At 31.7% G+C, this 51,671-nt stretch overlaps 3 protein-coding genes and 1 pseudogene across 3 annotated transcripts; all 4 read right to left on the bottom strand.

Annotated features, from left to right (window-relative positions):
* Positions 1–5,729: 5,729 nt before the first annotated feature.
* LOC142638762 (uncharacterized) lies at positions 5,730–7,592 on the bottom strand. Its single transcript, XM_075812827.1, has 2 exons — positions 7,473–7,592; positions 5,730–6,221 (listed from the first exon to the last, which is right to left on the bottom strand). The coding sequence occupies exons 1-2, from the start codon at positions 7,590–7,592 to the stop codon at positions 5,730–5,732; spliced, it is 612 nt and encodes a 203-aa protein (XP_075668942.1).
* Positions 7,593–18,285: 10,693 nt separating this feature from the next.
* LOC142638034 (disease resistance protein RPM1-like) lies at positions 18,286–21,921 on the bottom strand. Its single transcript, XM_075812023.1, has 4 exons — positions 21,857–21,921; positions 18,906–21,772; positions 18,506–18,557; positions 18,286–18,402 (listed from the first exon to the last, which is right to left on the bottom strand). Exon 2 carries the CDS (start codon positions 21,750–21,752, stop codon positions 18,951–18,953), a length of 2,802 nt encoding a protein of 933 aa, XP_075668138.1. The 5' UTR covers positions 21,753–21,772; positions 21,857–21,921; the 3' UTR covers positions 18,286–18,402; positions 18,506–18,557; positions 18,906–18,950.
* A 5,044-nt stretch (positions 21,922–26,965) lies between these two features.
* LOC142638757 (uncharacterized) lies at positions 26,966–27,349 on the bottom strand. Its single transcript, XM_075812823.1, has one exon. It carries the CDS (start codon positions 27,347–27,349, stop codon positions 26,966–26,968), a length of 384 nt encoding a protein of 127 aa, XP_075668938.1.
* Positions 27,350–41,989: 14,640 nt separating this feature from the next.
* On the bottom strand, positions 41,990–44,846 carry LOC142638755 (disease resistance protein RPM1-like; annotated as a pseudogene).
* Positions 44,847–51,671: the final 6,825 nt, after the last annotated feature.

The following is a 51,671-nucleotide window of genomic DNA, read 5'->3' as shown; positions in this document are numbered from 1 at the left end:
AAACATTAAAAATAGAATAGGATGGGACAAGCCTAGTGCGGTAGCAAATGCCCTTAAACAAAAGTGACAAGTTGCAAGTTTGAGTACTAGAATTAGCGTTTCCAAAAAGACTACATTTTTCGAACCCTCACGAAAATAAATTTTTGTGCATTAGGTACAACTTTATTTTAAGGAATCTAATAGAAAGGCAACAATCAATGTTAGTCAAATCAAATTCTGTTTTGGGGGGGGGGGGGGGAGACTTACATTTTACCTCCTAAGCACATTTTACCCCTTAAACTATACTTCCTTTTACATTTATCCCTATAAACTATCTGAATGCACATTTACTTCCCTAAACTATACCCTCTTTTACACTTACTCCCCTAAACTATGAAAATGTATACTTTACCCCCTTAAACTATATCATCTTTTACGTTGACTCCCATAAACTATACCCATTTTACATTAACCCTCATAAACTATGAGAATACACACTTACTTCTCTAAGCAATTATACCTATAGGATGGGGTGTAAAGTGTTACACAGGTAATACTTTTGGGTGGTGAGAGTGTATACTCATAGTTTGGGGGGCAAGTGTTACGAGGATAATAATTTAGGGGGGCTAAATGTGCATTCAGATAGTTTAGAAAAGTAAATGTAAAATAGGGTGTAGTTTATAGGGGTAAAGTGTAATTTTTTTAATTGTATGCCAACTTCCAAATACTGACAAAGATTTTTTTTTTTAATTCTATATTTTTCTCCTTTTGTTTTTCCCAAAACTTCATCAAAGTATGCATATTGACAAAAAAATTAGTGTAAAAAAACTACATTTAATACCACCGAGGGTGGTGGTATGGTCTGGTGGTTATTCTTTTCCAAGGATAGAGTCGAGACTTTTATTGAGAGGGGCCAAAGTCTAAACAGTTTTTTATTTTTATTTTTTGAATTTTTTTAATGATGATCCAAATTTGTAGCCATTTATTAGCAAAATATTAATACAAAATAATTATTTTTTAATACATTACAATGCAATTATCTATCAATATGAAGCTAGACATCTTTTACATCTTGAAATCATAGATTATTAATTTCACAGTAATTGTCACAGCAATTTCCACTTCAATTTATAAAATCATAGAGTGTGTTAAAAAAACATTTTCAATTAATGTACAAAATAAAAGTGTCCAATAAAATATCATCTTTTATTTTGTTGTGGAACCTAATTTTGATAATATTTATGGTTGAAAATGCCAATTCAATAGTTATAGTGGAAATTGGACGATTAAGTATAAGTACATATACAATCACTTTATAAACAAATTGGTAGGCTACTAATTTTCTAATCCTTACTAGCCATTGACACAATTAAAAAAAATTTAACCAATTTAGAAATCCACATGTCGAACTACATTATGTTCTAGAATCATAATTGTGAAGTTCAATTTTTAATAATAGTTTTTAATGATTTGTGCATCTTGCTGCTAAAACTTGTTTAAGCATAAAAAATATCTAATCAATAAAAGTGCTCAATTGTAAACTCATTTTACTAATGAGAAATAAAAAAAAAAAAAAAAAATCTACTGGGTGGAATTAGCCAACTTAATAATACCCAAATTTCAAAATCCCAAACTTTTAATATTAGGTTTCAAATAAACAAACAACCAAAGTTTCATACCAATAAATTTTTTTCATTAAAGATTTTTCAAGGGATTTAATTTTGTTTTGTTAGTAAAAAAAGATTTTTTATTTTTTTATTTTATGCTTGAAAGGACCACCAACAGAAAATATGGGTTAGATGACAATTTTAATTAATTTTGAGCTTTTTATTGGTTAGATGACTATTTTAATTTTTGTATTTCAATTTTGGAGGGGGCATATGAATTTTTCAACCAAAAACTTCAATAATATTTATAAATATCATAAAAAAATTAAAAAAATCCAGGGGATACCCCTCTCACACGCCCCCCCCCCCCCCCCCCCCCAAAAAAAAGAAAAAAAAAAAAGAATACCTTCGTCCCTTCAATTATAGAGTTGGGATAACAGCTTTGACTCGAAACTTCTGAATATCCTACTTACTCAGACCCAACAAGTATGACGATACAATGGCAGCACCCACGTTGGAAAGTCACTTTGACCAGTCCCTTGTACCTTTTATATATTAAAAATAAAATAAAAACTCATTTAATAAAGATAGGTTCATATATTTTGCTCATTGGCAACATTATGCCAAATTGTCAGCTGACATTCACGTGGGACAGTGGTATGCTCTCCTTTAAATAATTATCTTCATATAAATTACCGTAATCCCTCATTTCCTAGAGGAATCTACACACGTGAATTCTGTGCAAAATACATCGTTTTTGGAGAAACCCACCTACTTTGTGAGACTTTGACAAACCGCTTAAGATTATTATTAGTACATCACAATTAACAATTTACGTACCGTATATTAACAGTCTGGCACAGTATATTGTTTATAAACTATTACCTATAGGGGTGTGCAGCTAACCCACTAACCGGCCAAAACCGACTCGATCCAACTCAATCTGTCGGGTTGGGTTGGTTTTTAGGACTTAGTGAGTTGGGTTGGATTACAAAATTTTTTTTGATAGCGGGTTGGATTGGGTCCGGGTCATAAAATTTCAAACCCGTCAAATCCGACCTGACCAACCCATATATATAATATTATATAATTAATAATTTTTTAAATAACCAGCTTTTCCTCCTATTCTATATAAAAACAAATATTAATGTATATTAGTTCATATATTAATGTATAACTGAATTGGAATATTAGTTCATATGTTAATGTATATTTTGTTTATCAACTCAGGTGAACGTGTGAAATATTTTTTTCTACTCATTTTAATATTAATAGTAATAAAAAAAAATTGTGTGGGTTGGGTCAAAAAATACCTTTAACCCGACCCAATCCAACCCATGCACACCCCTAATTACCCATAAGCTAAAAGCTTGTAGCTAAATTGACACATTCTCATGCACAAAACGCTTGGATGTTTAGGGGGGAAAATGATTTGAGTTGCGGGGTTAGTAGCATGTTATAATTATCTCTTAAAAAAAAAAAAAACTATTACCCATAAATAAACCCCAAACTCAAAGTCAAACTCAAACTCGAATTTCAAAAAGGAAATAGATCCTAAAAATAGAAATTCAAAATAGGTCAGTCACTCTTCTCTTATTAAATCCCTAGAGTTTAATAGTAATTTAGTCCATGTGCAGTTTATTTTTCAAAGGTGGACCAAATGTTTAATCGCTATAAACATTGCATCTAGTATGTCTCATGTGCATATACTCTGTTAACAGCAGACTAATAGAGGATTTGACGCACAGTATAGAGTTCAAGAAATCAATTGATCAGAATAAAAATTCAGGAGATGTAATAGCTACTCCCTTAAAATTTAAGGCGTATGTAAGCATTTTTTCCTACAAAATTTATAAATTACTTTCGTCTTACCCAAGACAGGACCAAGTTTGTTATTGCACAAGCGATTGTCAGTCAACCAAATGGTAATTGATCACAAAGCCATCGGAAATAGAACCCAACAAAAAATCCCAACTCTCAAACTTAAGAGTGTGGACCATTGTTTTTGGAGCGGAATTTGCCATACGGCCATGCCCATACACCAACGGTAATAAGATTCAATGTAACTCCGAATAGGCTGATCCAAGGCCCAAAGAGTCAACCCAAAAGTTCACAAAAGAGCCTTTCCTTACTGTCCATTTAATATACCTTATTTAAAAGGGGCTGTCATCGTTCAAGGCTCATCCATTAGTCCGACCCATTAACCTTGAACAATTTTCTTGCCTTGGACTTTAGATTTAGAAGGTATTTTGATTTTTGTCTCTAATAAATAACCAAGGTCCAAAGATCAATTTTGCATTTAAGCAATCTTTACTCTTTACTGAATCAAAGGGGTTGTTTTCCCCATAACAGGCACCATTGCCAACTACTACACTGCACTGGCATCGGAGAGAGCGCCAGCCTCGGCTCCATCAATTGGTCCCTTTTTCGGTGTTGCATCGATTTTGGCTGTTCAAATTGGTTCGTGCACAATCCTACATGGAAACAAGGTTTCTAGGTTTAGCTAAATAAAGACCAACGCCCACCTTCTTTTCTTTGGCCCAATAACTTCATTTCACCCAAATAAGTTTATTATTATTATTATTATTATTATTATACAAAATAGAAATTTCACTCCATCCTAATCTAAGTGTATATATTTGTGAGTCTCCCAGAGATTTGAATCTTGGTCCTTACCCCTCACAACTTACAAGCACTTATACTTGTGAAATGACTATCACACCAAAGATGTGCAATGGCCCCAAATAAGTTTATTAATTTAAAATAAATCTATTAAATTGTTCATATTAAATATTATAAATTTAAAAGTATATTTAGTGTCATATCATTAAAATTTTCAAAGAACAGACAATCATGTATTGTCAAATTTTAAAAACAAAATTGGATTCTCTCAATTTTGAGTGAAATGGGCGAGATCTTGTATGGTGAATTTTTTTTTTTTTTCATTGTTAGCGCCCCACATAAACTGTCTGTTTGTCAGACTCAGCTGGTTACATTTTCTACTAGGAATGCAAAAGCTAACTCAAGCAAGGATAGTGACTAAGCTTTCCTTTTTTAAATTGTTGCGTGGATTACAATTTTTTCAAGGGAAGGGAGTTATTATTTTAATTTTTTCAAAATTTAGCCTACAAATATAGGAGTTGGCCCCCTCCAAATATTTGAATTAATCCAATGATACTCTTAAAAAAACGGTCTAATAGTTATAAAGATAAATTTATTTTTTGCAATTTTATTTTTAATTGTAGAATATGCTTTTATATCTGTTAAATATTTGATAAAATTTGGCACCAAACATGTTTGGATCTATTTTTTTTAACCCGCCATGTGGTGATTAACAAGTCATTGACCCATTAAAAAAAATCATATCACTAAAACTGCACATGAAATGTCTCTTTAGTTGCCACATAATGGGTTAGAGCAAGATAACTTCAAATATGTTTAAAGCATAACTTATTCCTCTAAGTCTTGGATCATTCATATTTTTTAAAATTTTATTAGTTCAACTGAGAGATTTTTTATTTACTTTAGTATAAAATTTTATAATTTGTATTGAAAATAAAACTTTTGAGAATTTCATAGTAAAAATGAATTTTATTTTATGAAAGATCGTTATCAAATATAATTTTGATTGAAAATACAAAGCTATTTTGTTTGTTTGTTGGGTGTGTGTATATATATATAACTAATCAAATAAAAAAGTGTGTATATAATAAAAAAATGTGTGTGTGGGTGGGGGAGGGGGGTTATCTTAATAAATATATATATATATATATATATTTTTTTTATAGGAAACTGAAAATCCTTTAACATGAACAAAAAGTAAATACACCAACTGAGAGAGCATATTCTAAGAAACAAGGGCTCTCCTTAATCCAAGTAACAAATTGCTCAACACTCTAAGCATGTTTTGCTAACAATTGAGTTACCTGATTACCTTTCCTACCAACATGTAAAATAGAAAAACTACGAAAAGCACTTAAAAGAGAACTAATTCCATACACAACTGATGCTATTGAAGATGGAGGAGGAGAAATGCCAGCAACAGCATTTGAAACCATAACAGAATCTCCCTCAAGAGCAATCTCATGAAAGCCCATATCTTTTTTTTTTTTTTTTTTTGAGAATCAAGTTTGAAAGGTCTTATTAAGCAAAAGGCAAATCAGAAATTACAAAAGGACTAACGTCTGGTGGAACATGCTCCATCCAAACTAATAAAGGATAAGAAACAATTACTCTCTTAGCCAAAACATGGGTGGCACAATTGCCCTGTCGCCTAGTATGAGAGAAAGAAAAGGTTCGAAGTGAACCTACAATAGACACGGTGTCTTTTACAATTTCTCTAATGGATGAGTGACCCCAATCTGACACCCGCAACGCCCTGCACACCACCTCTGAATCGCCTTCTAGTACTGAAGAGGATAAGCCCATATCTTTAGCAAACAAAATCCCCAATTCATAAGCTTTTGCTTCGGCCTCCAAAGAACCCAGCTGCTGATTTAGCTTCATTGACAAAGCTCCCATAAACAATCCCTCACAATTGCGTATTACAGCTCCTACCCCTGGCTTTCTTTGTTGCGAGAAGACAGCCCCATCAACATTTACTTTAAAAACTGAAGTAGCTAGAGGTGACCAAACCTGAAGCAATGTGGTCTTGCCGAGACTAGTGCAGAATTTGTTGAATTTGCAGTATTTGCCAAGACTAGTATTGATAAATGTATTAGTGCCACAACTTGGCTTCCCAAACAAAAATTTCAGACATTGCCCCTAAATGTTGTGAGGTTATGGTCTCATGAGATACCCTCTTCTTGTTCCAATTTTATCAGATGTCCCCGAAGGGACAAGATACACTCTTCTTGAAACATGATAATCATGTGCCTATGCAATCTCATTTTCATTTGAACTGCCCAATTGGTATCCAGATTAACCAAGACCTGTTTAATTATTTGTTTCTTTTAAAAGTAAAATTACTAACATTGTCTTACCAAATAATATAATTTGTTCTATTTTAGAAAGTTGCAATTCGTGACATGCCATATATATAAAAATCCATATTCAGTAGCCTCCGTAATTCGTGACAAAGCTTCCTTAATTTGATACTATACATGTTTAGGATTGAAGCAGTCTCATTAAATGTGGATGGGGGGTTCTAGGAAGTCCTAAATGCGAACATTGTAGGAAAAAATGAATGGGTTGGGAGATGGTTGTGTTCACATTTCTAAAAGAATATAATTTTTTTGGGGGTAACCTTTCTGCACCATGTTCAGTTCCGTGAAAAGGTAGGGTGGGTGTTAGAGAAGTTTTACAAATAAATTGTAGTCCTCGAAGATGGTACAGATACCAGTTCATAAGCTCCAACATTGGTGATCCGGTGGTATTTTGGCGGAGAAAGGGCTAGAATAAGGTCTATGATGTGGAGAGGTAGTGCCGGGGGAGCATGTATATCTACTGTTCTACTGTTGTCTTGTTTGGTCCAACAAATGAGCAACAATCAACCTCTAAACATATGGCCTTCAAATTTTGCATCAGCTATTACCTAGCTTATCTACTTACTTAAAAAAAAAAAAAAAGTTTTCTTAGACTTCTATCAAAACACCAAAATTCCTCTTTTGAAGTTTCTTTAGAAATTATTGAATTCCTATCTACAAGCCTAAGATTCAACATCAGATACTCCAATGAAGATTTTAGCACTTTAAAATGGAATTTGAAACTGAAGAAGAATTAGTGATGCTAGAAAAGAAATCCTTTGGTTCCAAACTATTAAAGCGATTGGTAAAAATCATCAAACCAACATCTCAGACCCCAACCAAGAGATTAATATTTTCCCTTCCACTACTACTTTCTGCTTTCTACTTTCTCAGATGGTGATACTACTAGTAAAATCCTCACCCTTGGCATGAACACCTTCACATTAACTGAGAATGCAATACTCTTGAAATCAGACAACCAAACAAAAAACAGCAAATTAAATTTGCAGTCAGTAAACCAAATGAAAACCTCCCTCAGCATTTGTCGAATTTTAATGAACGATCTTTACCAATAATCAATAAAAAGAGTATATGCTCGCATCCTTATCTATACAAAACACAATATATCCAGAACTAATTTGATGAAACATCTCTAATTGAAATGGGTGGAACAAGCAGCAAAAGTTGCTTCAACCCACCAAACCAACAACAGTTACCAACCAAACACCGAAACAAAACTTGCAACAAACTAGGCAACAATACTGCAGCAACACATAAAACTAAATAAAATAGTTTTGACTGCACCACACCAGATACAGCATCTTAATCTTTAACAACAGTTGGAGAAACTCTCCAATTAGAACAAAGACCAGTTCGAACAGTTTCCTAGGTTGTTTATTCTTTCGACGAACAAAGAAAACATACGCATATAGTTTACTCTTTCAAAATTTATAGGCAAATGTCAAAAAATAGAATTTTTAGCTAAAATCAAAACCATTAAATGCAAATATATCAGTAAAATACATGCCATACTTAATCACACTAAATATTAAATACAATTTAAGTAAAACATCACCCATATACTTATCATGTTTACAACAGGCTCATATGCTTGAGACAGTGAAATTAAAACATTATTACAGCAGCACAGTAACGAAGGCAGCTATGCAGAGGAGAATCAACCACTGTTGATATGGCTGATCAACTAAAAAGAGCAAGTACAGTGCTTGATCTGGCACTTGACAATCCCTATAGACGGAAATCTTCAAAATATATAGAAGGACCATTCGATTAGATGGTCCTTCTATCTACCAATTTATCAATACGCAACTCTATGAGACTCAATGCCCACAACCTCAGATTCCTCAATGAAAAAGGGACACCATTTGAGGATCGTACCACGTGTCATTAAAGCCATATCTTGCACCACTCTTACAAAGTCTCAGCAAGTCGAACCATCAAAACACGCGCACCTCTACGTCTCTGAAAACCTTCTCAATCTACCGCTGGAACTCGGACGACCCGACGAAACCGGAGCTCCAGGACTACCAGATCGACCTGAAAAGGCTTTGGGCAAATGGTCGTAGATGCTCTGAAATTACTTTAGGTAGAAGAATTTTTTCTCTCTCTCTCTGATGAGAAGGTAAAAAATTAACTGCGGAGGAAGTTTTGACTCTTGGGGTATGGTTTGGGCGTTTGTCCTTTTATATGAAGTTTTTTTTTTTTTTTTTTTTTTAAATTTATGAAAAAATAAGTTTTTATTTTATTAAGATTTAATGATAAGCTTTTAGTACTAAAGAAGCTGATAAGTATGTTTTTTAAGGAAAATTAATTATAACTTAATTAATGAATAAGAATAATAATCTCTTATATTAAGATTAGATAAGTGGTTTTTTTTATAGAAAAAATGGCAAGTGGTAATGAAATATTAATAATTAGTCGCTAACCAGTGCTATGCTTGAAATAGTTAAATAAAAATAAAAAGTACTTATTTTGCTTAAAGGTTTATGACTTAAGTTTAAAAAATGTGTAACTTGAAAATGAATGAAAAAAAAAAGTAATTTTTTGTTCAATATAATGGTTTAAAAAAAATTCTTTTTCTTTCATATCATTGGTTCCACATAACACATTCTGGCGTGATCTATTTTACGGTGATGACTTCACATAAGACTCAACTGCAATTAAATCTACTAATCACCACTAATCTAATCTATGTTATATTAATAGTAGATCTAAAAATTGCATTTTCATATCCTTAGAACTTGTCGCATCATTATTATATATATATATATATATATATATATATATATATATATATATATAGATATAACATAAAACTGAATTTTTTGACTCTTTGAGAGACTTTCGTTAGAATTAAGATTAAAAAAATAATTATAGTAATTTTTTTTAATTAGACCTCATGTTAGAAGTTTTTTTTTTGAAAGTACTCACTTTAGGTTTCAAAAAAGAAAAAGAAAAAAAAAAGACTCATGTAAAAAATAAAATAAAAAACTTTAGGATTAAGGTAAAAAGAGAGAGAGGCTTATGTTAGGACTTTCTCATTATTTAGTTTTTAAAAAAGACCACACGTTAGAATTTTTTTTATTAAAGGACTCATTTTATGTTTCAAAAAAAATAAATAAAAAAGAAAGACTCACATAAACATAAATAAATAAATAAATAAGAACTGTAGGATTAAGGGGGAAAAAAAAAAAAAAAGAGGCTCCTGTTAAGACTCTCTCACTATTCAGTTTAAAAAATTAATTTTTTTTTTATAAATTAAAATGATGATGTGGAAAATTGTTGGAATTTCAGAGATTTTGGTTATATATATATATATATATATATATATATATTAAATAATAAAAATTAGACAAAAATTAATGAATAAATTCATTCCAAATTAATTCTAACTAATCTTACATAGTTACATTAGTAAATTTCCTGAAGTTGTTCTTTTTTTTTTTTTTTTGTGTGCAGAAAATCATATATTTAATATGTTGTTTAGAGTTATTTAAGCCTCTATTTAATTATGTAACAATGTTTTGCTCCCAAAACATCAAACCATAATGGTAAACATATTTTTACCATTAAAAAAAATTAATGACAAATATTTGAGATGGTAAAAGAAAAAAGAAAGACTAAATATAGATAAATAACCACGTCTATCACTTAATGATAAAGGAAAAACAAGCACTCAAATATTTGAGAAATCACTGAGCAATCTTTTACATTGGGTCAGGTGTGAAACGTTCATTCAAAATCATAATTCCACATGCATAATCAAATCATGATAAAGATATATTTGTGCAACTTGCATGAAAAAAAGGCTTCTAATACAAATGAATCAAGAAAAAGATAACACCATTGCAACAAGTTTGTCATTGATTTTAGTCCACAAACTTTGAAGAACACATTTGTGCAACTTGCAAGAAGAAAACTTCAATTTTCTTCATTGAATAGCTGCCAACTTTACCTTAGAATTGGTCAATGTTGAATCCTTGAGAAGGTTCCACAAAATTTAGGAAGGAGAATCAAAGTGAAAACAAAGATTGAGCTTCGAAGTTTCAGTGGATAAACATAACTAATGAAATGAGATAGGTTGAATGCTTCAAGGAAGATAAGGAAACCCAATGAAGGAAAACATGGTCAACCACATTCATTGAGATAAAATGATTTGTGAAAGTAGTCTAATACTAAAGGAAAAATATGCCAGTTGCCAATATTTAGAAAACACCAAGGATAACTACATGCCTTTAAAAAAAAAAAAAGTAGAGTGACAAACTAGTATATTCTGAAGTGCTTAATTATTTTCCAAAATTGTACCACCAATGAAAATTAAGAAATACCTTATGTATGAACAATGTACACAGAAATAAAGGTTGGAAATTATTTAATAGAAAATGTAAACATTTCACTGCTCATGTAAACCAGGTACATCCTATACAAATGGTCCCTCTATAAACAATATATAAAAGAAATTAAAAAATTGTTACATAATTCTTTGTTAGGATTGGGGAATGTCCTCAACGGTCTTCGTTGGGATTGAGAAACCAGATACATCATCCATAAGAGCCTCTACCGCTAGATACATAGACTTTCTCTTTTTTTAGTTCAGCAAAATATTTTCTAAGAACCTTAGCATACAGTGTTGTCAAATGTTGTTTCACATTTCTCATGCAAAATTGTTCCGTTACTCTGTGGGGTGTAGAGAGAAGAAATCAATATTCGTGAACTTTTCCTCCCTCATCCTGAATGCGATTAGTAGCAACCAAGGGAGAACTTCTAATTTTTAGGTAAACTACTTACTCTAAACATTTACTGAGTTAAATGCTCCTAACCTAGAATTTTCTTCTAATTCTCCCCTTACATAGCACTTAATAGATTATAAAATTCATAAAATAAAAATGAATTCTCTCAATCTCTCTTGAAATTCTTCTTTACACATTTAGATTAAAAAATCTTTGATTTCGAATTTTCCCCCTGAAACCATACTACTTTTAAAATAAAAAAAAATACTATTCTTATAGAGGCATGGAGCAATATGTTTTTTTTTTTTTTTTTTTGGTTTGAAACGGCGTCGTCTCCTCTTTAGGGAGTACATGCGTTTATGAAACGATGTCTCAAGACGTAAAGGGTTTCACGTTTGCATCACATGAGATTAAAAACAATCAGTTTGACACACGTTGCACAGTGATTGGTCAGGTATTAGAAATAGTGGAATTCGTTATATTTTTAGTTATCACTGTGTAACGGCTAATTGAGTTACTTATTGATATACAATTTCATTTCTCTAAAATTTTATTTTGCACTATAAATGGTTGAGTTGAATTGGACCTTTGTTTAAATGTACTTATTCACTCTAATTCAATAAGATAGTTCCCAAATTCAATTTAGAGAGTGCACTCGAGTAAATTATTCAATAAAAGTGTTCATTGATAAAGCCAATAAGCAACTGAATCAAACCAGAATCAGAAATGTACTTCAATTCCACTTTGCCAGTGTAGACCTTTGAGTAATAGGTCTTTCCTTAGCAAGATAGATTTCCCGGTGGTGGATTTTGATCAGTGTTTCTAAATAATGAAGATTCAAAAATATGACAATAAAATTTACAGATAACTTATATAGAAAATTTAATTTGAACTACCCATTCACCAAATCAATCAAAAAAAGTCAAATCAGTAGCACAGTCTTGCCATGAAAAAAAAAATTGTGATACTATTGAAAATTGCATCTTATGACATGCCATATAAATATAATATAGGAATTCAAATTCAACAGCTTTTGTGATTGTTCGTTTGAATTGTAATGTCTTATATTTTTCTAAAGGTTGCGATAGACATAATATAATATAGCAAAAAGCACTCTCATTAACTTGTGTCACCAACTTCACAAGGGAGCTCAGCCAAACAAAGTGCAAGGTGGAAGAACTGTCTTTGCTCGCCAAAGACACATGCGGGGTCCTTCCGGTGTCGATACCCTCAGAATTCTAGCCTGCCCCAAGGAGGTTCCATTGGTTCCAACCTCTCTTCATTGGCTGCTAAATTGGGACCCATCAGTAACTCACTCCAAGCTCAGTAGCTCCCTATTTAACATGGGGATAAAAACAATGGCACAGTGATTTTGTATTCATAATTCCCCTAATTTTTACTATGAGAATGTACTCACATGCAAATTTCTTTCGTTAGTGTTAATGTTGATTTGACTTTGTAAGAAAATCACATTGTGTCTTAATACTATTATAATGCAATATATATTCTATGATAACCAGCAATCCAGTAGCGTTTACACTTTCACGGCTAAGAGGACAAAGGAAAACATCCAAAATCATTTGGTAAATACTTGCATAGAAAATTGTTAACCGTCAAGATGTTCACTGGCCTAAGTAAAATTTTTAGCAGAACGAATTTACGTTTAACATATTTGGTAAGGACAACAAATAAATTTCATTCAATACCCTTTAGTGGCAATGACAAGTTAATTTATGAACTCACACATTGACAAGTTTTGAGAAAGAAACAAGGAAGATATAGTTTATAAACCTCTAGGATTTGCAATGTGAAGTTAGGATTTCCTTGCCAAAAAGTCAGGTTGTCAGATTTTAAAGCTCTTTTATGGAGACACTCATCATTAACTGAATCCATAGTGATTTATACTAATTGAACTTATGTTGAGTTTATTAGTTTGAAGTGGACTAATGTTTTTATCATTGTGAATGGCATATATGGTAAACAATTTCTTGTTTGTTTTTTGAGATGAATGAGATAATTTTTTTGAAACAAGATCACAGTACAAGAGGTTCAAAATAAGCAGCACAAGCTGAATCAACTGAGCAAACTAACAATACCTACCAAACATCAAAGCTAAACCTAAACCTGCAACAAACTAGGCAGCAACAGAGAAAACTACTCAAAACAGAAAAGACAACACCACATTGGTATGACATTTTAGTCTTTAAAGATAGTTGAGGACATTTCCCAATCCAATTTATAATCCTCTTCATAACAGTTTTCTAATTTCTTCTTTGGATGATAAAGAAAACATATACATACGATTTACTTTTTCACAAATTATAAGCAAATGTCTTTTCTGTAATTGTGATTATCCTTAATAACTTACAAATTTAATGTTCTTTAATAGAAAAACCTGAAGTTGGAAGCCTAGAACTACTCCCCATTGATCTCCTACAAGCCCATCAGGGCACCTTTGTAAATTGCATTGTCCTTGAGAAAGCATGTGAAAGCTTTTATCTTTTATTCATAGTAGGTTAATGGACAGTGTTCCAATGTTAGGGGCAATGCATACACGTTGTCGGTAACTATGGACAAAACCGATTAGTTACTAGGAGTGAATGTACTAATAAACTTCTGCCAATGAGTTTCAACTTGCTATAGACTTTTTAAACTAAGTTCTTTATCAGCTAAATTAATCAAAACTGATCTTACATTATTAGATTCCATAAAGTTCATTTACTGATATCAGATGGTAATCCTGTTATCTGTTAAATAAAATAATCAAGTTATGACCTAGATACTCTCTTCTTTTTTCTTTGTTCTAAGGTGCCCCCAATGCTTCATTTTGTCTGGTTAAACCCCCCCCCCCCCCCCCCCCCCAAAAAAGAAAAAAGAAAAAAAAGAAGAGGCTCATAATTCTAAAATCATAGCATTTTTGTTTTGCAAAATAAAAAAAAAGTATATCATCCTACAAACACAAAACTTCTTGTGATGCTACAACAAGCAATTACGCCATCACATTTAAAAATATCGTAGTCAAAGAATCACTTTACAACGATATTAACTTCTTGTTAATTTATTTAACAAAAAAAAAAAAAAAAAAATTCTAGTTCAATTATTATTATTCTTTATGTATGAGTTAAATTTATTGAAACAAGATCAAAGTGTTAGTACAAGAGGTTCATTCAGGAAATTCTGGAACAACAAAATCTTTTATTGGAAATATAGTCTAACCTACAAGTTTGGACTTCTGCCAAAAATCAGGATTTTAGATATCAAAATCTATTGTGGGAGACACTCATTAGTAACTAAATTCATAATGTTTAATACTAATTGAACCTTTGTTAATTTTGTTGTTTAGAAGTGGACTTCGTTTTTATCAATACTAGTCGCATACCTGCGCGTTGCACGTGATAATTTTTTTAGGATTGTCTCATTAAATATTTTGTTAATACTATAATTTCAGTTATTAACCATTGATTTTTCATTAGTTTTAAAGTTAATAAAAACCTTAAATATATCCTTTTGTTTTTACCTTTACACACACACACATATAGTGAATCTACGCACATATATAGTGAATCTTTACACATACCTTTAAGAAAACTCTATATATTCTACTTTTTTGGATACGTAAAATTATAGACTACTACTCTATAATGATAGTGGATAATTAATTTTATATATATATATATATATATATATATATATATATATATATATATATATATTTAGTGATCTCATTTGTAACGCTTCTTACCATTATTATATATTTACTAACTGATGATTTGTATAACAAAGACAATAAATGAGAGGTAGCATTAATTGTTCATTAGATTTTCGAAAGTAATAGTGTATGAAAATTATATATATATATATATATATATATATATATATATATATATATATATATATATATATTATAAATAAGGTTAAATGAAATGTCAAAAAATGGATTTTTAAATTTTGTAACTTTATTTCTTATTTAATTTCTACTACTATCAGAGAACATCTCCTTTTTAGTTATGATTAATATGGTTTCCATAGTTAGAATTTGATTAGTTTTAAATTTAAATTTAGTACTATGATTGTATTTAATTGTTGATTGTTGATTTAATTTTTTAAGTAAATTTAATGGTTTATGTTACCACAATGTAAAGTTTTTAATATTCTTCACACGGTAATCTCTATTTTATTTTTTACTTCTCCTTACAACCTCTTTGTTTTTCAATCAACGATTACTAATTGACGTTTGGTTTTTTTTTCCTTATCTACTCTTTATTACTTTGTATTGGTTTTTTTCTATATCATATATCTCTCTCTCTCCATTGGCAACCTATTGTTTTTGCAAAATTTGATGATGATTCTATGACAATAAATATGCATTATTAGTTTTTTTTTTTTTTTTAATTTAGTGTTTCTAACTTGATTTGTTTTGTATTTCATTCTTCTTTTGATGCATTGAGTGTGAGAATGAGTGTTTCCCTAGCATTACTCCACTTAATGTGGACAATTTTATTTATTTATTTTAGGCAAAATATTATATTTTAATTTTTTTAAAATAAAAAAGGAGTGGAAATATAAATTATTTAATGATATATATGGGGGATGTGGCTGAATTTAAATGCTAAATAAAATGATATGTGCAAAAAAAAAAAAAATACATAACAATAAACACTAACTTATCCAAATAATTCTATGTAATATAATAATAGTATATTCTTATATACTTTTTTTTTTATAATTATTTGTAATGCAATATGATAATATTTAACAATCAAAGTAAAAAAAAAAAAAACTTAAAACACAAAACTAAATCCCATCAACCAAAATAGAATTCTAAAGAATACAAAACTTTATCAAGCTAAAATAGAGATGCAAGAAAAATAAAAATAAAAATCAACCAAATAATTGAGGGAGAAAGAGTGGGAAATAACCATTTTTTTGTGAAAGAAAATTATGTAAAGAATGGAACAGTGAATGGCAAATTTATACTAAGAGGATGATACTAAAAAGAAACAAAATAAAGGAAGATAAAATGATATGTGCAAAAAAAATAAATAAATAAACACTAACTTAACCAAATAATTCTATGTAATATAATAATAGTACATTCTTATATACATTTTTTTAAATTATTTATAATGCAATATGATAATATTTAACAATCAAAGTAAAAAAAAAAAAAACTTAAAAAACAAAACTAAATCCCATAAACCAAAATAGAGTTCTAAAGAATACAAAACTTTATCAAGCTAAAATAGAGATGCAAGAAAAATAAAAATAAAAATCAACCAAAAAATTGAGGGAGAAAGAGTGAGAAATAACCATTTTTTTGTGAAAGAAAATTATGTAAAGAATGGAACAGTGAATGACAAATTTATACTAAGAGGATGATAATAAAAAGAAACAAAATAAAAGAAGATAAAAGGAAAGAGGAAGAGTGATATCAATGTAGAATATTTGGGGAGGTGAAAAGGTAAAGAGAAGGAGAAAAGTTGGAAAATGAGTATAATTTGATGAACACAATTTTCTTTTATTTGAATTTAAGTAAAATATTATATTTTTTATTTTTTAAAAAAAAAAGAGAGAGAAAATATAAATACTTTAATGATAAAGAGGATGTGCCTGAATTTCAATATTGAGTAAAATTGAAGAAAAGAAAAAAAATAAGAAAAATTAAAAGATATAACAATAAACACTAAATTATCCAAATTATGCTATGCAATGGAATACTATTTTATTTTTATCTACTATCTTTAATTTTTTATAATGTAATCGGATAAAATTTAACATTCAAAGAGAAAAATAATAATAATAATAACTTAAAACACAAAACTAAATTGTATTAACCTAAATTAGAGTTCTTAGAAACACAAAAATTTATCAACCTAAAGCGGAGATACAATAAAAAATAAAAATCCACAAAAACATTGAGAGAGAGAGAGAGAGAGAGAGAGAGAGAGAGAGAGAACCTTTTTGTGAGAGAAAATTATGCAAAGAATGGAAAAGAGTGACAAATTAATAGTAAGAGGGAAGGGATAAGAAGAGACAAACAAAGGAATATTAAGGGAAAGATGAATAGCAATATTAAAGTAGAGGGTAATAAGGAGATGAAAAGGTAAGGGAAGAAGAAAGTGTAAACATTTAAAAAATAATTGAATGTAAAAAAAACTATAGAAAAATTGGAAATAAAAAAGAAATATATATAGATGTTAAAACCGACAAAGATGAATATGTAAAGTCAATAATCTATATATATATATATATATTTGTAAAAAGAAAATGAATAAATTAATAAAAAATAATTATGTGGCGAATGATGTGGCGATGGTGGCACAACAGGAGCTTAGCAGCAATAAATGTCATGCTCCAACTTTTAGTAATATATAGATATAGATGAATGAATGTTGCATATGGTAAAAAAATTTCTAGTTTTTTTTTCTCAGATGAATGAGTAAAATTTAATGAAACAAGAAAAAACATACAAGAAGTTCAAAAAGAAGCAACAAAAGCTGAATTTATACATCAAATTAATGACACCTAACAAACATCAACACAAAATTTGCAACAAACTAGGCAACAACAACAACACTATAGCAGCACAGAAAACTACTCAAAGCCAAAATGGCAGCACCACACCATACACAACATCTTTGTCTTTAGAAATAGTCGAGGACACTCCATAATCAGAACAAGAAGCTTGTTTGATACAATTTCTATCTTTTTCGATGAATAAAGAAAGAAAACATTTACATCTAGTTACTCTTTCACAAATTATATGCAAATGTCATTATATAGAATTTTAGCTATTATATCCAAGCCATTTCATGTGGTCATACCAATGAAACACTTAACATACTTAAACCACTCTAAAGACAACAAATACAATTCAACTAAAACATCACTCTTTTGCTTAAGCACAAGTTTGATATAGAAAAAATTACAAATTATAACAATCTTGATACAAAATCAATAACACATTACAACAATACAATGACAAAGGCAACAATGAATGGGAGAAACAACTACTAATGTTCTGGTTGGTTAAGAAAAGAGCCATGTCTTGTTTGATCTGGCACTTGAAAATCCTTGAAACATTGGCATTTCAAGCTAAACCTAACAGATTGACAAGAGAAATAGAAATAAAAAGTTAAATGTAATAAAAAATGCAAAAGAGAGAAAAGTCTATAATGTGTGAAAGGGAGAAATTCAGGCTTACCAACTATATATAATTCGTAGGCAAGTAAAACTTGAGCACTCAAACATCTTTCCTGTCCACAATAAACAAGCTTGGTTATTTAAATACTAACATTAGTAAAAGAATTGTCTACAAATTAGAAATTTGAACAATGGCTGTTGTCCAATTATTGCTTCATGCTACTCACAATGATATCTATAAAAGTCTTGATTAGTTTCAAGCTAATTATCATAATAGAAGCTATTTAATTATTCGAAATATGAGCCATTAAACAGTGTTTATGATCACTTGCTGGGTTGAAGCTGGTTAACAAAATGGAGCAGTGGCTTATAAAAAATGGTGCCTGTAATTGAATGTGTGAAAGACTTTGGTAATTTACAGTAAATGTAATAGTCTAAAAATGGATAAGTGAATGGCATACCTAAAATTTTCTGAAAGTGGTGTGGGCACTTTGGTCCTCCATGAATCAACTTCGCAGATTTAACAATTCTAAATCACCAAGCTTGTACCGAATGTAGTTTCCTTCATGAGTCCAATATTGGAAAGTGAGAGAGGGAATATGCTCGACTTTCCAAAAATCAGGGCCTTCATCTGGTTGCAGACGAAGAACAAATTCGGTCGGCATTTCAAAAAATTTCAGAATTTTGAGGCTTTTCAGATGGTGGATGCCAGAGGGCACCTCCTTCAGTTGTGGGCAAGGTCCAATTTGAATTTCTTCAAGAAGAGGCAGGGCACCTTCATCAATTATCAACCTATTCAATCCTCCCAAATAACGAAGCTGTAGAAACTTGAGTTTCTGGAAGCCTCCTCCCTCAAAATGTAATTGCTCACCTCTGTACCCATCATAAAGCCAAAGACTCATCAAATTAGGTAGAGCTTGAAGGACCTTTAATGGATCTTTCATTAACTTTGACCAGTATAAAACAAGATAAGCCATACTCTTAAGTTTAGGAATCCATTTTGGAAAATTTTCTAGTTTCCCTAATAGGAAAAGAGTTTGTAGGAGGGGACGAGGAGAAGGCAGCGATTGCAAATTGAGAACTTCTTCCTCACTTGTTGCTAAAATTCCCAATGACCGAAGGTGGCTCATTTTCTGTATCGCAGTGCACAAATCCATCCCATTCTCTTTCTTCAATTTATAGATCGCCAGCTTCTTCAACTGTGACAAACTTCCCAATTCTGTTATAAGGGTAGCATTGCTAGCTTCAATTAGAGAAAGCTTTTGTAAGGACTTTAAAAGCCCAATGCCATTTGGTATCTTTACCCCACAGTAAGAATTTATATTGAATTTAGTATCTTTGTTATGATTGTAGGCCACAAGATATCGTAGCTTACGAAGCCCACTAATCTCCACCGGAAGCTTAGCCACAAGGGAACGTTTCAAATCCAACGTCTCTAAATTGTGCAATTTACCTATGGACTTTGGAAGCATTTGCACTTTTGTATCTCTTAGGCTTAAATATCTTAGATGGAATAGGTTTCCCACTTCTTTAGGAATGTAATCTATAGGAGCACCTTCACAATCCATTATTTTCATTAACTTGAAGTTTGCAAAACAAGTAGAAAGAAAAGAATTAGGAACTTCATCTGCCCCGAAAATGAGAATAGAACAAGTTTGTGAATTAGTAATATTCTGCAAACGGGTATTCACATTTTTTTGAATTGAGAGGCGTCGAGCAATTCTCTCAAAATTTGAGAAATTCGACATTGAGACCAGATTGAAATTCAATTCCTCTGACCTTGAAAGAATTACCTCATGCATCATATCATGAACTCGACAATTTCGAATTCTCCCAATAAAATCTTCCTTATCCACTTGAATCAAGCTTCTCTGAAGAAGCTGGTTCAAGTAGTCTTGTGCAACATCTTCCAATGTATGCCCTTTCTTTTCTTTTACAAAACCTTCAGTTATCCATAGCCGAGTTAGTCTTGCACAATTAATTGCACAATCCTCTGGAAACATTCCAAAATATAAAAAACATGCTTTGAGGTTATAAGGAAGATCATGATAACTAAATGCCAGAATTCTTGTGATACTTCTAAGACAAGAATTAATTTCAAACTCTGAACTAAGACTATCAAGAACTTTGTGCCACTCAGAGACTACCTTGGCTTTGGTTGAAAAAAGGCCGCCTAGAGCCACAATTGCTAATGGTATCCCTCCGCATTTCTCAACTATTCCAAAAGAAATATCAACAAATTCAGGAGGACATTGCCCCCCTTCACATTTAAACACCTTCTTACAGAAGAGCTCAAAGGCTATTTCAAAAGGTAAGGGTGACATCTTGTACGCATAATAATCAAGAGATTCACTTCTAGGAGGAGCAACATCCTCATTTCGAGTTGTGATTATTATTCTACTGCCTTTGTCATTCTCTGGGAAAGAATATTTTATACATTCCCAAAATTCTTTATCCCACACATCATCAAAGATTACTACATACCTCTGTTCATGTAAATAGTGCTTCAATTCTTCAATTAGTGATGTCACCTTCATTCCTATTGGAGCAAACTCCTGCCTTGCCTTGTAGAATTGCTCAAGCACATCCCTTAATACCTCCTCCATCTTGTATGAATGAGACACAGTGATCCAAGCGCAACAATCAAAGTGTGGTACTACCTTATAATTGTGGTATACTTTCTTAACAAGAGTGGTCTTCCCAAGGCCACCAATGCCGATCACTGATAACACCATGCGATTAGATGGTCCTTCTATCAGCCAATTTATTAATTCATCTCTATGAGACTCAATGCCCACAACCTCAGCTTCCTCAGTGAAAGGGGATGCCATTTGAGGATCATTCCATTTAGCGCTTTCAGCTTCAGTACTGGTTCTTCCTTGCTCTATGGCATTGAAGCCATATCTTTCACCACTCTTTTGGATGTCCTTGAGTATCCTGTTGATACCTCGAATCTCAGAGGCTATCACATGTCGTGCTTTTAGGTTTATGGTAAAGTGAAAAATCTTCTGAAGAAAATAGAAGCAACGCTTTTGATTGTGAGGTTGTTTTGCAATAAGTATGTATTCGTCAATGACATCTTCTGTGTGATAAGCTTCTTCCCTCACCTGTTTTACCCATGTCTTTGTAACATTGCTCATGTCATCCTTCTCGGCCCTTATATCAGCATCCTTGAGGAAAGATTGGATCATCTCCATTTCAAGTTTGATGCTTGTAACTTCTTCATGGATGCCCTTGAGCAATTTCGCTTCTGTGATTAACAGCGGGCCCAAATTTTGTATAACTAGGCTAACTGCACTTTCTGCCATTTTCCTTCCTACTTAGATCACTGGCCATAATTATGAGCAAATGAACTCAGTGCCAAAATATAACAGAATGACAAAAAAAAAGGGCTTATGTTTCACAGTATTACCTTGTGAGCAGGAAGGTCAAGTTCCGTGTTCTCTTTCACAAATTTGGTGTGCACTAAAAGAAAACAAAATATCCCGCAAGGCCACCAGGTGTAGTAGAATCAGAGAATTGTTGCCTCAAGCTAGCAACCTACTTTTGTAACATAAAGAAAATATATCAATATCACATCATTATTTTAAGCTAAAAGGCCCAGCTCTATAAAGGCTTTGTACTGAGACCCAAAGAAATGTATATCCTTACTAGTAGTAGTACTTCCAAGAAAGGAGTTTTTCCTTTTCTTTTTTTTCCTAAATATTTGGTTTTTGAAAATTATTTTTTTAAAAACATTTATCCCAAATTATTTAGTTATGTAACATCTTTTTGGAATTTGACTTTCTCAAAATCAAGTTCACTTCGACTTTCTCAAAATCAAGTTCAAAGTGGAACTTGATTTTGCCAAGTCGAGTTCTATACAATTTAGTGATATGTGGCAAACGTGAAACTTGATTTTCTGAAACCCGAGTTTCACGTTCCACTGAATTGTATAAAACTCGACTTTAGTGAAATCAAGTTCCACGTTGGAACTCATCCACTTTCGAAAAATCGAGTTTAAAAAAGAAGTTACATAATTAAATAAGTTACGATAGAGTCTTTGTAACAAAATAATTTTCAAAAACTGAATATTTAGCAAAAAAGGCCTCTAAAAAATATCCTCTTTCTCATATTAATTTAGATGTTAATTAGCACTTTATTAAAGTCTAAATTATAAAATTATGATTAAAATAAATAATTAGAAACCATTTAAATTTCTTTAAAATTTAAAATTTTGTATTCTAATTTTCTTGAAACTTATATATATATATATATATATATATATATATATATATATATATATATATATATATATATATATATACTTATAGTGAAATATATTAATAGTTTTACTGGACTTATAATACATCAAATAGTGAAAGGACTTCATATGACACGTAACACACTTAATTACGTTAGTTGAGACACGTAGCTAAAATAGGACATATAAAACTCAACTTTCATTGTTAAAACAAAAAATTATGGAAGATGATTAAAATATTTTAAAATAAATAATGAATTTTTTTAAAAAATTTTTAGATATTTTAATTAATCGAAATAGTTTCTTAAAGTTTTTGAAATTTTGGGAAAAAAGAAGAAAGAACTAAAAGTTCTACTTCAAGCAAACTATGTTAATAATTTCAATATGCTTAATATATTTTATTTGGCAAAAGATTGTTTTACCACATAAAACACTTACATTTAGCCATTTATTTATTTTTAATTACAATATAAGATGATTTCTCTTTATTCTCAACTCAAAATATCAATTGATTTTTTGTGTAGGCAAAGTTTAGACTCAAAATCTCTTATTCGAAAATAAGATATTTTATTAGTTAAATTAACTAGAATCTACTTATTGAGCCAATTGGTGCAACAATGTGTAAGACGCAACATTTTCTTGATAAATATATATAGTATTATGTGGTACCACTGCGCAATTGGGCATTGATACCTCCTTAGGCCTCATGTGGTTGGGAGAGCAGCGGAAGTGAGTTATTTTATGTAACCATTTCTAGCATATATAGTATTATGTGTAATCTCTTTTTATTTTATTTTATATTTTGACTTATAGTGGGGCAACATCTTAACTTGTTGTGAAAATGTTGTAATATTTTATAGTGGTCGTCGAAGAACTCAAGCATCATTTAAGAATATGAATCAGTGAAGTGTAAAAAAAATTCAATTTACTTAAATAATTAGTAGACCACCAATAATTAATTAGTATATCATAAATGCATTTACCCTCTACAACATTGTTTTGAGGAAAAAAATTTAAGTACTCTCTGAGTATAGTGACGTAATACTCCTTACTCTCACATGAATGGTAGATCCTATCATAAATTTAATATTTGCGATCGATTATTGTTTGAGTAAAAGGAGTACTATCTACCATGTCATTGCACTCCAAAAGTATTAGATAATAACTTACACACAAAGATTTTAGTAAATTCACAAATATTGAATAATTTCAACTAATTTAAGTTCACAATTAATTTTTTATATTATGTATTATTAAATTTGATTTTTTCTTTAGATGGTTTTTTTTACAATTGTTATGAAAGAAACTAAAAACAAGAAGAAAAAAATTATATTCCAAATCAAAATTTTTTTTTCTTTTTGATAATAAGTATTCCAAAGAACTTCTTTCTTATTATATTTAAATAATTAATGCATTATTTATAAATAATTAATACATGTAAATAAATGAATTTATCCATCAAACTATGTTAATTAATTAATTCATTATGATAAATGCAAAGTTCTAATGAAAGGGAAGGTTAAATGCAAAGTTTTAATGAATTTACCCATTTGAGGAACAGGTCACTTGACAGAAACTTAGACCACTATAGACTATAGTTGAGGTTGATTCCTTATATATAGAATTAAAACAATGCAAATTAAAACAATCTAAAAGTAACAATTATAAGGAGAAAATAACAAAGATTTTTGTAGACACAGACAAAATATAAGATGAGCAAATTAGACCAGACCTGAGCTGTTGAAGAAAATGTGGTCTCACTTGAAAACACCCAGTGGAAACCGTAATTCCACTCCCTTGAACCCCCGTGCGTGGATGATACTATTCCTAGTAACGTTTTTCCTAACCGTTGTTAGAAACACTTTTTTTTTTCTTTTTTTCTTTTTAGAGTATGGCTATAATTTTGCTTTACATATGATCATAGATCAGGTGCAGATGGTTGAATAGTTATAGTTTTGATAATGAGATTATAGAAAGGAAAGGGGACTTAGAGTTTCTCTATCATTTGATCCAAATTTATAGAAACCAGAGATGTAAAGAAAATTCCAAAACCAAATAAGACGGCAAAGAATTTTTCTTTTACGTGAACAAGCAAAGCAAAGCAACAAATTATTTTAATGGACATTATACTCTCAGTCCATAACAACCCAACCCAACTCAACAAGTAAAACCTTGATGCTTTACTTTTCTTTTCTTTTTGTTATTTTAATCATTTTTCTGTGTTAATAAGGAGCTTCTCATTCTTTATTCCACACACAAATCTGTCTTTTGAAATCTGTATATGAACTTCGGAAGTAGGACATGGTATGAGTATGAATATGGATATGGGTGAACGACATGGCGACACGAGCTATTTTTGATAAATTATAATATGACACTATGGGTATGATACTCGTACAATATGAGTATGACCAAGTAACACCAGGGACAGAGTTAGGACTTAGAATTAGGAAGGGCAGGTTTATTGTTGGCTATATGTGGCAGTTTCGACCTCTGGCTTTACTACTACTTAGCCACTTGAGGGATTTTTTTTTTTTTTTGTGTGTGAGTGACTTTGATGTTACTGTTGGGTAAGGACAAATTAATTTTATTTAGAATTTTCTAAAGGGTTGGGTTTTTTGTTTTGGATAAAATTGGTTGATTGTGCTTATTTTGTTTTAGATTTACTATCGGTAATTTTTGTTGTTGCTCTAATTTTTTGGGTTTGTATATTTTGTTTTAGATTTTAAATCTATAGACTTTTTTATGGTCTTTGCAAGAAGGAATGTTAGAGTTACAAACTTTTTTATAAATTGCTAATGTAGTGAGTGGTTATTACTAAGTAAAAAAGTTGTGTAAGTGGTTTACCAAGTGCAAACCAATATGAATTTTCTACTTCAGCAGTTTGTAAAAATGTTGTAGAAGAGTTTGTGGTAATAGCATTTCTGTTAAAAAAAATTAATGATTGAAAGTTCAGATTTGTGTTAAAAACACAAGAGCTGTTTAGACCTTAAATTAAAAAATTACAGCTCGGTTGATTTTACTCTAACTTAAACCAAGTGCGGAATAAAGTAAATGCGAGTGAACAAAAAAACCACTACTCTAAACCATATGCAACAAATCACAGCAATAAAATGAAAGCTAAAAGAGTAGGGAAAGAGAGATGCAAACACAAGATAACACGCCGATGTGTTATCAAAGGGGAAACTGAAGAACTCAGCGAAAAACCTCTCCGCCGCCGTCCAAGCGGTAAATCGATCCACTAGACAATAAATTTGGATACACAAATAGCAAAAGACCCTCCAAGCTTAGTCTACCCAGTACACCTAAACCCTTCAAGCTCTTACTCCAATAAGGCTTCTCAGAACCGTGTCTTGTCTAGCTTTCCGGATCCCGCAATGCGCCCGATTGCATCCGCCAAAGCTTGGCTTCTTCCAATGCTTCCCAGCAGCACCGAAACCTCACTGGACACTCAGTATGCGTGTGGTAAGTGTTTGGGCTATCAACCTCTCAAGAATTTGGAAATGAAGAGGTAGAAGTAGAGAAAAACCACAATGGATGGTGTAGAGAATTGTGGGTATGACAATCTCACACTCTCAAGGGTTTGAGGCTAGGGTTTTCTCTTCTAAAAAACTCTCTACTCAATATGTGGGTAATGATGGTATATATAGTGTGTATGAGGATGTAGTGGAGCAGATAGGACAAAATAGCAAAACAAACTGTTTCGCGGGTATCTCCCGGAAAGGCCTTACCCTCGAGACACTCGCGTAAACTAGTCGTCACCATTTGTCATGACTCTTCTCATTCCAGTCATGTGCATGGCACATGCATCACTTCGCGGGATGGCTAGTCGCGAGCTACCCGCGAAAACTCTTTTGTCTTCAACAGATGCCTTGAGTCTTCGCACAACCCTTACAAATAAAACCCACATAAAATACATGGTATAAAAGATTGAATAAAATTACAATTAAATTTGGTACGAAATTAAAGCTGACACAAAATAATTGTAAATCACAACTTTATAATGATATTATTAAAAGAGGGCAAAGTGAAATTTTATAAAACAAAATTGCTAAAATTAGTACTTGAGTATATACTAATATTAAAAATAAAATTAAAAAATTTGGGGGAGACCATTGCCCCCTATGTCAAAGCTTGCCTCTGTCCCTAGTTAACGCCACCTCAAATGAAGTGTTTGTACTTCCTAATTATAACGGTTATAGTTAATAGCTATGGACTTTTTTTTTTTTTTTTTATAGAATCCAGACCAAAAGCTGGCCCAGAGAAAACTATTATTGCTTAAGGAACATTAAAGGAAAGAAGATGAGAAATATCCTCTGGTACATCTTCAAGCCAAACGGCTAAACTCAAAGTATCTTTAGCTTTTTTGGCTAATGCATTAGCAACTACGTTACAATTACGTTTCACATGACAAAACTGAGATGAATTAAAATCTGTAGCTAAAATCCTGATATCATCAATAATGTGACCGAGCTCAAGGTTGTCTGAATTCCCTTGAGTGATGGCTTGAATGACCACTGCAAAATCTCCTTCGAATACCACATCTTTGAACCCAATTTCTCTTACAAAATGAACTGCCCTGCGACACGCCAAAGCTTCCATTGCTGCAACGGAGTTGGCTAGAGGGATTGGCATTGTTAATGCTCCAATTGCTTCTCCCATGCCATCGCAAATGATCATGCCAATGCCTGGAGTAGAGCCGACTGGTCTTGCTTGCGCCGACTGGTCTTGCTTGCGCCGACTGGTACTCCTGGAGCAGAGCCCCTGCTCTTGGACTGATGCAGTCCACTAGTAGTGTTGAATGACCAAATTTCAGAGCGTTGCGACGATTCCACACAGCCCAGGCCACCATGATAAATATTTCCTTTCTGTAATCCTCCTGTACTTGCAGAAAACAATCCAATAAATCATTAAAGCTCCGAGGGTGAGCTAGAGAAGCAGGACAAGCCCAAGTTAATGAGCTCCAAACTCCCTCCAACTCATTACACGCCCACAGAGCATGAAGGGTGTCCTCGGGTTCTGCCTTACACTGATCACAAATATCAGAGGTGCCAATGTGCCTATAAGCCAAATTGGACATTGTGGGGAGAGCATTGTTACAGGCCCGCCATGCAAATTGTTTAACCTTGTTAGGCACTCTTAAGTTCCACAATCAGTTCCAGAACGTTTGTTGAGATGCATAATTAGAACTACTTGTAGAGCTTGAAGTGTCAAAAGCAACAAGCATTTTGTAAGCACTTTTAGTTGAAAACATGCCATTTGGGGTTAGACCCCATGTGATACGGTCAGGGGGCAGCTTGTTGCTAAGTGGAATTCCTAGGATTATTGAAGCTTCATGGGGGAGGAAGAGTCTCTCTACCATCTCTAATTTCCAAACTCCAAGGTCCTGGTTAATCAAAGAGCTTACCTCGGTGTCAGGTTGGAGTTGTGAGGGGGGAGATAGTACTTCTATTAGACTTAACTGGCAGCCAGTTATCTTCTTTAATCCTAACCGATTGACCATTCCCAATCCTCCAAACCATGCCCTTGTGAATCACATCTCTAGCGCTAAGGATACTTTTCCAAGCATAGGAGCCAACGGATGAGTCTTTGGCTTCTAGGATCAAACAATTTGGAAAAAATCTAGCTTTGAACACACGATAACAGAGGGAGTTCGGGTTGTTTATCATGCGCCACACCTGTTTGGCCAGCAAAGAATCATTAAACTTCTCTATCTCTTTAAACCCCAAACCCCCTACTTCCTTGGCCTCACATAATCTCTCTCATTTCACCCAGTGGACCTTCCTACTATCACCACTGTATTCCCACCAAAATTTTTTTATTAATACCTCCAACTCCTTGACAAGACCCTTGGGGAGTTTAAAGCAACTTATAGTGTAGGTTGGAATGGTTTGGATGACTGATTTTATAAGAACTTCTCTACCTACCTGAGAATGGATTTTTTTCCTTCCACCCTAGTGTAGCTATGGACTTGGTGCTCAACAATGGACATTTTAATCTTCATAGCCCAACCCAACTCCAAATTTAGCTCAATCACAAGGCCCAGACACCATTTAAAATCAAACATCATCTATATATATATAAAGCCGAAGCTTTTGAAACTCTCACAATTTTTCATGTCAGCACAATATTTAAATAAAATTATTTTTGTTTAATCCAAACTTAATAAGGAGTGAAACTCTATCTCTCTAACAAGTCCAACTTATACTCAAACTCTAAAACTCATCATTATCATCTATATATATAACTGAAGAAAAAAAAAAAAAACAAAACAAAACGGTTAGGATTAAGAAAAAAAGAGAGAAAGACTCCTGTTAGGAGTCTCTCTTCCCTCCTCAATAAATAAAACAAAAGAAAACCCTAAATATGCACCTCTACCCTTCTCAAACCCTACTTGAACCACATTACGAGCGGCTCAAAGTAAACGCAATATCGATACAATTTGTCTCCAATGAAAGTTTTCCATGTGAAGAAGCAATGAATCACACGGAAAACTGCAGAATAATAAGATTACTGTGATGAAATTTGAGACCCGTTCACAGTGCTTTATTGTAGCCATATGATATATTGAGAACAATGACAATCCTTAAACAAAGTTTTAGTTTTAGATGAAAGTTTGTCTTGGCTAGCAATTTAGTATCAAATGGCACAATACCGTGACAAGCTCATGGTAAATTTAGCATCTATATTATAATGTGGGTTTGAAGGTTTTGCAACGCTAATCCTTATCTATTTAGACAAATTGTATTTTTTTTTTTTATTGTGTTTTGTTCTTTTCTTTATTTTTTTTTTTCCTCATCAGAAGGCAGTGGCAGTGCAATTCTTAAGTCCCCAGGAATGTGTAGCCCGACTCCAACATCTCCATATCATCGGTACTATGTGTTAATAAGTCTTTTAAGTTCTTGCATTCAGTTATAGCTTTTTTATGTTCACAATTCAAGATGTGATTGTGTGAGCCTTTGTTTTGTTTCTTTGTAAGTAGTTTATGTTTTGTGTAAGCCTTTGTTTATTTCTTGGGTATGTTTAAATTAGTTTTTTTTCCTCACAATTTTCTCACCAATCAACCTGAACACAATTGAATCTCTTTTGCTAGCTTTGATGTTAGGGTCTCAAATTTCATCACTATAACTTTCAGGCATAGAGTCAACAACCTTTAAATAATAAAATTTGATTGCATTAGCTTTCCATCCTACTATATTTATGTACATAATGTGACGCCAGCCAATAACATAATTTAGAGGCATAAATTTTGACCGTAAGAATGATACAAAGCTAAAGATGCACAAGAGTTAATTTGGTTGATTGAGTTTGTTTGTTTGGTATTTTCAGGTACACAGTGGTTATTTAGGCTATTATAGAATCGGCCTCAACCTCAGATTCATGGTTTGAGATTTTCACAAAGATAGTGCTCAGTGAAAAAGCATTAACAATATTTGACTTTCCTTTGGTGAGTGCAAAAGTTTGAGATTGAGTTTAATTAAAACGTTTTAGTTTTTAGTTTTTTTTTCACACAGTCGTTATCCTTCTAATTATTTGTTATTATTTATTTATTTTTTGATAAAATTATTTTAATGATTTAGTTTAAAAGAGATTACATTAAACAACCTCATTTTAAGAAGTTGGATATTTTTGGTGTTTTAGAAGGTGCAAAAGTGGTGTAGAAAGTAGAGCCTTAAGTTGCACATTGTTATGGTAGATACCAAGGAGAAAATATTAAAATAGTATTAATTTTCAAACAATATAGTTAGTAGTTAAGTTTTACAAATTATATTTTTTACTAACATCTCGAGTTTAAAAGACTCAATTTTGGGGCTATAAATCGAATTTTTAATGCTCAATTTTTATGGTCTGTATCTATCTTATGTAGCGAAATGCCACATGGTGACTACTTGTAAATCGAGTCTCCAAGACTCGATTTACAGCCAAAAAAACAAACACATGCACTAACGTCTGAGATAAATCTGTTACGAATGCACTAACGTCTTTATCAAAAAAGAAATTTTGAATTAAAAAAAGCAAGTTGTCAGGTGGTAGTCTGAGACTTGAGTGGTCTAGTCTAAGTAAGACTACTAAATAGTCTAATATCTCCAACTTGCATTTCTAATAAAAAAAAAAGGCTGTATGGCCGTATGAGACTATGAGTTAGTGGGTTACAGGCCTAATGCCACATTGATACTTCGTTTTTTGAAAGAAAAATATATGTTAAAAAAATAAAAAAATGCCGCATGGGTAATGGGTTAGTCATTTTCTAGTCACTTCACTTGCGCTTTTTTATAAAAAATATATTAAAAAAAAAAAAAAGCCGCAGGGTAATGGGTTAGTCATTCTCTAGTCACTTCACTTGCGTGTTTTTGGAAAAAAAAATATTAAAAAAATAAAAAAGAATGCCTGTCAATTACTGTGCAAGACTATTTAGTAGTCTTACTTAGACTAGACCACTCAAGTCTCCGATTTCTTTTTTTTTGGTTGTAAATCGAGACTCGATTTCCAAGTATAGAATCAGACAATAAAAATCGAGTTTTTTAGACTCGAGATGCTAGTAAAAAATATAGTTTGTAAAACTTAACTACTAATTATATTGTTTGAAAATTAATACTATTTTAATATTTTCTCCTAGATACCAAACTATCATCCTAATTAATTTATGTAGTTTGATGATACGTTCCTTATGCTTCGAAGAGTGAAAGGAAGTTGTGTATGGGCTTGTAAAAAATATGATGGGATGTGCAAAGTGATTTCTTAGCCTAAGGTTTGTGTTGATATGGGAATAATATGTGCTTGACATATCATTCTTTGTAACTTTTGCTACTTTTGTTGAAAGTGAATGCATAGGTGTCTAAGGTCGTATTTTAAAGTTAATTTTATTATTATTTTTGATACTTTTGGAATTTTAATGTTATTCAAAATTTAAGTTAATTATTATTTAAATTTGCACTTAATTTGGCTAGATGGTCAATCCTGCTAAATTTTAGGTGCTTTTTTTTTTTCGTTAGGTTGGTTAGTGTGGAAGTTCAAGAAGTAAGGAATTAACGAATAGGATTTTGGCAATATTCTTTTGCTTAGTTATTGGGATTTGACAAATAGATGTTAATGTTGAATTTTGCAAAATTAATTTTATTTTGGATTAGCATTAGGCACCATCATTTGAGTGGAATAATTTTCAACTTATAGTAACATCTTAAAGGACAATTGAAATTGCATTTAATTAACACAAGAAGGAAAAGAAATCAATTTAATTTTGCATATGTTATATATGTATCACATTTATATAAAAGCTTTCCGAGCATAGCGCGGCGGTTAGCGACTAGTATACTATATAATAAAAGTTGAGTTTAGAAGTTGTGGCTGCACTAAGTGGTTTCACCAAATTGCAAAATTTTTTATAGATTTTTAAAGATATTATTATTATTATTATTATTATTATTATTATTATTATTATTATTATTATCTTTTTCATCTATAATTTCTAAGTTGATAAAAGTCTCAACTCTCAATTTGATTACAATTCAAATTCTATTTTTTCAGATTTTTTAAAAAAAAAGATATAATTTCTTTTTTGTTCTTATCTTCTTCTCCTATAATTTCTAAGTTGATAAAAATCTTGACACTTATTTTTTAGATTTAGAATTCAGCTTCACACATCCATAAATTAAATTGACATTAGACTTTTTGTTTTTATCAACTTCTTCAATGTGAAGTGTGTATACATATATTAGATAATTCATATAAATTATGTAATAATTATTTTTTCTTCATAAAATTATATATTTTATATGTTTATGAACAAAACAAATCCATTTAATGCATGAGCTTTCAACTAATATATATATATATATATATATATATAGATAAAATAGGCAATTTTAAATTCAAATTTATGGATGTAGTTTCAACATTATGTGGTTAAAATTATTCGAATCTTTGTATGTTTACAAAAAAAAATACGTGGGTCTTATTTGGAATATGGAAGTCTGATGATTTCTTTTGTTATTTTAGTGGTTACTGAAAATGGTTTAATTGCTCTATTATGTCATTAATCATTGCGACAAACATATACAAAAGAAATAGTTATATCCAAACTTTTTTTTTTTTTTTTTTGAGAATGCATATCCAAACTTAATTGATGAGTGTGGATGAATTTTGATTTCTATCGAATTTTGTTTTTCAACCTACAACTATATATTGTTTACTCTAATTTTTTTTAATAGGTTTTGTGCATTTTTTTGTCTTTTGTTTAACCTAATTTTCTTAAGTTTTATTCAATTTATATGGTTATGATTTGAGAATCAATCATTAAATATGCTTAGATATAATTTTGTTATTATTTTGTATACCATACATGAATTGCATACCGCTTTACTTTTTGACTTGGTAGCCAAAGAGATATTCAATGGTGATACGTTGTTACACATACATGATTAATATGATTAAACATATATGATTTTATCAAATAAAAAGCATTCAAAATGATAACCTTTGCATGATTACATATTAATTATAGTTAAAAATATATATCATAATTAATATCTTTTTAAGATTAAGAAAACAATTTTTTATGCTATGACAATCAACAAAAATCAAGGACTTGCCAATTCCAGTGTTTAGCCATGACCAATTGCCTGAAGGACTAAAGATTTTAATAAAGTACAATGACAAACAAGAATAAGGATACATTGAAAATATAGTGTACGAAGAGGTATTCAACAATCTCCCAAATGTAAAACAACTTCTAACATTTTTTTTCTCATTAATATTATTGTAGCTAATAATATTACATATTCATTATATACAAAATTCAGATAAAAACAATTTGATACATGTAACTACAAGTCTCATTAGAGCACAATTTGTAAGTTATAAGCTAATAATTTTCTATTGAGATGTTATCATTTTATATTTGAAGGTTGTTATACCAATAAAAGTTATTCCTTTTGTTATTATAATAATTATTTATTTGGTTATTGTTTCTCTTATAAAATATATATTTAATAAGTTTATGATAAAACCGTGCAAAGCATGGGCTTTTAACTAGTTAAAAACAGTGGCAGATTTAGGAATTTTTTTAGGGTGTTCCTCAACAAGCATAAATTACACAATCTAATAAAAAGAAAATTTTGTATATTGACAACAACAACAATAAAAAAACACGCAAATACATAAATTTTACAATTGCATTCTATGTGGTTTTCTTATCAAATATTTGTCCATAATTCTAGCAAAAGAATAAACAATAAACTATAAGTTCATTTGAAATATTAATAAAATTATTAATTATTGTTGTTTAGTTGTTTCATTAATTTGTTTGTCTTTTATAAACTATAATTTGTTATATTGTTGTTTCATTAATTGTTGTTTAGCCTAACATAATTTAATTTGTTTGTCTTTTATAATGTATTGGTTAATTAAATTATTATTTATTATTTATTAGTTACTTCTCCCAATTAATTATTGATTAATTAAATTATTGTTTATTAGTTGCACTAGCACACACCCCATGTGCAGATAATCTTTTTTTTTTTTTTTGAAAGCTAGATAATCTTTTTTTTGAGAAACAATAATGCATATAATCTAATTTGACTCAAGCTATATATATATATATATAGATATATATAAATATATAGATATATATATATATATATATATATATATATATCAATCAATGAGTACCAGAAGAGAAAGTGACAAGATGGGAAATTCACTACAAAAAAAAGTTCTATAGCTGCGTTTTAAAAACGCGGCTATAGCTCAGAAAAACGTGGCTATAGCCCGATTTGGCCTATAGTTGCGTTTTTTTTAGGCCGCGTATTCAACCGTGGCCTCAAATCCGTAACTATAAGCCTGAGGGGTTTACGGCCACGTTTTTTCAAACGCGGCTATAGGACCGGCCCAATGGCCGTGTTTTTAAAAACGTGGCTATAGGACATACTCTAGCCACATTTTTTAAATGCGGTTATAAATCCTTAACCTACAGCCGCATTTAAAAAACGCGGCTATAGACCCTTATATTTTTTTAAAAAAAAAAATTTTTTGATTACCAAAACTTAATTTTCAGTAATCAAAATTTTTTTAAAAAAATTAAAATTAAAATTTTTAAAATTAATGCTTCCAAACTTTAAAATTTAAATTTTAATTAAATTAAGAAATTCAAAACAACAATACAAACCCAGCAAATTCAAATTCAGGCAAAAATCCAAAAAATTTTAAAATTAATCAAACACAACATGCTCTAAAATACAAGAAAATAGTGCAAGAACACAAACAGAATATCTCCTTCAACAAAAGTACAAGCTCAAAAATACAAAAATCCCTATAACAGAAACACAACCAAAAAGAGTCCATATGCTCAAACCCAAAATTAATCAAAACACAATCAAACAAAAGAAAATAATTTTTGGCCATGGGTTAGAGAAAAATGAAGCAAACAGAGATAATTTTTTGAGGCACTTTAGCTTCATTGATTTAAAATCTTCAAGTCTATAGCAAAGAAAGACTCAACCTTCAGATCTACTGCAAAGAGAGACAAAGTTAAAGGGAACAAAAATGAACAAAACTCAAAAAACAATGAACAAAACCCCATATTTTCACAAACCCATACATAAAGCATCAGTGGGAAAAAGGGATTAACAGTGTAGGTCAGCACTTTTTGGATCTCCGGCAACATAGATCGGTGACAACATGCACATATGAGAGAGCTTTTTCATTTTTTTTTTTTTGAATGATTGAGAGAACTTTCATTTTTTTCTTTTGACGAGAGGGAAAGTCTGAGATTTCATAATTTGAAATATTCAAATTTTTTTTTTTTGGAATATTTTGGAATATGCCATTGAATATTCTAGGAATATTCTATGGCATATTCCATTTTTTGTTTATGTTGAAGTCAACCCATTCAGCAATTTTTTTTTATGGAACATTTTGGAATATGCCATAGAATATTCTATGGCATATTCCATTCTTGTTTACGCTGAAGTGAACCCGTTTGGGGTTTTCTTTCCCTATAGCCATGTTTTTAAAAACGTGGCAATAGGTCCTCCTTTAATATATATATATATATATATATTTGGCTGGACCTATAGCCGCGTTTATGACCGTGGCTATAGACTTAGCTTATAGCCACGTTTTAAAAACGTGGCTAAAACTACTTACAAACGTGGCTATAGGTTAGCTATAGCCGCGGTTTTGCAAACGCGGCTAAAAAAAACGTGGCTATAGACCCGCATGTTTTGTAGTGATTACTTGATAAAAGGAAATTGTAAATTCCTAAATTGCCCAAGCCCAATCCTGCTTTTCCTTGATTTTTTTCCTTTCCACCATTTTTTTCTTTTTTCACTCTTGTCTAGAATGGTTCTTATCCACACATTTAAACTTCTCTTACTTTCCCAATGCCTTGACTTATACCTTCCCAGTTCCTAACTAATCATCTCTCATCTACACGTTCAGAGCTTCTCTCTTTTTTCCCATTTTTTTTTCTCTCGCAAGTCTCTTCCTCTCCGCCCTTCTCAGTCTCTTCATTCTCTTCCTAACAAATCTCTTCCTCTCCCTCCTTCTCAACCTCAGTTACAAACAACAAAAATGCAAGATTTTTTCAATTTTTGTCATAAAAATCTTGCAGAAACATTGCGTCGTCATCCGATGTTGGGCTTGCCATGGGCTTGATGTTGGGCTTGCCATCCGTTTTTTTTTTTTTGAGAATCCGTGGGCTTGTCGTTTGCTTTGTTACAATTTTTTTTTCCAGATTTTAGTTCAAATTGTTTTTTGGGCTCTTTTTCTTTTTTTTTTTTGCTTGAAAGTAGAACAAATAATTTTTTTTTATTTTAATTTGAGGGTGTTCCTAATTTTGATTAAGGGTAAACAAATAAATTTTTTTTAATTATTATATATAATTTTTTTTTTCAAGTTAGGGTGTTCTTGGGAACACCCTGGGCTGAACGTGGCGCCGCCACTGCCTATACCAAATAGGACGGCAAGGAATTTTTCTTTTATGTAAACAAGCAATGCAAAGCAAGGTTAAAGCAAAACCTTGATGCTCTCCTTCTCTTTTCTTTTCTTTTCTTTTTGTTATTTTAATCACTTTTCTGTGTTATTAAGGAGCTTTTGATTCTTTATTTCATACACAAATCAGTCTTTTAAAGTCTGTACATAAGTTGCTGTAATATTACAGCGATTTATGGCTTACACTCAATTGCTATGGACTTAATACTAATAGTGCTCAACAATGTACATTATGATTATTCTCACTCCATAACCCAACACAACTTGAAATTCAGCCCCAATTAAAAGGCCTAGAGTCCATTTAAATAGTGTCCAAATCTCCTATTTTACATTTCCTGTTCCATTCTATGTTACACATGTTAATTTTGTTCAAAAAATATTTTAGTCCTTTACTTTATCCCAAAATTGTTAAAATTTTAAGTTTGAAAATGATTATTTTAATCGGTCAACTGTACCCAAAAAAATTTAATCCTTTAAGTTGGATTTTTTTTTTTGGTGTTTTTTGGACAAAGTTATTGGAAGTGAGTCATTAAAGAACTAAAATGACTTTTGAGCAAAACTAATCAAATTTAATTTTTGTTTATTTCGAAGTAAAATATTTTCAGAGAATCTTGGAATTTGTTTTTAGGTAAAATATAACCAAACAGACTCAAACTTGTAATATATTTCTTTAACTGGAAAATCCTTTATAAAAATTGTAAAATGTTTTACTTCTAAAATTATAAAAATTTAATAAGACATTTTACAAAAATATAAAAATAGCTTCCAATCTTAAAGACCAATTCCAAAAATTATTCACTCAAAAAAAAAAATTCCAAAAATTATATTTTTGAGTAAAATTAAACTTAAAAAATCAGTGAATTTCAGTTATCTATACTGGTAAAATTTTTAGTAGTTAAATAAGAAAGCAAAGTAGGATGAAATTAAAATAAAAAAAATAAAAAAAACTTAAAAAACCAAAATGATTTTCAAAAAAAAAAAATTGGACAGCCGTCCTTGTAAATCCGATTATTTTCCCTGATTGGTTAGCGAGAAACCGCGAGAAACAGAGAGCAAAAAAAAAAAAAAAAAAAAAAAAAAAAAAAAACTACATCGAAGAAACAAACTTTTGGATAAAAGAGTGAGGCTCGTGAATTGGTTAGCCAGAAAAGTCCTCCTGTTCTTCTGGTTGTTGGGTCTTCATCTTGGTGAGCTATGATTGCAAGGTACAAGAAGTGAAAGGTGAGGGAATCTTCTTCTTCTTCTTCTTCTTCTTTTCCCTCGTGTTTTCTCGTCTACCAAACGCAGCATGATCAAGGCATTTTTGAATTTAAAGTTCTGCTCTTTGTGCTAGAAAAGTTTCATCTTTAATTCAGTGTCTATGTTTTGTTGTCTGTTTGGTAATGTGCTAGGATGTTCTATAATTAAAAAGAAAGATTGTATGACTTTGACTTCTTTGTTTCTTATTATTTGAAATGGGTTATCGATGTTGAGCTTATGTATCGGGTTATTTGTGTGATTGGTTTTTCTGTTTTGGGTCAGTGGTTATCTCAAAAAAGAGCAAGGGGTTTCTCATATTATAGCATTGGAATAAAACGCCGCCTTTTCCAATGTTATGTTCTGAGTGATCCATTAGAAACACAGAAATATGACTTATGAGTGTAATGTTAGGTGGATTGGCACCGGGCAGTTTGTACTTAGGAACATTCGTATGAACTTTGGGGAAAAAAGTGGACTAATTTGGCTAGGATGTGATATTTTTCATGATGTCTCGGGATTTGAATTTTATTGCTTGCTGTGATTTTCACATTATCACCTGGATTTTTTATTGAATGTAGAATGTGCAAAAGTTGAAAGCTTTCAAAGTGTTTGACTATAAGAATGCCATGGTTTCATGACGTGAGTAATGATGTTATTCATTTGTCCTCTCTCTTTTTGATTGGAAAGATTACACACACATCAATGGGTCTTTAACCCACGGTTTAATCCAAAGCTTGATGTAATTAATTTATAATGGTGCAGAAAAAAAAAACTGTTCCCTTTTTTGGTATGCTTTTAATTCTAATTTATATTAATTTGATAGTACTGATATTTTTCTCATATCACAAGCAACCTTAGTTAACATAAAATTGTGGTTGTTTGTCTGTTTGGAGTATAATATTTGGAACAAAAAGTTTACTATTTAGGATCATCTGGTTCAAGATAAATACATTGAATAGCCAATTATATATTTATCATAATATCTTTTATGTTTCTTGTTCCCACTGTTAATTTCATCAGTATTTTAACTCTTAATTTACTTGATAAATTTTATTTGTTTATTGTCATTGCTTGAATTCTGCTCTTGCCTACTGCTATTTTTTCAAGTTGTTGTTCCACAACAATCTAGATGCTGATGTTGACTGCAAATACTGTTGCCACCTTGCCTCAATTACCACTAGGTATACATGATGACTTCTTCATGTATTCTAGCTGTTTAAGTATAATGATTTAGTATGTGTTCTTTGGTTGTTAAAAGGTGTAAAATAGAGGGTTCATTTTATTTTTATTTTTAAATCAAAGATATAGCAAATGATTAGGAAATATGAGTTAGATTTTTCTTACAACCCCTAGATTAGTTTGATCCAAGTTCTCATTTGGACCAAATCAAGTTCAATCCCAACTAAATGTGGTGGTTTACTTGATTATCACTTTTTAGGGAATTCATACTTTTGGCCCCCCTTATATTATGAAGATGAAGATTAGAGTGTAAGAGGTAGAGAGAGACAGAATATTTATGTTTAATTTATTTCATCATTCCTTTTGGTGTCACTATTAGGACAGGAAATATTTATTATCTTTCAAATTTGATTAAAGAACTTCCTTCATATCGTAATATATGTACAATGCTACTTAACTGTTTTGTGTATGCAGTGAAAATAGAGGGTCAATGCATGGGGCATAATATGCATACTAGATGTGAAAGTTTTCATGTCATTTCAATACTTCAATGGAAAAAGGAGGTCACTTAAGATTGCTGAACCTGGATGGCTAGGTATTGGTGCCCAATTTTTTACTATTAATAAAAGAAGATGTATCTTGCATTCTAGCCATGCGCAGTCTGTTTCTGATATATGTCATTTCGCTTGGTAAGTTTCATGTTGATGTAGATTTTTTCCGTCTATTATCAATTATATGTTCAACGTAAATTCTACAGATTTTACATTAAGTAGAATGTAAAATTAGTGAGCAGTAAATGTGATCTTTAATTCATTGTTACCTTTATGTCATGATTTGGCATTTTCTAACATGCATTAGTAATACTTTGACCTTTTGCCTGAAGGTAATGAGTAATGACCCTTACAGCCCTTTTGAGGTGAGCCAAAATTTCAGCTCTTTCTAGGGATTTTCATGTGCTTGAAATTTTAAATTTCAGTCTCACTTAAGATTTTCCTTAGAATCAGTTACTAAACAGCTGGTTTGGAAATTTTCTGAACACAGTCTCATAATACATTCAATGGTAGAGCTTATTTGTGACTTTAGGATTATGCTACTGCTTCTTTTTTTTTTTTTTTTTGCAATCAGGTTATGTTATGCATCACCCTCTGATGAAAAGCAAAGAACAACAGTTAGAAAATCCTGATACATGTATTCAGATTATAAATGAAGGGTACATGCATCTACAAACGCATTAAGTCAATTCATTTTGTATTTTTTTTCTTCATAGATGCTTGGAAATTGAGGTTAGGAAACAAGGATTCTATGGATTCTTGATATTGTTCTTTTTTTGAGTCAAAACCTTTGTCTGCCCCTCTGGTTTCTTCTGCAGAATGCAAGATGTGCTGCTGAGCAAACTCAAACTGCTACATGCATGGCTCCAACAGTTGCTGTGTTGGTCCACTTGGTTAAATCTAAAAATGTATTTTGAAGCTGAGAGTTTGTTATCTTGTGGGCAAGTGATTGTCAATTAACCTTTGGGAGAACTCTTAGGTCCCCCATCTTACAAAATTTCATTCTTATATCATCTAGTAGCGGTGAACTCTGTAGGTGATCTAATGAAACTTGACAGGCAGAAATGAGAGTTGGGAAAACTCACCAACCTCTGCCTTTGATCCTCAAAAAAGTTGGATTCACCTCTCCCCCTCCATTACTCAAGATAACTTGATACAAACCCCTCATAGCTGTGACAGTTTTTGAGTTTAATCTGAGTCTCGGCTAATACACACAGGCCCCCTAAGCAAAGCTTGAATGAAAACAACCGTAGAAACAAAAATTCATGGAAGGCTCAAATTCTTGTTCTGGAATAAAGCATGGGACATCCAACCTACCAAACCCTTTTGAAGCAGCTAATGTGGTTTAGAGGACACTCAATGTCTTTTCTGTAAGTTACACCCAGAAACATTAGAGCATATTTTTTATTTTTGTACCCCTTTGCTGTTATAACATAGATTTTGCATCAGCTAACATGCAGCCTATCCATAAGTGGATTACAAATCAATCAAGAAGAAGATAAATTTTTCCTCTTTGCCTTTTGATAGAATTTGATGAATAAAGAACACAGAGATATATTTTAGTCTTTCAAAATTTAAGGGAAAATGGCTTTCTCTAAATACTTTCAGAAATTTTAACCCATTACATGACCGCATAAAGTGAAGTACTTGACATGCTTGAAATTACTTTGAGACATCAACATTGATAGTTGAAGCCTACCAATTACAGCAATAACAGTATTCCCCCCCCCCCCCCCCCCCCCCAAAAAAAAATCAGTTGTTAATTTATTTATCTATTAAGATATGTGTATTTATAAAAATACTAATCCCATTATATATGCTCGTACAATGCTAACATATTATAGATGAACCATATATAACTAAAGGTTATAGTACATAGGTAATTTGGATGTTATAAAAGATCCCCAAAAAAAACCCAAATCCCAAATAAAAATCAGCCAAAACAAGCAAAGCCCAGAATAACAAAACACAAAATAACAACCCCTGATAACCAAAACTGCAAAATGCCACAAGCACACAAAATCTCCCAAAGTTTACAAAAGAATGAAAACCAAAAGCAATAAGATGAAAAACCACAGAGAAATACAAATCAGAGAGATTCATATGTAAGAAGGTATTCACCTATAAGTTTGAAGGCATAAAGGACAAGTTATGCACACCACAGTCATCTCCCTCCTCACTCTCACTAGTTGAATCGTTCATTTCATTGTGTAGCAAAAAAAAAAAAAAAAAAAGGAAAAGAAAAAGTTTATATTGCAAATTGCAAGTCTGAACCTTTGAGGGCTTATACTATATTTCTCAAAAGTGGTGAGGACACTTTGGTTCTCTGCCTCTTGAATTACCTTCACAGATGCTCCAATAACTCTGAATCACCAAGCTTGTAGATTTTGTAGTTTTCCCCTTGAATCCTATAAAAAAAACGAATAGAGGGAACATGCTTGACTTTCCAAAAATCAGGGCCTTCATCTAGTTGCATACTAAGCACGAATTCCTTCAGCATATCACCAAATTTTAGACTTCTGAGGTTTTTGAGATGGTGGATGCCAGAGGGCACCTCCTTCAGCTGTGGGAAATGTCTAATTTGAAGCTTTTCAAGAAGAGGCAATGCACCTTCGTCTATTATCAACTTATTGAATCCTTTAAAATATTCAAACCCTAGAAACTTGAGTTTTTGGAAGCCTCCTTGGTCAATATGTAATTGCTTGGCTTCGTATCCATTGTAAATACATATCAAATTAGGCAGAGCTTGAACGATTTTAAAGGATCATCCATTAATGTTGACCAGCTTAAACCAATTTTAACTATTCTCTTAAGTTTCGGAATCCATTCCGGCAATTTTTCTAGTCTCCCATGTAGGAAGAGAGATTGTAGGAGGGGTGGAGGAGAAGATATCGATTGCAATTCAAGAACTTCTTCCTCAATTGTTGCATTGATTGCATTGTAATTCAAGAACTTCTTCCTCAATTGTTGCATTGATTGCCAATGACCGAAGGCTGCTCATTTTCTCTAGCGAAGCGCATAACGCCATCCCATTTTCTCTCTTCAATTTAGAGATTTCCAGCTTCCTTAATTGTCCCAAACTTCCCAATTCTTCAATAAGGCCTGTGTTGTTGGCTTCAATTTTACAAAGCTTCTGTAAGGATTGTAAACACCCAATGCCATTATGTATCTTTACTGCTTGTCGAAAATCAATATTCTCTTCAATATCATAGCTTTCAAAATATGTCACAAGATATCATAGCTTCTGGAGCCCATTGATCTCTACTGGTAGCTCAGACATAAGGGAACACTTCAAATCTAAAGTCTCTAGGTTTTGCAGCTTACTTATGGACTTTGGAGCTTACTTATGGACTTTGGAAGCATGTGTAATTTTGTATCTCGTAGGCTTAAAAATCTTAGATAGAACAGATTACCCACTTCTTTAGGAATGTAATCTATAGGAGCATCTTCAAAATCTATTATTTTTATTAGCTTCAAGTTTGCAAAATAAGTAGCAAGAAAAGAATTAGGCACTTCATCTTCCCCAAAAAAAGAATAGAACAAGTTTGGGAACTAGTAATACTCTTTAAGGGAGTATTTACATTGTTTTGAATTGAGAGGCGTCGAGCAATTCTCTTACAATTTGAGTAGTTTTGCATTGAGACCAAACAGAAACTCAATTCCTCTGACCTAGATAGAATGACCTCACGAATCATATCATGAACTTGACAACTTCTAGTTTTACCGACAAAATCCCTTTGTGTCACCTGAACCAAGCTTCTATTAATAAGTTGGTTCAAGTTGTCTTTTGCAACTTCTTCCAATGTTATTCCTTGCCTTTCTTTTACAAGGCCCTCAGCTATCCAAAGTCGAAGTAGTCTTGAACAATAAATAGAGTGATCCTCTAGAAACATGCCAAAATATAGGAAACAAGCTTTGAGGTTGTAAGGTAGATCATGATAACTAAAAGATAGAATTTTGGGGATACTTCTTAGATGTGAATTAGTTTCTAACTCTGAACTAAGACTATCATGCAATTTATGTCACTCAAAGACAACCTTTTCTTTTGTTGATAAATAACCACCTATTACCACAATTGCTAGGGGCAACCTTCCACATCTCTCAACTATGTAATGAGACAGCTCAACAAAATCCAGAGGACATCTCCCCCCTTCACATTGGAACACCTTCATGTAGAATAGCTCTAAGGCTATTTCAAAAGGTAGAGGTGGCAGCTTGTACACAATAATTTGGAGATTCATTTCCAGGAGCAACGTCCTCACTTCGACTTGTGATTACAATTCTATTGCCTTTGTCATTCTCTGGGAAAGCAAATTTTATATGTCCCCAAAATTCTACATCCCATAAATCATCAAAAACTACTACATAACTATGTTCACGTAAATATTTACTTAATTCCTCAATTAGTGACGTCTCTTTCATTGTGTCAATTTTCCTAGGAGCAAACTCCTTCCTTGCCTTATAGAGCTACATTAGCATGCCCCTTAATAGGCCCTCCATCTTGAATGATTGAGACACAGTAATTCAAGCATGGCAAATCAAAGTGTGTTGTTACCTTCTCATTGTCGTACACTTGCTTGACAAGAGTGGTCTTGCCAAGGCCACCAATGCCAACCACTGAAAACACCTTGCGTTTAGATGGTCCTCCTATCAGCCACTTTATCAATTTGGCTTTGGAAGACTCAATTCCCACAACCTCTGCTTCCCTAATGAAAAGGCATGCCACTCGAGGGTCATGCCATGTAACACTTCTAGCGTTGCTGGATCTTCCTTGCTCTATGGCACTGAAGCCATATCTTTCACCACTTTTTTTCATATCCTCAAGTTTCTTGTTGATACCTTGAATATTAGAGGCTATCACATGTCGTGGTTTCAAATTTAGGGTAAAGTGAAAAACCTTCTATAAGGAACAGAAGTATTGCCTTCACCCATGAGATTTATTTGCAAAATGAAGTATGTATTCGTCAATGAGATCTTCTATGAGATAAGCTTTTTCCCTCACTTGTTTCACCCATTTTTCACAACGTTGTTCATGTCTTCTAACCCGGCCCTTGCATCTGCATCCTTAAGGAAGATCGGATGAACTCTAATTCGCCTTTGATGCTTTCAACTTTGTCTCGGATACCCATCAACAATCCTGCTTCTTGGACTAACAAGGGGCTCAAATTCTTTATAACCAGGCTTACTACACTTTCTGCCATTTCTCCTCTCTTCTACAATTAATGGTCACAGTATACTGAAAACAAAGAACTTTAGTGCCAACAACAGAAACAAAGTCAGATTCAGATGTAAAATAAAATAAAGAAAGAAATATAAAAAAACTATCCTTTGTTTCTCAATATTACCTTGTGAGCAGGAAGGTCAAGGTGAAGTTGGAATTACTCCCCGTGGATCCCCAGCAAGCCCCTCAGGTAAAGAATAATTGTCTCAAGCCTGCAACCTACGGTTATAACAATAAGTAAACAAGAAACAGGAACACACGATCTTGGAAAATAAATATATATTTTACATATTAGTCCATTAAATAACTGAAAATTAGGAGAAAGCTAGAATTAGAATTATTTAAATTCAATATCTAACCTTGTCCTTTACAAGTGATGCTATCCTAAGGTTCCCGCAAAGTTGATTTGGAGTTTTGAATGTAATGAGTGGAAAGATGTAAAAGAAAAAAAATTCTTCTTCATGGTGTTTTTGATCATTTTTAAATCCGATTATTATAAGAAATTAAGCAATTCCATTTCAAGTTCATTACAAACAAGTAAAGAAAAATTAGTAAGAAAATAGGCTAATTTCACATGCTAAGAACGAATCAAACAGATAGTCCCGATAAAAGGCTTCAAAACAAAATAGTACCTGCTCTTTAAATTGCATTTATGTGCTTGAAAATTGAACTTGTTTTCCTTCTTAAGTAGACACAGCAACAACTTCAACCTGACCATAAATGTACGATAATTATTGTGTGTAAAGAAGTACACGTCTAAGCTAATATTGCAAAAGAGCATGAGATCATACATGTCAAAATACTTTTAATATATTTTGCTTTACAAGTAATTGCGGCCATGGTAAAGCTGATGAAAGAAGATTGTGCCGTGGCTTTAGGGGAAAAAAGCAACTCTATATCGTAACACTTATAATTCTCTATATCAACAATACTAATTTTCAATTGTGCTAACTGAAAAACAAAGCAACACAAACAAAAACTCGTGTGTGGATTCCACTCTCATTAAAACGAAAGAAGAAATCCACCTTGGACATCAAATGGAATTGAAAACACCACAAATGTATCAATGACAAGAAAAATCAGTCACTCACAGTTACGATCAACTGTGTCCATGTGTTGAATGCCGAATATTAATCACTCACAATTAATTTTTGCAAGTTTCTCTTGTAGTTTTATTGCGCAAAAAACAAGGGAGCCCTAAACCCTTTGCCATTTGCAGCAAACACTTTCAGCAGGGAATAGCTGAGATGGGATCATTCCACCGCAATTACAATCCCCACAAACCACAATAACTTAATCAATTTATTTTCATTAATCAATATCAATATATATATATATATATATATATATATATATATATATATATATATATATATATATATATATATATATATATAAAAGCAGAGACGTTACGGGGGAGCCTATGAGCTCTTGCCATGTGATGCTCTAATATTGCATTTAACTTTTTTAACCTCTTCTCATTAAGTTGTTTTTACTATTACCCAAAAAATTACGTTAACTTCTTTTTACTATTATCTAAAAGATGGGCTGTTGTTGAAAATCAAATCAAACCTTATGAAAGCCCAAGTCTACTTATTCCCTTACATATTATGACCTAAGCATAATCCTTTCTCATATGTAAATGAAAGCCCAGACCCTAACCCACTTACAAACTCTCTTTCTCCTTCCCTATTGTAGATGAAACTTGAAAGCCAAGACCCTGACTCACTTAGAAGCTATTTTCCTCCGTACAAGCTTCCCTTTAGACTACACACACTCTTCAACTTCTCTACAAACAACAGTTTGTGGTTCGGATTCATTGATCCTATCTGACCAAACCAATGTTCCTACTCATTTTTCAAATCTTAATTCAACCATTCTGTGTAAAATAATGGAGATGTATGGTCAAGGAAGATATAAAGTCACTCTAAAAAATAAAAAGGACATGTATAGTCTAACCTCAACAGTTTCACCACTCTATTTTCTATTCCTCTACCAAAACTTCTCTCTCTCTCTCTCTCTCTCTCTCTCTCCCTCTCTCTCTCTCTCTCTCTCATTTTGAGTGCTATATTAGGATTTCCCAAATTGAAAATTATATTCAATCTTATCAACGGGCTACACATTAGAAGGATTGTCTACTAAGATAACGAGTGCTTCTCTTACTGTATTATATGAGTAGTTCTTAGGTACTCCCAGAGCACGGTGAATAGAACTCCCTTATCTCACATTTATGATAAGGTACACTCATTAAATTCATGGTGGGGTCCATCATGAACGTGAGAGAAATGAACACCATTTTATTATACTCTGAGAGTACCTAAGAATTTTTTGTGTTAAAGAAAAAGTCAAATGCTATGTGATATGACATAGTTACCAATAGTCATATTGCATTCAACTATATTTATATTAAATTTTGAGTCGTCTGTGATACTATGGTACTAAGTATGAAAACCAATTTGTTAACGACTTTTGATATGCTCCTACAACTTATTAAGAAATTCACAATAAGTTGGATCAATTTTTTTGTGCACCTTCGAATTGCAGATTTTTTTTTTTTTACACAAATGCATGAAAGTGGTAGGTTCATCATAAGCATAAAGATGATCATAAGTTCAGATATTGACAAAAAATTGAGATATTGCGGTAATAGATTCTAATGGCATTTGTCCCTTTAGTAGATTCTAATAGCATTTGTCATTTTTGAAAATCTAAACAATTTATAGGATTCTAACTACAAATATTTGGCATAAAATCTGTGATGCAAAAATAATTTAAGTCTTTTGGTAGTTTATTGTTTCAATTTGAGACCAATATAATTTAATTATACCTTTTATGCATAACTTGAGACCAACATACTTTTAGGCAAAATTTTCCCGTGCATCGCATGTGTTTCTGACTAGTTTAAATTAATTAAACAGTGCTGCGTCATAATTAGCCTAAATTAATTACGGAATAAACAAATACTTCAACAATCTTACTTCTTCAACTAACATCTTGATTAAGGTGTCTTAATTATTTTATTGAATCTTCATTGTGAACAGCCGGCAATGCTAGTAGTGCTTTTGGATGAAGGAAAACAACTCCCAAGAGAAAAGTAAGATCTTTTCTATTGGGTGAGGGAGCCTAGGATTGAGGTTAGCAGTGACATCATGATCCTGATCTGCTAAACAAAGCATTAAAAGGAAGAATTCTCTAAAGAAAATTTCGAAGTCTTTTGAGTTTGTGGGGGTAGTCGTTATCTTTATCAATTAGTCTACAAGTTTCCTTATTGCAAGTTACATAGGTATGAGGCATCTATGTACCTTTCTAACACTCACATCACGATGAAAGCATAATAAAAAAGACAGTAAAATATTGTAAAAACATATCTTCAGAAACAAAATACAACATTAAAATAGAAATTCAAAATAGGTTTGTCACTCTTCATTTATTAAATTCATAGATAGTGGTGGCTCTATGAATTTTTCTCTTGGTGTTTCTTAAGAAACATAAATTACATAATCTAATTCCTAGGAGGTCAATGGCCAAATTTTTGTAATACTTTAGCCCTCTTTACATCAATAAAATTTCTATCAGTTATCTCAAAAAAAAAAAAAAGATTGATTTTGGGCTTTTTTCCTGGGTCTATTGGGCATTTGGGCTTTGCTATGTTATAATTTTTTTTTTTTTTTTTTCAGATTTTAGTTCAAAAAATTTTTTTGAGCTTCTTTTTTCTTGAAAGCCCCAATATATTATTAAGTAGAACAAATTATGAAGCAAAGTTTAATTTTATTGGCATAAAAAAAAACTGAGAGTGTTCCCAAATTTTTTTTGAAGGGTAGATAAATATAAAATTTTAAATTATTATATATATATATATATAAAAATTTCAAGTCAGGGTGGTCCAGTGACCACCCTGGCCTTCAAGTGCCGCCGCCCCTATCCATAGAAAGGAAAGACAATTTAGCATAAAAATTTAGAACTTAGTACACATGATACTAATGATCTAACAAAAAAATAAAAAAAAAGGAGAATGAGAAAAAAAAAATACAATTCTTAGAGTACAACAAATTATACAATTTTGTCGATAACATACTTCCTTCTCTCACATAATATTAAGTCTTACTAATTAAATTCATTGTGAGACCTACTATTTATATAAGAGAAGAAAGTACAACATGGAGAATTTTATAGTTTTACAAACTAAATATTAAATATAAATCTAAAAGTGTATTCAAGAATATGAAATTACAAATTTGAAATGACAAACCACTTTGTACATTATCAAATTCATAAAATAAAGAAAAATGCTTAAGCCACAAATTATTTTATAAACTTTTTTATAAACTGCTGATGTGGTAAATGGTTATTAAGAAGTAAAATGTTAGTAGTGGATCCAAATGAGAACTAGTAAGAATTTTCCATATCAATAATTTGTGAAAATATTGTAAAATAGTTTGTGACTGTAGCATTACTCTAAAATAAAAATGGATTATGTTCTCTCGGTTTCCCTTGAAATTCTCCTTTTCACCTTTAGATAGATAAATCTTTTTATTGTTTATTTTTTTAATTTTGATAGAAGCACGAAGTAAAATATTTTTTTTGGGGGGGGGGGGGGGTTGGAAACGGTGTCGCCTCCGCTTCAGGGAGTACATGTGTTTATGAAGCGGTGTCGCAAGACTTAAGTGTTTCACGTGTGCATTAGGAGTTAATTGCTTTGACACACTTTACTGAGTGATTGGTCTTTCCTCAGCAGGATATATTTCCAAGTGGTGGATTTTAATCAGTGTTTTTGAATAATGACGATTCAAAATTATGAAAATAAAATTTACAGATAATTTATAAATAAAAAAATTAATTTGAACTACTCATTCACCAAATCAATCAAAACTTATTTTTCTGTTTCTTCTACAACTCAAATTACTAGCATGGTCTTGCCACACACACACACACACACACAAAAAGGTTGTAGTACTATTGAAAATTGCATCTTGTGATATGCCCTATAAATGTAAAATAGGAATTCAAATTCAACAGCTATTGTGACTGTTCATTTGATTTGGAATGTCTTATATTTTTCTAAAGGTTGCAATAGACATAATACGGAGGAAAAGCCTCCAATGATTTGGAAGATTTGGAAAATGTGGAGGAAAATGTCTCATTTACTTGTGTCTCCAACTTCACAAGGGAGCTCAGGCAAACAAAGTGCAAGGTGGAAGAACTATCTTTGTTCGCTGACAACACATCCGGGGATAAAACCAATGGCACAGTGATTTTATATTCATAATTCTCCTAATTTTTACTATGAGAATGTACTCACATGCGAATTTCTTTCATTACTGTTAATGTCGGCTTGACTTTGTAAGAAAATCACATTGTCTAAATACTATTATAATGCAATATATATATATATTCCAGGCTAAAATACAAAACTGACATTCTAAGATTTTTCAAATTTCATTTCAGTCCTCTAACTTTGCTTTCGTTCATTTCAATCTTCTAATTTTTATGTTTATTCAATTAAGGTTTTTTCATCAACTTTTCTTATATGTTGTAATTAATTTTTCAATTTTTTAGATTTTTCTTCAAATTTTCTCAAATAAAGAAAATTCAACTAAAAATTGAAAAATATTTTCCAATTTTTTTTTTCCAAAAAATTTTAATAAAAGTTCATGGAAATGTTTTAATTGAATAAATCTAAAACTTAGAAGGCTGAAATGAACGAAAGCAAAGTTAGAGGATTGAAATAAATCTAAAAAAACTTAGAGGGTCAGTTTTGCATTTTAGCCTATATTCTATGATACCCTGCAATCCAGTAGAATTTACACTTTCATGGCTAAGAAAACAAAGGAACAGATCCAAAATCATTTGGTAAATACTTGCATAGAAACTATCAGCTGTCATGATGTTCACTACTATAAGTAAATTTTTAGCAGAAGTACCTTACTTTCACATATTTGGTGAGGACAACAGATAAATTTCATGTAATACCCTTTAGTGGCAATAACAAGTTAATTTATGAACTCACACATTGCCAAGTTTTGAGAGAGAATCAAGGAAGATATAGTTTATAAATTATAAACCTCTAGGATTAGCAATGTAAGGTTAGGATTTCCTTGCCAAAAAGTCAGGTCAGATTTTTTTGAAACAAGATCACAGTACAAGAGGTTCGAAATAAGCAGCACAACACAAGCTGAATCAATAGTGCAAATTAACTAGCACTACCCACCAAACATCAAAGCTAAACCTGCAACAAACTAGCCAGCAACAGAGAAAACTACTCAAAATAGAAAAGACAACACCACACTGGTATGACATCTTCGTCTTTAAAGATAGTTAAGGACATTTCCCAATCCTAAAAAATAATCATGTTCATAACAATTTTCTAATTTTTTCTTCTTTTATTTTTTCCTTTTTTTTATGTGAATTGTTTTTTTTTTTAATGTGACTGGGACATTACAATATGTATATGTTTTTATAAAATCTGGAACTCTCTCTCTAAATAGAAAATTGGAGTTTTATTGAATCAGAAAAATGAAAGTGATACAAGCAACTGATCCCAATACATTAAGGCTATTCTATATATACACGTCTCTAATATAACCAATTCCTTAATTTTCAGCAAAATTAGTTACTAACAATCCTAAGCTATACAATGGTATTACAGCATGTACATGACCGACCAGTGGTTAAAAGCCACGTGTATTATAACCTCCAAAACTATGTATGAACACTTCATGATAAGGCACCGCTTCAATGGTCTCTAGCACATCCATGCAAGCCCACTGATGCTCTGTATCTGATGCCTTTGCTTCGCATTGCTTGT

Source organism: Castanea sativa, chromosome 6, assembly GCF_040712315.1.
Source record: "Castanea sativa cultivar Marrone di Chiusa Pesio chromosome 6, ASM4071231v1".
Classification (NCBI taxonomy): domain Eukaryota; kingdom Viridiplantae; phylum Streptophyta; class Magnoliopsida; order Fagales; family Fagaceae; genus Castanea; species Castanea sativa.
Note: the sequence above shows the minus strand (reverse complement) of the source record. Positions and strands in the feature narration are given on the sequence as shown.

Coding starts and splice junctions, on each gene's coding strand:
- LOC142638762 (XM_075812827.1), bottom strand. CDS start 7,592: ATGCTGAGGGAGGTTTTCATTTGGTTTACTGACTGCAAATTTAATTTG. Junction 6,222..7,472: donor TGAAGGTGTTCATGCCAAGG/GTGAGGATTTTA, acceptor ACATTGCTTCAG/GTTTGGTCACCTCTAGCTAC.
- LOC142638034 (XM_075812023.1), bottom strand. CDS start 21,752: ATGGCAGAAAGTGCAGTTAGCCTAGTTATACAAAATTTGGGCCCGCTG.
- LOC142638757 (XM_075812823.1), bottom strand. CDS start 27,349: ATGGGAGAAGCAATTGGAGCATTAACAATGCCAATCCCTCTAGCCAAC.